Source organism: Typopeltis vanoorti, chromosome 5, assembly GCF_054136105.1.
Source record: "Typopeltis vanoorti isolate ZY-2024b chromosome 5, IOZ_Tvanoo_1.0, whole genome shotgun sequence".
Classification (NCBI taxonomy): Eukaryota; Metazoa; Arthropoda; class Arachnida; order Uropygi; family Thelyphonidae; genus Typopeltis; species Typopeltis vanoorti.
The window spans coordinates 111,709,282-111,781,370 of record NC_143553.1 but is presented as its reverse complement, the minus strand read 5'-3'; the positions used below and the strand labels follow the sequence as shown (position 1 = coordinate 111,781,370).

Below are 72,089 nucleotides of genomic sequence, written 5' to 3'. Positions count from 1 at the left end.
ATCTACGAATGCTTGAGACAGACTACATTTAAAGTTCAGAAATCAAAACGAAAACATCATGTGAATATCTGAAAACAGTTACATACGTTCTAAAGTACAAGATGAATGGAGGGAAGATTTTAAGAGCAATCAATGCATGGGCCATCCCTATAATCATATACACAGCAGAGTTAATGAACTTAACATAAGCCGATTTAGATACACTCGATCGTAAAACCCGAAAATTAATTGCACTGAATCATGCCTTGCACCTACTCAGGGATGTGGATCGGTTATATATAGCCAGGAGAAGTGAAGAGGGGGTGGTCTTTTACTAGTTACACATATTGTAGAAGAAGAAAAGCGAGCGTTGAATTATGGCATCAACGAAACCAAAGAAAATATGTTAATTGAAGCTTACACAGAAAACAAGCGAATGTAGTCAATTAAAAAATGCAGCATAAAGAGAACGGAATGTATAACAGATGAGAAAATTGAAAGACGAAAGCATTCATTGGTCATTATTTGAAGGATATCGAAAGGAAAGTTTAAAGTCGCCAAATTAGCAATGGCTTCAACATGCCAACGTAAAGAAAGAGACAGATGGTATGATACTTGCTGCTCAAGAATAAGCACTGCAAACAAATGCAATAAAGGCGAAAATTGAAAAGATCTATAACGATAGCAAATGCCGACGCTGCAGGGATAAAGGAGAGACAGTGGAAAATCTCAACCTTGCAGTACTTTTTCCCATACAGACTCAACAAAGGCATGTTCGGGTAGCAATACGGTTTCTGAAAAATCATTTTGAAATAAACAGTTGAAAAGTTATTGAAAGTGAAAATGCCAAGATATTATAAGACTTTAAAATAAAGAGACAGACATCACGAACATCATATGCACACATGACTGTAATTGAACAACATGTGCGATTTATTGATGTGGCAATTATAGGAGATATTAACGTAGTTGATAATGGGCATGAACAACTGAAAACATACAGGGATCTGGAGATTGAAATTCATCCACTTAGGAGGAAGTAATCAACAACAGTTTCAGCTTTCATGGGAGCACTAAGAGCAATACCAAGAAAACATTCATGAAATGTCTGAAAATGTTTATCCTTCCATATGTCAAATCGCACAGCAGTTGAATTCAAATGGCGAGCCATTATAAGAATGGAGGCCGGCTATAGTTTGGCGAAGATAGCTATATTTTTTCACGCGAGTCGTTCGTGGTTCACAAGCTGTAGAACCAATTCCAACATTCACAAGCATCATCCCGGACATACAGTAAAGGGGCTACTTGCTACAACCTCAGTACATGACTGATATCTCCAATTTATCTGCTCATCGACACAGGATTGTTACCCCTAATCATCGACCAGTTGACATTGCTTCTGCTACAGGACCATTGATATCAGCTCCAACTGTTCACAAAAGGTTTCATGTAGTCTATATTATAAGCAATTAGGGTCTGTTTACCACTCTCACTCTGGTCGAGTAAACGTTTGCCAGGTTCCACTAGACAAATATCGGTCTACTGCGCAAAGCGATACTAGGACTGCTCTGATCTGAAGGCAACTTATTCCTATTATTATTCCTATAATAAACATGAAAGAGAGACTTATCCTGGAGGTAGTATAATCATTTAGAGAGCCATCTCAACGGGTGAATACACTGACCCCACATGTGCTTCCTGGTGAACCAGGAATGATAAACCTTAGGGAGACGATGTCCCGCACTCCTATATTTGTCTCTGTGCGGGTGCAATAGGGGAGACATTTAACCTACAATACTATAATGTTTTTCCTGACCCAGGAAATTTCCCGCAAGAAAATCTTCAAAGAAGTGAATATAGCACATATGTATTAGTTAATAGCGCTAATATCAGTCAATTCTACTGATATTAGCGCTATTAAGCATCTCTGGGATGCGCTAGGTATTTTATTGCTACTGGAATCCCTCATCTCAAATCCTTGAGGGACTTTATTGAGTTTGAAGTATCAATTGTTGTTATTACCGAATGAGTTTATCACCAAATCTTTCGCAATTTGATTTTGACCTCTTGTTGTTTTATCATTGTCATCATGTACCCATTTGTTTCTGAATTAAACTATTCATTTACAGTTTGCGTGATTGTTTCTTTCACATATCATGCTGCAGTTTATCAAATTTTACGATAATTTGACAAATTCGCAATTTGAGCTATCCTGAATTTATTGTATTCCTTAACTTATTTAAATTAGTGTAGATTATACTCAATTTGAAAACTGAAACACGAAAGGTTTCCGGACGACAAAATAGTTTTCGTCTGGTCTTTCCAAATATTTAACAAATTCTGTCTGTTTCATTTCCTCTCGTATGTCATTTATGAGCCTCATTATAGACACCTGTTCTCTGGCTAAACGAAGCGGATATTCCCACTGTGTTTTAGAGAAAACATCATATAATTCCACTGAAAGAGTAAATAGAGTAAATCTCCTGCAGGGAATTAATGGCGAATAACCTTATAAATATTCCCTTATTGTCGCTCAGTGCACATCATATTTCATTGCTAACAGAGACGTCTATTTCATCTTGCACCATACGCTATTTTGGTCCAATATTTCTGTTCACATTATAGACAATAAGGAGATTACTTTTAGAAATCACTGAGACCTCATTTTAGAAGGACAATACGATATAATAAAGTAGCATGGAAATGTGTTATTGACATAGAATGGTATGCTTTCTGAACATTATCGTTAACAAAACACCAACATCTACTAATGGTCTGTAGGTCGTTTGCACAGCCTGCCTACTAACTTTTCCATGCTAAGTGAGAAAGAATGCAACATAGATTTGGGAACAATACATTTACTGCAGAGGTTTATTATGTCTATGAATACAATAAGTATGCTTTTAAATCTTGCGACAAATTTATTTTATTTGCATAATATTTCATAATAAATATTTATGAAATCATTCATAATTATTTATTTATATATTTTTGTGGCTTTAATTTTTATTGCAGTGAATTAATGTGACTGTAAGGAATTACTATAAAGAGAAATAATTACTTTGTCTGGATATTATACTATATTAACAGCTGACTTCAATTCAGGAATATCAAATGAATATCAAATAACAGTTTATCAATTCAGGAATGTCAAATGAAAATTATTTTAACCTTTAAAAATTATATTTATCACATTTTAAATTATGTTTCGTAAATTCACAATTTTCCAAATCATTCATTGAGCGATTACGAAAATGAGATGTCTTTTTATGACGTGAATATTACGATACCTCCTAACAAAACAGAACCCTCCGTAACCTTACTCTGTTATGAAAATGCCTTTCTATTCGAACTTTAACGGTTCTTGAAATGCTAAATGAGATGAGAACATTTGTATAGACATTTCAATTGTAGATGATTTAAATGATCAACACATCACATGGTGATGGCAGTGATTTTCTTCACGTCGTAAAACTAGCAAACTGCGCGACCAAAATATTCAAGCAGTTAATAAACCGACATCACAGTCTTCTCTGCCTCCGTATTTACGAACATTCCAACTGAACGCGATCTCAAAAATATAAATTTAGCTAATTCGTCCCACCCTACGCCATCGTTTATGGTTAATTCATTAGAACGTATTATTCAGGATGTTTGATTAACACATTCTTCCAATCAGCTCTTACTACGCATGCTCTTTTCTCTACTCATGCGCATGCAGTAAAAGGCGTTCAGGATTTCACGATGGATATCTCTCGTTATATTCTCTGTTCAGTAATTCACTTCGTAAAAATATCTTCTTCCGATTAAAATCTGAAATGTGTCTTGTAAATTATGAAAAAAAGTTATACATTTACGAACTTGCATTGTCCCACCAGTAAACTGTCATGAGAAAAAGTATCCTTTTTTTAAAACTTAAAATGTTCATTTAATATGTAACACTAAAGGGGATATAATTTTCATCGATTTCATGGAGCCTGTTGAAAGTGCTTCATCGTGTCAAATCATCAGTCAGTCAATAAAACCATTCATGTTTATTCTCTTATTTCATATTTGATCAGTCGTATTGCAAATCTAAGAACCAAACGCTTCAGGTGGGGTAGTAAGATATTTACATGGAGGATAATGTAGATTCATTCCTATTTTATAGCCAAATGTTGGAACACATTTAAAAGTTTCGACATTTCTTGTCTTTTAAGTAAGCAGTTCATACAAAGTAATTCCAATGCCGAAGACTATATTCTAATAAAATGGCTCTAAGTATGAAACTTTTTAGTTTCTATATACATTTGTCTATAAATGTTGTTTTCAAATCCTGAAGTGGGGCCTTCAGGATTTGAAAACCTACTTTAAACGATTAGATCGCTAACATTGATCTTCCTTTCTCACGTTCATAATTATTGTACTAAATTTAAAATTCAAAATTATTTTTCCTTTTAAGTGATAAGTTCTGGTTTAATGGTAAGTAAAAGTGAAACAGCTAAGGCAATTCGTAACTCATTTATCTTACTCGTAAATGTATAGTTTATATGTTACCGGAATAAAACAGCAGTGAAGAATGTATGATAATCCCATTGCAAGAAAATATTGCAAAGACTGATGCGGCTAACTATCGACCTATCGGATTTTGGAAAACTTGTTAACATGTTCATATATATATTGATATAGATTGACGCAGAATCTATTCTTTGTAAAAAAAAAAAATAATAATAATAATTTACTAAGAGAATGACATGTTTAAGCAACTTGCTTACATTCAACAATAATATTAATCTTCAGTTAGAAAAGAGAATTGAATACTCCATGATACTTACAGATTTTCATAGGACTTTTGATAGAATACAGAATGGAAGGCTGTAGCATAAATTGGCGAATATCGGTTTGGATTATAAAGTATGAGAGTGGATATAAGTCTGCTTGAATGACTCATATCAAAAACTGCACATGAAGGATCAATATGATTTAATGTATTAACGATTATAATCCTGAAACAAGTCAAATTATAATCCTGAATTCTGTCTGTTATTCCACCCACGCACACATGTATATGTAATCATCTAATATATATATTTTTTATTTCCTAAAGAGAGATTAAATGCCACTCATTTAGCATTAATTCTTCACCTAATTAACTACAAAATCGTCGAAAGTAATCAATGAAATTTTCACTTTCAATTTTGCGTAATTCGGTTTTTTTGTTACGAATAAATAGTGCTGTAAGAAATGAATCCAAATATTTATACGCGATGACAAAATATGGATGAATTTTCTAAAGTGGGATTGGAATGTTTTATGTGATCTCTTGTGCAGTGAACAGATATGTAGAAGAGAATGAGGACAGCAGCAACTGGTATACCATTTGAGTTGTATATATTTAACTGTATCACACATTGTCAGCTGACATTTAACTGTAAACATAGAATATTGTAGTAATTTATCGCTCCACAATTCACCTTTTGTCTTGTTCTAGAATAAATCACATCAAATTTTTATCACGGTCATAATATTTAAGTATATATATTTCAGTTGCACTCTTCGCATTTTATCATTGTGTGCTACGGAAATGCTCGATAATAATTCTTCGCACTGAACTGGTTTTTCCATTCCTTTCACATTTGGTAATGAACAAATTGCCTATAAGGCTTGTTAGTTTTAACGATGCTTTCCGTATCTTTGAAAAATATCATTATAAAGACCCTCCACTGTGTTCAAATTACTTTCATATTTTCATTTATTCTGTTATGTGACTCACTCTATTCTGCTCTGCGACATGTTTCTGGATGTATCCCGTTGCGGCATTGATTCCAACTAATCTCCGACAGGTTTTCGAAATTTGTTATACCAAAACTATTTATAACTAGAATTGCACAACTAATACCAATCGAGATTAGATATTTGAATACAAAACATGATGCTTTCCATTCGCTTTCACATCAATCTATGAAAGTCTGTAGCGAAAACGTTTCATTGGATGCAAGACAGTTTCTGGTGCTATAAAAACCCATGTCGTGACGTCGTACATCACAGTGCACTAGGTGATTGAAAGCCACTATTTTCTTGAATCAGCAAACTTCTCTGTGCATCTCCATAACAGCAGCCATGAAGGAAATCATCATTGCCTTAACCATTTTGACTCTGTCATTTGCAGTGATATCTGAATCAGCGGGCAAGTATACATCGTTTATTTCGTTTTGGTTTCACAGCCAAATAGTAAGTAGGTTTATATTTATGTCATCATCACCTTCATTATCAGCCATTGTCGATAAAAGGATGAAGGCCTTTCTAATATTATTCCAAAACTGTTTATCCATGGCTCTCCTTTTAACTATGTTATTCCTGCAAATCTGATGATATTATAAATCCACCGTGATTTAGGTGGATTGATAATATCATCAGATTTATAATATTATATTTATAATATAATAATATTGTCGCTGGTTCCAACAATGATGTTCTGTACGACGTATCTTATATTGAGAAATTTTTAGTAACGTATTCATATTTAGATCGTGAAAACGAAAATAAATATTGTGTATATAATAGTAAATCAGTCGCGAACTAACCAAATGGGAACTAGAAGACATAACTAGGACTTTTGTGAAGGCGGGTCCTCTTCGTTAGCGAATTTTATTCGTACTGCAGCTTAGGGATAATGCGAAGTATTAGCAGCCTTCTATGGAAAATTAGCACAAATACTTGAATGATATAGACATTGGTTTTTTAACACCAGGGGTAAGAAAATTTGTCAATAAATCGAAGTATTATTTATATTAGCATCTATCGCATTACTTTTATGATTACAGTGATTAATTGTTGATTTATCCTGGTGGAAATTTGTTTTCACACGCGCAGTCTTACTGGTATGTTTGAGTGTGTTTATATATTTATCGCAGAGTTGATATTATATACTTTTATTATTATTTTGTTAAATTAGAAAATGCGATCAATGTGAAATCAGCTAATCAAGGTAACTGCAGCTTGGATCCAACTACCACATGTTCAACAACACCAGGAATACAGTGTGTCAAAATTCGTGGAGGTAGGGAATTTATAACAATATTTATAAACAAGTAATAAATATTTTTCGATAGCCGTTTTTTGTCTTGTTATCAAAAATCTATTATCTAAGTAAACTTTTACCTATTTAAAAATGATTTTAGAATTAAGACTAGAAGTTATCTTTCAAAATAGCATAATTTACCCCACTGATTTTATTATATTTTAGTTGTCGCTATAGCGGTTGAAGTAGTAAGCCTGTTTGGGAGCGTTCTATCCTGTTCTTCTTCCGGAACTTGTCAATCCTGCAATGTCACAAGTGTCACATGTACTTCAGGTGGAGAGGAATGTTCTCTGCTGGACTTAGTTTTGAACCTGGATATAGAAATTTCTCTCTGCTACATTCTACCTAATAGTGAAGTAAGAACCCTATAATTAGTACCAATACTAGTTTGATTTACAAAATATTACAGTTTGTAAAACTTTAATAAATGATTAATCGCGAATTAAAATATGATTCGAAATTTCGACGCGAAAGTTTGAAAGGAGAGAGAGAGAGAGAGAGAGAGAGAGAGAGAGAGAGAGAGAGAGAGAATTCATTTACTGGAAAATAAGCGATGAAATCATATAGCTGAACTGAATAATATAGTTTTTCCATAATTTATTGTGACTGCTTGTTTAATAACACGAGTTGTTTTCCTTACGATATTCAAAATCAAAATATTGATTCGCTTTTTATATGTTATAAAGAAAGTGTGCTTTTATTTTTCATTTAAATAAACGCTAATATTTCTATTAGAAAATCTTACTTTTGAAATTATTTTATATTCAGATCGCGAAACGTAAAATGAAATTCATCTATATTTAAGTTGAGCAGTTACAACTATAAAATATATTCTTTCTGAAAACTTTCAACCATAAAATAATAAAATAAATTACTTTAATAGAAATATTACCTTTATCTGAAAATGTTTCAAACACCTCAAGGATAGTTTCTTATTTCATTAGAATTATTTACCAAGTTCTTGAAAATAAAGTGTCATATTATTTATATAAAACCAATACTTAGCAATTAACACTTTTTTTCCTCTAGGGTCTGTTCACGTTGGTTATTGAAATCGTAGGTTACATTTTGAATATTATTACGGTTACTCTCTGCAGTTTAACCTTCAATATATCTGTTGAGGGCGTGGTAAGTAAATTTTAAATTATTTCATCAAATTTGATATAATGAACACTTTGTTAGATAAGAACTTCATTTATGGAGATATTCGTGAAAGTGCTTGCTAATTTTAAACATATGCAACATGTTTAAATATCTGTTAAAACACAGATCTCCATGTTTATCTTGTTCTGACCTTATCTGAGTCTTTTGGTATGATTTAGTCGAAAGCAGGTATATCTTTACAAACATATTTAAGTTAAAACATTTTGAAAACGATATAACTCAGTTATTTGTTTACTCATATCTTGTTTGGCTATGAAGTGACAAATATTATTGTACATTATGCTGTTAAGCATGGTATATGTTCGAGTTTTATCAAAATCACAATACAAAACAGATCCTCTAAATATTCTGATGGAATTTTCATTTCAAATCCGACTTTATGACCTATAACTTCTTTATGAGATGAATTGTTTACTTGCAGATTTCTTAAGCTCTTATTCTCATGGACACTGATGTCGTGATATTGACCAAGAACATACATGAACGAGAATGATCACTTAAATAGCGAAAAAGAATTTATATTATTTTTATATAAAAATATAAAAGCTATTTATATAAAAACTTCATGATTATATAATTTTGTAAATGGTTGTTTTCTAAATGTATTCTTAAAAAGTGAGATTATGTATATCATTATGTATATCAATAAATATTTTATGTTTCGTTTTGTTATAATTATTGTTATATACATTGAATTATAATTAAAACTCAATAGGTATTATCATATACCGAAATTCATGTGTGTCTCCAAAAATCAGGAAAGGTGTGTTATACCTCACTAAGTCTGAAAAAGAAAGAAGAAACTCTGAAAAAAAAAAGAAACGGCATCTTAAAATATACTGTGATATAAGAAAAATATTTCAAGAGTCATTAAAAATAGAAAGAGATCGAATATATAGTCTTCACATCCTTTAATCAAAAACACTCATCATAAGGAAATAAAATGCGAACCTAGGTATTCTGAATTACATTCAATGGACAAAACAGAAAATAGCATGATGGAAAGTTGACATTGACATCTCCCTTCTGCTGAACGAAACAAATCCAAACTGAACGCAGACTATAAGTAGGCAGACATCGGGGTTCCCAACAGTGTATCGCAATCGGCGAAAATGGGTAAATGTGGCGACCTTAGCGATTTTGATCATAGACGTATTATCGGCGCAAGAGGGTCATTCTACCGCCAAACTGATAAGAACCCTACGGTTCTCACAGAAAACTATATCAAGCGTCTAACGCGAATATACCATCAACGGACGTACCAGCTCCCAGCGAGCGAGTCAGAGGTCCAAGTAGCGTCATCGAATCATCAAGGTACGTCGAATCATCGAGCGAATGATTCGACGTACCTTGCACACCATGGGCTACGTGATTAATCGTGTACCACTGATGACAGCGCATCATCGGGCATTGCACCTTCTGGTGTCGGGACCATTAAAACTGGACCTCTGCAGAATGGACCAGAGTTGTGTGGTCTGAGAATTCCGTTATCAATTGTACCAAGGTCAGAAGAGGGTGTTGGAGTGGCGCCTACAAAATGATCCCCTGGCCCACTCGTGCCTGCTAAGCTCTGTTCAAGGAGGAGGAGGTACCTCTGCGATGGTTTGGGCAGCCTTCTCATCTAACTCATTAGGTTCATTAGTGTGTCTGGTCAGGTTCTTAAACGTTGCGCGCTAACAGAATGTGCTGGCTGATCACTTACACACACTTTCATAGCCTTCTAGCATTCTACAGCCGATGGTCTATTTCAGATGGACAATGCGCCACCCCCCTCGGGCCATAATAACCCAGGCATGGCTCGAGGAACAATCATCTCAGTTTGCGACGACCATCCAGTGACCCCTCAAGTAACCGAATTTTAATCCGATCGAATCTCTCTGGGATGCCGTAGAGTATATATTTGAATATATCTATATATGATATATATTAATATGCCAATACATCACTATAAATATCCCAAAATGACAAACGTTTATTAGAATATATTACAAGTATAACATATCGCCTCTGCACAATATATTACTGCAGCAGCTAGACAATTGTTTCACAATATTTTCCAGCGCCGAAATAGTGTCTCGGAGTTTATTCCCAGAATATAAGACGATGAATTGTTTCAGAATTTTTTGTTTACTTTAAATTATATTCTTGTACTCCGACATACACGGTAACGGTTTTAGTCAATACAATATATTTTTAACTGTTTCATTAACACTGCTATAAAATTCTTCAGTATTTGTATTTCATTTGCTAGAAATAAACACTATAGTGTACAATATTAAACCACTCTATTATTTACCTGTTCAACAGTCATTAATTGGTTTCAAGTGTTTGATCAACATATCAATCCAGAGCTCGCTTCACATGTTAAGAATTCTTTCAGCCATTCTTAGTAACATTTATCAAGTTCCATTTTCGAGATTTATGAACTGCCTTGTTCAATTTTAATATAATTAACATAATCATGGTCAACTGTTTTTTAAAAATGTTTTGTCCTCTGGAACAACGACAAAGTTTTAATTAATACAAGGTGTATATTTTATGGGGGGAAATGACGTCATACTTTTTAAATAAAAAAAACGTATTTTACACATACCTGTCTTCTTCTTCTTCTTTTTCTTTCGCTCTGCCTTATCCCATGTTAAACGGGGTCGGCGCACCAATCTTTAACCTTCCTCTTCCAAGTTCTCCGGTCCAGGGCATCCTTCGGACTCCATCCTTTCTCCCTAAGATTCTCTGTCATCTTATCCCTCCACCTGAGCTTGGGCCTGCCTCTTTTCCTCCTTCCCTCCAACTCCATATACTCCACTCATTTACCAACTTACTCCTCACCCTTCCTCTCAAGATGTCCAAACCACCTCAGCCTACTTTCTTGTATCTTCTTGCCAATTGGTCCCACCTTAACCGTCCCTCTGATGTAGTCATTCCTTATCCTGTCCTTTGTCACACCACTCATCCATCTCTCAACATCCGCATCTCTGCTACCTCCATCTTCCTCTCCTGTGTCTTGGTTATAGGCCACGTCTCCGCACCGTGGAGCATCGCCGGCCTCACCACCATCTTACAGAGCTTTCCTTTCCTCTTACAACTCACTCTCTTGTCGCACAGGACCCCGCTCATCTTCCTCCAATTCATCCAACCGCATGTTATTCTGTGCTGTATTTCCTCATCCAGGTCACCATTCCTCTCGACAACCGACCCAAGGTACTTGAATTTCTTCCCTGAAATTAGCGTTTCACCCTGGAGTCGTATGACGATATCCTCGTCACTCCCCGTTGATATATATTCAGTCTTCACCCGGTTAATTCTCATGCCGCTCTTCTCCAATACCTTTCTCCACTCTTCCAGGGTATTTTCAAGCTTCTCTCAGGATGATTCGCATAGAACAATGTCATCGGCATACAGCATGCTCCATGGTGCCTCTTTCTTGACATCCTCCACTAGTACATCCATGACCAGGTCAAAGTGGTAGGGGCTCAGAGCTGACCCTCGGTGTAACCCTACGACAATAGGGAACCCTTCTGTCATGCCGACACTAGACCTGACCTGAGTTTCTGTTCCCTCATACATCTCCTTCACCAACCTCTCGTACTTCTCCGACACCCCCTTCTTCCTCATACACCTCCATACCTCCTGCCTGGCCACTCTGTCGTATGCCTTTTCCAGATCTATAAACACCAAGTGCAGATCCACTTGCATCTCTCTATATTTCTCCATCAATCGCCTTAGCGCAAATATTGCATCCGTTGTCCCTGTTCCTGGCATACATCCAAACTGATCCTCACCAATTTTCGTTTCCTGCCGTAACCTTGCTTCAATTACTCTTTCCCATATTTTTAATGTGTGTGACATCAGCTTGATTCCTCTATAGTTGCCACAGTCTTGAACATCTCCTCTTCCTTTGTATATTGGGACGAGAATACTTTTCCTCCATTCCTCTGGTATCTTTTCCTGTTGGGCTATTTTACACATCACATCCCATAACATATCCACGCCCTCACTGCCCAAACTTTTCCATACTTCCCCAGGTATCTGGTCTGCTCCTACAGCCTTTCCATCCTTCATTTTTCTCAGTACCCAAACCACTTCCTCTCTACTTATGTCTTGCACCGGTCTCTCATTTACCTCTCCATCCTCGCACCTCTCTCTTGGATTCTCCTCATTTAGTAGTTTTCGGAAATATTCTTTCCATTTTCCTCTGATTTTGTCCTCGTCTTGTAATACTACTCCTGAGGCATCCTTTATCTGCTTGACTGATGTTATGTCTTACGAGGCCTTATCTCTGGCTTTCGCTATTCTCAACAACTGAGCTTCGCCACCGTTTCTCTCCAGTTCTTCATAAACCTCATCAACTGCCCTCGCTTTCGCCCTTGCCACAGCTCTCTTTGCATCTTTCTTTGCTAATCTATATGCCTCCTTGTCGGCTCTAGTTCCATTCATGTCCCATTTTTTCTTTGCCTCTTTCTTTTCCTTGATCTCCAACTGTACCTCCTCATTCCACCACCATGCCTCTTTATCGTCAGGTGGTCCCTTTCCTGATGTTATACCAAGCACCTCTTCTCCAATTTTTCTAATATTCTGACTATTAATGTCCCACCATTCTTCCACATCCTCTGGTAACTTCATTTCTTTCAATACCTCTTCTTTAAACTTATTCCTTGGTCCTTTCTCTTCCAATTTCCACCACTTTATTCTCCTCTGTACCTACCACTTACGTCTATTCTTCTTTTCCCCTTTTATATCACAGTCTACCACAACCAACCTGTGCTGTGCTGCTACACTTTCTCCATTAATCACTTTACAGTTTTTCACCTCCTTCAGCTGTTTCCTACGGCACATAATATAGTCAATCTGACTCATTCTATCCCCGCTCTTATAGGTTATCAGATGCCCAACTCTCTTCTTGAACCACGTGTTAGCTATAGCCAGATCGAAGGCCACAGCATATTCTATGATTTTCTTACCTTCTTCATTTCTTTCACCACTACTCCAACCTCCATGTACCCTTTCTTCACCACTTCGTCGCCTTCCTACATGCCCGTTCAGATCTGTTCCGATGTTCACTCTCTCACCATCAGGGATTCCCATTACTACTTGGTCAAGTTCTCTCCAGAATGTGTCTTTCTCCTCATCATCACAACCTACTTGCTGGGCGTAGCCACACACTATAGTAGCCACACTTCCTCCCATCTCAAGCTTAACGCTCATAATCCGATCATTCTTCGGCACACCTCGTAGACTCCACTCTTTAGCTCCTTATCGATGATAATTCCAACTCCGTTTCTTCACTTCTCATCCACACCGCTATAAAACAGTTTATATCCCTCCGCCAGCTCCTTTGTTTTATTGCCTTTCCACCTTGTCTCCTGCACGCATAAGATCTTCAGCTTCCTTATTCTCATCATGTCCACTATCTCCCTACTCTTCCCATTCATCGTACCCACATTCAGCGACCCGATTCTTATTTTACACACACTCTCTTTCTGTTGGACTCGCTTCATTAGCTGAACCCGTCCTTGGTTCAGTAGCCCTGGCCCACTTCTCACAGTCCTCGGGCGATAGAACTGCGCGTCACTTACGTGGGACGCCCTAACAGTGATACTTTCTCTGTTATCTAACATTTCATCCTGGGTTTTGGCATGGTTTATTTACGGCCGGATGCCCTTCCTGACGCCAACCATCCCCATTTACACATACCTGTAATATAAGTGAAATTCATATAATAAAAAAGTTTCTTTATTTTTTCTGAGAAGTTCAAAATAAGTTTATTACCACATATTTCTCAGTAACCTTAACCTGGATTTGAGGGTATTTGAGGTTACCTGGATTTAGTGAAAAATACGAAATAAATTCTCCTCTTCATTCGACAAAACTTGTAGCTCAAAACCACACTAAATTTCAAAATAGAGGCGATCATTATCGACTCCATTTCCGTTGGAATAAGAACAAAATTGTGCACTTCAATGATTACAAAACCCATGTTCATCTTATTTCTTGTAAAAAAAGATCTCCATGCATCACTGGCTTTAACAGGCACCTAAGCGCCCATAGCCTTCCTAGTATACCTGGATTTCCTACAGGGATAAGGCGGTTACCCATATACCTCCAAGTATTCTTGTCTGTAAATTTCGTGTGTTCTACTGGCTGGTTTGTCTGTTTTGAGGGACGAAAAACTCGAGTTTCCTGGAGAAAAACCCTCCACCTCCATACGAGAATGTTTATGTTATCTTTAGTCGAAGGAGAGACCAGACAAAGGTCTTGGAAGAGAATCGAACCCATCTCTCCGACCAAAGGACCTTGTCTATGCCCACTGGGACTGAGGCTCAGGAAGGATCTCACATCATCAACATATAGTAAGAGGAATGACTATTGAAGTTAACCATAATGACTGATGACGGCCATGAGGAGACAGAAGCAGATAAAATACCTGAGTTAATTGAATGACCACATTGCAAAGGTATATCATTCTAGTAAGGTTACTGTTTTAACATATGTGACAGATATTGATGTGGGGGTTCTTATGATATGCAGAATATCAATGTAAATACACCAGTGGGATTTAGTCGGGATATCAGCTCGTGTTCTGCGGGAATGAGCAAGGGAAGTTGCATTGCCTCTGAGGATTGCCATAAGGGAGGTTCTAAAACTCTAAAACAGTAGTAAATTATAGACTAATCAGTATCTCAGGTGCGGTTGTAAAAGTACTAGAAATATTGGCAAAAAAAAATCAATAATGGGTAGATAAATATATGATACTTTCTGAAAGTCAACTTGGCTTTGTGAAGGGTCGGGCATGCCTTAGTAATTTACTAACTTTTTATAATAGAGCAACAGCTGAGTTGGATAAAGGAAATGGTTGCAATTTGATTTTGCAAATGCATTTGACAGAATACCACATGGAACTCTGTTACGCAAATTAGAACAAATGGGGATGGATATGACGCTAGTTAATTGGATAAGAGGGTGGAGTAATAGTTAATGAAGGCGATGTGGAGAGATTTCAGGCCGATTTAAATATGCTGTCAGTATGGGCAAGAGGTAATGGGATTCAGTTTAAGGTGGAGAAATATAACGTTATGCATTTTAGGAAAAATAAATTGCAAACCTGTTTCACACTGATGGCACTGGATAAAGATAAAGCTAGGATTTATGGATAGTGGTTGAGAGAGAGGAAGAGTTAAAGTTTAGAGGACATATTGCCACAGTTGCTAAGATAGCTCATAAGATGACTTGGCTATTGATGAACACATTAACATGTAGAGATAAGGAAGTTGTTATTCCTCTTCGTAACGTTCCTGATATGCCTGCATCTGGATTATTGTGCTCAAGTCCGGTCCACTGGGTTTCTTGGAGATGGGGAAGCAGTGGAGAGGATTCAGAGACAAGTGGCTAAGATAGGAATGTTCTATCTTATATAGCCTGTGGATTGTTCCCTATGAGGATGAATGGATTGCAGAAGTTGGGTGACAGGAGAAAAAGAGGGAATATGATAGAAACATATAAAATGCTTAAAGGATTTTATAGTGTTGATGCAGGGGAAATGTTTCAACACTTACTTAGAGAGAGAGGGGACCAGAATAGTTGCATAGCATCCTTATAACACCGCTTCGCAACTACTCAGCTGTAACATATTTAAATCCCATATTTTCGAACATTCAAATATTATCCTTATTAATGTTCGGGATTTTGGTTTAAAAGATATCGGTTGTTGGAACGTGTGTGTGTGTGTGTGTGTGTTGGGGGGGCTATACTCATTCTAGTCACTAATTCCTATCATTGAATTCTGCTTATTTCTGTCTTAGATATTTTGATGATGTAGTTATTCCACTCAGGACACCACACGATTGAACACATGCTTAAATTCGAGTTGATATCTTGTTCGTAACTTCAGTAAAAATTACATCTTATTAACGTAGAAATTTTATGTTCTGTTATTTCAATGTAGTTATAGGTGCTTATTATCAAAGTCGCATAATTGTACCCAGTCATTTTCTTCAGCTTTCTTCATTTCTTTAAGACAACAGTCGTCTAGATTTATTTTTAAAAGTTTAAATTCGGGTTTGGCGCTATTATTTTATGCTATTTTTGAACAAGGTTCATTCTCCAAACTTTTAAACTAGATTAGATGTTTACATGGATTTTCCATATACCGTTACGCATTTTTGTAATCTCCAGTATATAATACGATAATACGCTAAGCATCATTGATTTCTAAAATACCCAGCCACAAATCAAAAACACATCACGAAACTACTTCGTTTCATAATGATAATATTTAAAAAACTTGTGTAGTACTGATGATAATTATTCGTAATATTTAATTATGTATATTGGATAAGAAGCTGAAATATACGTAAACAATAAAATGCTATATTACAGAATTAGTATCTCATTCCAGATTTAATTTTTTATAGAAGTTATGAATCAAAATTTCCGACGTCTAAGTTTAATCATGCTGGAAGAACTCTAGAATACAGAACCAAAATACTCGAAAGTGTTAGCATATTACGTCCATAAAATTATAATGCGGGATGTTCCTTCGTTTTTCTAACCCCTTATTTCATGTTTCCTAAAATGCATTCTCTTTTTTCCCTTAAAAGCAGAAATTTGATCTCTCTTTTTTTATTATTCAAAGGAAGATTCGGTTAAATATTTTACAACATTGATATCACTTCCATTTCTAGAAACTCCAATTTACTTTAGAAATCCTTCTAATGCATAAAAGGATGCTAACTGCAGATAATAAGCATTAAAATATTTAAATAAATTTTAGCGGAAACTAAAGTCACTTTAATAATAGTAATAAATACCATCGTACATTTCATGAAACTACATTTGCAGTAGCATTTTAAAAACATGGAAACGTACAGTATTACAACAAAATAAATGAATTATTCATCCTCACTTGATGATGATGGTGACTTTTTTTTTTAAATAACTATTTCGATCAAAAAGTTATTGCATAGATAGCATTAGTGGTTGCTTAAAAACTTGGTAACGTACCAAACAGGATATGAATACTTAGATCAGGGCTGTCCAAAATATAGCTCGCATGCAGCCCCAGTGCAATATTGTGCGGCCAGCGTGTGTGTTTTGTTTCACAAGCGAAAAAATAAAATAACAATTTGAATCGAATGTGTATTAGATATCTTAATTCTATCACTAATCGATAATTTCAATGTTGGTAATTTTATTTGGTGTTTTTACATCACTATATACCCATGTGTTTTTCGAATATTAGATGTGTCAAAAAAATGTTCCTACACTTTTTTTGTTCCAATGCGCATGGTCCGAGCGCTCACGGGAAACGTGAGCGCGCGATTAGTGCGCAATTATTATTGTTCATTTGTTCAGCTTTCGAGATTGTGCAGCTGCTGCTCATCAAATTACTAGATACGCGTTGTGAGGCGGCTCTTGGATAATTTTTTTTTTTTAATGCGGCCCTCGGATTACCTAAGGTTGCACACCCCTGACTTAGACGATGCAGGTCACCTACAAAAATGTTGATAAACTGGTAGCAATTTAGAAAATAAATAATTGATAAATAATTGTTTTTGATACAATATTTTCTCGAGATCGCCACTTTTTGATATATCATCAGATATTTATATCAGATATATCACCACTTTTTGATATATTTCTGATATATACCACTTTCCTTTCTTATATATAATTGCTAAAAGTACAGATCAATTTTCCATGCTGTGATATAATTTTTGTGATACTGGTTCGAGGATACATTGTGGTTTATTGGTGAATTTAGCACTCGCGTACAATTGGTGATTTTGTTTATGTCTTATTGTATTTTGTGTTAGAAAATTGGAGTTTTAGTGTATTAAGATATTTCAACAATAAGTTTAAAATGGCTTCAAAAAGGCACAAGAAAAGTAATGCTAAAAAGAGCACCACAAGCGAGAACAAGAAATCTAGCCCAAGTAACGAGGTTACTTGTTACTTGGGCAAAGTAACGAGGTTATTGAGTTGTGGAGTAGGTTTGATGGAAATGAATTAACCTCCAAACTAGCAAAATTAAAGCAGATCATCAGAGAAACGATGTGGGAATTACAAAACTCCGAGAGGCATTTAAATGAGCATAGGAAGAAAATTAAAATTAAGCAACAAAATAAGGAACAACAAAGCACGGAAATCAGGTAAGTGACGTTTATAGTAAAAAGAAAGAAGTTACTTGTTATTGCGACTCTATGGTAATACATACTACTCATGAGAAAAGAAAAGTAAACGAAATCGTAACCGTAGTAGGAACTAACGAAATCACTAGCAATAAGTTCAGTATGAGAGAGGACATGAAGTGGATAATGGAAGATGCGAGAATGAAGATTGAGAAAGTGCAAATGGTCGGTATTTTACCACGATATCATAAAAATGAATTAAGAAGGTCTATGATGGTAGATGTTTAGGCTATGTAGAAGGAATAAAGGCGAGGTGTTTGGTATATAAAGTGAGTTTGAGGGAGGATTGGATTCGTATAAGAGGGACGGCTGTACCTGAATGGGTTTTGTATCAGTCAGAAGTCTGGAGAAACTAATAACTGGGCAACAATGTTATATAACTATGTTAATGATGGGAATATGCTTTATCATGGAACTGTTGAGGAGGAGAGAACGATTTCGACTTTGTGTTCGTCTGGTTCGGACCTATCAAACATGTGCAAAGATGTCTACACATATAAGGCACTAGAAGAAAATAGAGATCTGCAAGTTGTCCAACTTGGTCACGCAGACCGCAGACAAAAGTATACAAAATGACATGCGGGTAGATTATTAGGTCTGTACAAGAAAGCCAAGAGTATCAGAAACAAAGAGGTAGAGATTGCTGCCTTAGTCAATATGCTGGGATCTCAAATTGCAGGCATTAATATGACCTGGATATCAGAATCAAATATATTGACTGATATTGAGTGTAAAGGATACACTAGTTTTATGAAGGATAGTAGAGGGAGGGAGCTTTGCGCTAATGATATCGAATGACTTGAATCCAGATAGTGTTGAGACCTATGATTGTATTACTACTCCTAACAATATTTCATGTGGCAGTGAATTTGAAGCCATCTGGTATGAGATGGAACTTAACAAGATAAACTACGTAGTGGGGTGTTGTTACGGACCTGGTGGATCAGTTGGTAGTCATGAAGAAATGCATCACCAAATACAAAAGATGAGCGCGAAAACAGTAATCATAATGGAGACTTTAATTATCTAAATATTGATGCAGTAGCATCTGATGAGAAGAATGAAAATGAATTTATTGAGCTGCTGCGGGAGGACAACTTCCTCAAGCAGCATGTGAAAGCAGGAACTCGAGGTTAAAAAAGTGTTTGATTTGATTAAAGTGTCAGTGGGCGTTTCAGTTAAAGATGTATCTATTCTGCCTCCGGTTGATGACAGGTAATCATACGGTACTCACTTGGGAAGTGACTAAGTTTATGAATGTTCTGTTCAAAAAATGTTGCATGCTGAACTATAAAGCAGGAAATTATGGTCTAACTGAGGAGAATACTGAGTTCAGTGGAATGGAATCGGTTGCTGGATGGAAAGAATATCGAAAGTGCATGAGAAGCGTTTAAACAATACTTAAATGATGCGATATCAGAATGTGTACGGAGAGTTCGAAGAATAAATAGAGTAGCAGCCAAATGGATGTGTAATCTTATTAAGCAAGATATTTGTAAGAAAAGGTCGATGTGGAAGGAATATCGTTTGCATAAGGATGACGTCCGTTATGAACAACAGGCTAGAATAGTCACAACTGTTATACGTAAAGCAAAGCGTGAGTGAAAAGAAACTGGCTCTGCGTGCTAAAGACAACCTACAAGAAATCTATCGATATGCTGCAAATAAAGGAAAGAATGAATATCAACGAAAAACTCTTCTAAATGCAGATGGCGTAAAGGTAAAAGATTCAGAAGAGGTTGTTCAACTAATGAGTACCCAGTTTGTTAAAAGCTATCGATCTAGTGTAGGCAATAGGGTGTGATCGGATATCAGCAGTTGTGCTAAAAGTGAGTTCGGCTGAACTGGCTATTCCTTTGACCAGTATGTTTAATATTATGAGTCTCAGAACAAGGAAGATTCGCAGTAAATGAAAGAATATACAGTAAATCAATTGCACAAAGATGGCGCAAAGACCAGTGTATCCAACTATCGACCAATTATTATCTCTGGAGTGGTGCTGAGTATTTTGGAAAAATTGGTTAGGGCACGCATTCAGAAATAGGTCGACAGTGAATCTCTGCTTTGCAATGAGCAACATGGGTTTACTAAGGAAGGTGACGGTTTAGCAACTTGCTCATATTCTGTAACAATGTTGCCATTGCGCTAGACACGGGGAACTGGATATATCATGATACGTTTGGATTTTGCTAAGGCTTTTGAGAGAACACAGCAGTAAACCGTTATATAATTTGGAGAGTATGGGTTTGGATTATAGAACATTAGCGTAGATAAAAGGATAACTGACTGACAGATATTAGAAAGTGGTATATGGGGAAAGTGAGTCTGGAAGATTTAAAGTAACCAGTGGTGTGCCACAAGGATCAATGCTTGGTCCACTGTTATTCAATCTGTACATCAATGATATTGGGAAGGATTTGGCATGCTACATACAGCTATTTATTGATGAACCAAAGATAGGTAGATTAATCAGGAACGCTGCTGATATGGTACTTGCAGTATGATTTGAATAGGCTGTAATTGTTGACATGGGAAAATGGATGTAAAGTCATTCACTTCGGCGTGATTAGATATCCAATGGCGTATTATATTTTGGGGATTATGCTAGAAGAAACTGATAAGGTTAGGGATATTGGAGTGTTAATAGATAGGAAGTTGAAGGTCTGAGACCATGTAGCAAAGATTGTAAATGCAACTCAAAAGGTACCTGCAGTGCTGAAGCGAACGTTCACGTGTAAAAATAGTGATGCTATTGTGTTTCTTTATAAGGCGTTGATAAGCCCTCACTTGGACTATTCTGCGCAGGTCTGATCTACTGATTTCCGTTGTGACACTGATATAGTGAAGAGACTGCAAAGGAGAGTGTCAGAATGATATCAGGATTATAGAATACTGATTATGAAGGGAGATTGAGAATTTGGAGAATGAGGGGGTGATGCGATTGTGACTTACAAACTTCTCAAAGGTCATACAAGATTGTAGTTGATGTAATTTTTCAATTTATGCGGCCTCCTTCGATGAGTCCCTGACTCCCTGGAGGTGTCTCTTAATAATAATTTTTTTAATAATAATAATAATTCTGAGTGAATTCTGTTAATATTGTGCAGTACTAAACAACAAAATAGTTTGGATTAGATTCATATCCAAACATATTATTATTTTCTAATGTAGTGAAGAGTATTTTCATACTAAATGTTTTTCTGAATTATTGAAATTCTCGTAGAACGAAAGTGCAATTTCGCAGTAAGTAATATGTCAATACAGGGGAAATCAATTGAATTTAAAAAATGAATTTAATTAAAAAAATTATTTTGGTCATATCGTGTTAGCTTTTGAATATTGATTGAAGTGATCTAAATGTTTCATATCCCGTCTTTTTTTTAAGTTGCTTCGAGTATTTGGATTCACTGATAATCCGTCATCCAGGATATATATAATGACTCATTCGTTCATTTTTAACATTAAATTTTATTATTATTGGTTGTACATACATGTTGATGGCCTTTGTGCTCTTGCGGATTTTTCAGAAATTATATTAGGATTAAAACACAGAAGGATGAAGAAATATATTTCCTTTTATATAAAGTAATGTGGTTGCTTACTTTTCTGAAACTATGATGTCTGTTTTGCACTAATTTGTATTCCGTCATAGAAATTCCAAACATATATATATATATATATATAAACAAATTCCAAATATATATATATATATATATATATATATACAGGGTGTTCGGGATAAATTTGACAGTTTCGTAAGGAAAAAGAAAATCTTCTTTGTATCTATTAAATTTAATGAATTGACAAAAAACATTACAGGCAGAGTTAATTACAATACTATCAACAAGATTTACTCAAAATAACCACCATTAGCATCGATCACAGCTTCAATTCTGCTTCGGAACCTCGAACAAGCTGATGCTACAGTCTCCCTGGGAAGGGCCGCAAAAACTGTTTTAATTTTATCCATTAACTGGGCTTTTGTATTACTGGAAGTGCGATTGGTGTCTTTTTCAACTGCGCCCCATACAAAATAATCCATGGGGTTAAGGTCTGGGGAGTTTGGAGGCCAAACATTTGGACTGGTGAAGTCGTAGAAATTTTCAGACAACCATTTTTGACTTTTCCCAGAGGTGTGGCAAGGGGCCAAATCCTGCTGCCATACATACGGCCTACCATTGGCTACCCTTGTTATCCAGGGCGTGACTACAGTTAGCAACTCCACGAACAAAGCCCGAATTCCAATGCCAGGGTTCTTCAACACCTGTTCCTGCAGATTTGCGAGGAATTCTGCTGTACGAACGCAATCAGATCGTCTGCTAGGGATCTTTCTTCTTGCTACATCCTCGTAGTCACCATTGCAAGTCTCTAGTTCATGCCTGATTGTTTTTACTGTATTCAGGGAGCATTGGGCAGCAGTCGTAATATCCTTATTTTGATGGCGGGCACGAATCATCATGATACAAGTTATTCTCTTCCATGATTCAGGTGGGTTCCAGCTATCCATCCTTTCTGACATCTTGTATATGAATGAAGAAGGGTCCAAACTTTTAAATGAAGAGAAGTGTGTGTTAATACATGTAACTTACGGAAAAATATAATTAATTATAAATATGTCAAATTTATCCCGAACACCCTGTATTATTGTTCATAATTTTACTCGGGTAGAAAGTGTATGTAAAAAAGAATTTAAATGACTAAAATGGCCGAGAAAGAAACGTTTAATGTTAAGATATGACTGGTTTCGTTGAAATTCAACTTCTGCAGGTGTCACACAGGCAAAGAATTAAATTAAAAATAACAGAGACATGATAAAATACATTAACAAATCTAGTATAAAACACACAAGCACATTTAAAAACAGGAATGCGTGCTTGGGTTCCAAATGAAGTCGACTACGTGCGTGAGCCGACATGAGTGCGCCAGTATTGGACAGTGGCAATATGTGCATCAGAAATATTGTAGCTAAGGCTGTTATTAATATGAGATGAATCAAGCGATATTTCTCTAGATTCAACTATTCGTCTTTCAAGTTCATCATAGCACACATGGATATTAGAAGTGTGGCCATTCTACGAGGTGTTGGCAGCCTTCATCCGAGTTGATGGAGAAGAGAACGTGGCTAGAGTGAGAGAGCGCTGGCCCTGCTTCTGTTGTAGGAAATGTCTCTTTGGTGTTCTTCCATGCGAAAAAGGATGGATTTAGCTGTCTGGCCGTAGTATGGTTTGTCACAATCACACAGAATCTTGTAGACTCCTGGATACTGAGTAGGAAGATGTTTCATTTTAGGTCTACTTAATATGGGTGGAAGTTTAGGAAATGTAGTGAAGCAAGTTCTAATGTTGAATTTCTGAAGCATTTTGGTCAGTTTTGGGGGGAGAGAGAGAGAGAGCTGATGTATGGTAACGAAATAAAAGCTCTTGGTGGAGAAGAATCTTCAAAAGCAGTTGAGCGGTGGACAGAGAGAAATTTATTAATCTTTTTAAGAGCGAATCCATTGTTAACAAAAGACCTTTGAAGAAAATTAAGTTCAAATTCAATTTCTGTTTCATCTGTTAACAAAGATCTGGCTCAATGTGCCAGGGTTGAAATAATACTCTTATTTCAACAGATCTTTATTTAATTCTTTGCCTGTGATACCTGAAGAAGTTGAATTTTCAACGAAACTAGTCGTATCTTAATTAAACTTTTCTTTCTGTATAGTGTCATTTAAATTCGTTTTACTTTATATATATATATATATATATATATATATATATATATATATAAATTAATTACATAGAAACCCATCTCATAACAGACTACTTAGTTAAGTTAATTTGCAATAAGAAACTGACGTTTGTGAGAGTTTAGATGAGAGAATAAATAACTCTCTTAAAGTTAGTAACGTTATAAATTTTATAACTGATTTTAACACAGACATGTATTGATATAAAATATTAAAAAAAAATCTTGGAAATCGAAGTGCACACTGAGAGTGCTGCCATCCATCGAGAGACATGGTATGTACATGAAAACTAATGTTGCTTTTCACTTTACAAAAGAGTATGTATAATAAATCAACTCACCCAGAATTACATTCAGCAAAATGTTTTACTTTAGGTATTACTTACATAGGATTTGAACCCTTAGACAAAATCAAAATAAATCACTATTAACAACTGAAAGATCTTGACGCTCAAGAAAAAAATATCAGTTATGCAGCTCCTTCCGTATGATTTTCAACAAGTGTGCTTCTATTACGAAGTATCGTATATGTATCATACCTTTCAGCTCTTGGTAATATAACAAGCCTGTCGATCAAGATCGTCCGTTGAACTTGATACTTATTAAAGTCGCAAGTGTAAACTCTAACAGGCATGAATCACTGTCAGCAAAGTTCTGCCGATAGTCAGTCACATGCTGAGAATTATTGATCATTGGCATGTGGACTAATAATATTTGAAACGCATGCAAAAAGTGTGCCAGCATTTACACTATTTCTATACTCGCTTAACTACTTTTTTTTATTTGATCTATTCTATAAATTATAAGCGAGTGATTTTGCTGAACACATGATGAATATCAAGTTACATTGGGTGTTATATTCATGAACGTAGCCTTTCTAAAAAACAGTGCTAATAAAATAAAATTTACTAGCACTGTTTTTTAAAATAAAATTAATTCCTTCAACACCTATTTTCAATACATACCTGATAGAAACAGGCAAACAAACAAACAAACAAAGCATTATACATTCTTCTTATTCTCCTCTAGAATTAGGCATTTTCTAGTTTTACTGGTTTTCTGTCTTGCAGTTGTTTTTTTCTCTTATTCTGTTTCTAAGTGGTCTATATGAATCCAGTCTTTTTCGGAGGCCCTTGATCCTTTCGTTTAAAAAATAATACTAGCCTAACTCCTAACGTTTGCATTTTATATGATCAAATTCTGCTCATCCTTTAAATATTCTTGAATATCTCGTTTCTGCTGGCTGCATTCTACTTTGATCTTTCTTTTTCAATCCATATTTTTATTGTCCCCGCGGTTAGCCTAGTGGCTATGAGCTCCTCACACTGCTTCCCCAGCCATATGCCTGGAGAAGCAGTGTCCTAGGTTCGATTCCTCGGAGACATGAAGAGCTTAAGGATCTTCCTCAGCCATAGCAAGTTATCCGGTCTTAGATGTGGACAGTAGGGTTTTTTCCGCAGCTTATCCTGGGGTTTTTCATCCCGCAAACAGGCAAACCCATGAACACACAGGAAACCAACTTGCTCATAGTCACTTCCCTAGTATGGTAGCATAGCTTCCCTTACCATTCGTATGGATGAAAGGAAACTAATCATCATCATCATCATATTTCTGTTAAACCATAATAGGTGAGAGCGGCCATTACTTTATAAAATTTAAGTTGTGTTTCTCGCCTTTTTTATTTATTTTTTTACTCACTATCTTTTCAGTTCTACATATTTTTTGACATTTATATATTTTTTAATTATGTTTTTTTCTTTTATATATGTTATTGTGCAACTGAAATAAGTAAAGTATGCCAACTTTTCTATTGTTTTATCTTCTTTGAATATTTTGATTCTAATATGAACAGCATCCGTTTTTCTCTGTGTATTTTTAAACACTTTCTCATACTCTATTAAGGCTAAGTTAAATTCTAGTTTTTTTTTACTGTAATTGTTTTAAGGCATAAATGTTATCTATTATGATCTTACATGTCTAGACCCATTTTGTTCTTCTGATAGTAGATTGTTTGCAATATTTCTACGTTTTGTTTTATATAGAAAGCAATATATAGAAATATTCTACATAAATAAAATATATAGAAAGCAAGAAAGAAGGTACACTTTTCGATCCTAGGATAAACTTTAATCTCGCGAAAATTTAAAAATATATATATATTTATTTATTTATTTTTGTGATAGCTAAAAACAAATAAGAAATTAAAAACCTATAAACAGAGATAGAGAGCTCTGTTCTGTGACTTTTGTCACCAGGATATTGTTCATGAACACGTAAACACTATTGACCAGTTATCGTCTTTCATTTGTTATTGTACTCACACATTGCAGTAGTAACGAAACACCGTTTCTGAAAAGCGCATAGAACATCGCTTTAATGTTGAACTTCGACCTTCATACCATCATTGTATCCCTCAATGTCACAATGGGACACCGTTTGGAAAAGCAAATTCATTGGTTGATTAACCTAGTTAGTTATAAAACATCATCCAGGAAGGTTATCAGGCAGAATCAGCTTTAGTATTTATTCTAAACTTTGTAGTTTGTACTGAAAATTATGAAAGTAATCGTTTTTACAGCTATTTTTCTGATGTTTATTGCTGTGGGATGTAGGTCTCAGGGTCAGTAACATAATTTGGTGAAATACTTATTCAAAGTTTAATATAACGGTTTGCAATTTTTCCCTTTATGATATATATATATACGGTAACTATGATGCAAAGGATAACTAATAGAATGTTGTAGCAGTAGTTACACATTAAAAAATATTAACTCTACGTTAACATTTTTAATAAGTGTAACTTCTATAATTTAACTGAAAATTAAATTGTGATCAAAATTAAATGGACTTTGGTTTTTCTTTTATAATTGCTAGGAGGAGGCCACATCAATGCAAAGCAAATTAATCATGACAAATGTGCCGTTATTGCTGGAGCTACTCCTTGCACTGCCATACCAGGAAGACAATACTGTGTAACTATAGTGGGAGGTAAGTCAGTTAAGAATATTAAAGTAATTAATAAACTAACGCTTTGAATATCTCGTCTAATCTTAATGGAATATTTTATCATTAACCATTACCATTAATGGAATATTTGTCCATTTTTTGAAGAAGGGACTTCCTCTACCCTCTTCAAAGGATTCCTCCTTAGCCCATGTTAAGACGAATATGCATAATTCGTTTTTTTTCCCTAACTCCAGTTTCTTCCCCTAAACGAAGTAACACTTGAAAATGCAGATTGATCCATAAGTAATTTATTTCTGCACGAATGTTCTCCTTTAGCTGTTGGATTGTCTGGGTCTTGTTCACATACATCTCTTCCCTCAGGTAATCCCATAGAATGACGGCGGGAGACATCAGATCTGGTAAACTTGATTGCCAATAAATTGCAGATTGTCAAATTATTGCTTCGCCAAAAATTTGCCTTGGGAGTTCCATTGTGCCTCTAGCGGTGTGAGCAATGAAAAATCTGCAAACTAAAATTAAAAAAATCCTACAATTTCTACATTTCTTTATAAACAAATAATAAATATAATTATTAAATAAAAAGTTATTAAATGTTTAAACCCCTTCGTGACTTATTTGCCGTCCTGCACACACACACACACACACACACACACCTAGCTGAGAATACGTTGCTCTAATATCGAAACACTAAACCGCTCACGACTTAATTTCAGAATAATCTCAAGCAACGATTCCTTCAAATTGGATTGTCTGTAACTCCTTTCTCGGCAAAGATCTTTCTGTTAACACATGATTGGAATCAGACATATGATATGATAAAACGCATCTATCAAGGAGGTAGATAAGAGGAAGGAAAAAAACAATTATGATAAATTGCAAATCAATCACCTATAATATGCCAAATCATAGCATCACTTTTGTGATTTCAATGGAATTGAGCAAAATAGGCCATATAAAGACTTCTCATTCAGTAATAAACCCGGAATCCCTTTTATAACTGAATGAATGCCTATAACGTACATTATTTGCCTAAAATTAAAACGAAGGAAGGAAAATACTTAAAGAAAAATTCAATTTCTTTAGATAAGAATAGGAAATGTTACCTATACAGTAATATAAATCACGATATAAATAGAATAGTTTGCATTTGGATTTGAAAAACCCACACTTTGTAAAACAGATTCTTTTGAAATTTACATCGTGATGAGTAGTTTAAAACTACTCATCAAGAGTTTAAAATCTTCATCAAGAGTTTCCAAGCTTCAGGTTTGCTGTGGGTAAGAAAAAATAAATACACTTCTCATAGCTATTTTTAATCTTTACACTTCCACATTAATTTTTAAGTAATGCAAGCATTACTTAAAAATTATTTCAAATAAAGAAAATTTTAATTATAATTAAATTATTAAATAGTTTAATATTTGCAAGTAAATATTATTCCTTCTGAAAGAAATAAAATATATATTTTTTATTTCTTTATATATATATATATTTTTTTAATTTAATTTAATTTTTTTTAATTTTTTACTTTAGTGGTATCCCGATTACTTCTCGGTGTTCTCAGTCTATTGGGAAGGGTGGATGTTATACTTGAAAGCGGAACGGTCATTCCATGCGAAGTAACAAGACTGTCGTGTTCTGTAGATGGCGCTCCTTGCGGTCTGCTTAATTTACTGTTAAATCAAGAATGTGTTTTTACTATTTGCTACATTCTGCCTATTACAGCCTCGGTAAGTGCAGAAATATCAAATTTTCTTATTGCATTCCTGATAAACGTTAGCCAAAGAATTAAAAGAATGTTCCTATGATTTATGGCGAACGTTAGTTAATATCTTAATATCTTATTTTAAACGAAAATAAAAATATAATTACTACTAAAAATAATCAAATATAAATGAGGAGAATCAGAAGAATACTGTGTCGAGATTAATTTCAAATATTAAATGAGTAGATTATTATTTTTTTTATAATTATGTGGCTCCCACAAATGAAACGTTTTTGCATATTCGCACCGTGGGTAAGCGTACGATTGTCGTTTTCTATTTCTATCAATTTTATAGTTTTTATTATTTTTATCTATCCAGAGGCCCTGCTCTAGAGGCCAAACATGCAACTTTTTCAACCCATTTCAGGTGTCTAATAATCCCGGTAGCCTCACACCGGGAGTTGAAATTCATCTCCTACCTAAAGACTAACACAAGTATCCATGGCTACGGATGTTTATGTTAGGCCTGCAAGTTAGTCCAATATTGCGTTCATTGCTTGCATTATTTGAATACCTCCTGGTTATGATTTAATATTTTTTATAAACTTCAAAAAACATTCAAATGTAGACACTTTAGACTCAGGAATGCTTCTGGTGTATAACTCATTAATTTTGTCTTTTTTTTATTCTTTGTAGGGAACAGTCACTATAGTTGTCACTATTTTGTCTGGACTTACCAATTTGCTTGCTATTTCATTTCCATTGGTATGCGTATGGTAAGTAGAATACAATTTTTTTTTCGTAACCTCTCTGATATCTTAACGAATTAAGGCGATTATGCAAATATCTTTGATCAACTATAAATTTTCGCCTAAATGAATTTAAATGAATTTTCTTTATATATTTACAGAATTAATCGAAGGTTGCACAGTAATTACTGTAACGAAATGGAGGATTCCATCTTTACAGTTAAAGTCCTTTCGTTGTTCATGAAGATAAGGCAAAAAGAGATATTTTTATATAAATTGTTTTATGTATTTTTTTAATATTCATTTCTTCACTCGCTCTTCGTTACCTTCGTTAGTTTCACGAATTCTTATTAATGACTAAAATTACGTTATCTAAATCCATTTAACTTTAGACTATATTTACTTTATCGGTAATTTTTGTTTAAAATTCAGGCATAAATCTTGTTGATGCCATTTGAAAATTAACTACTTATATAATCAAATTTAAGAAATTCATAACAATTATATAATTTGTTATTGTCTGTGTTCAGCCTGAGCTGTACAAATCAAACAAATATACACAGAAGAAATTTTACTCCAGATTTTACTCCATATGTGTGCGAAATTAATTATTTTAATAAAAATTTTACACGATTATATTTTAAATAATTTAACAGAAATTTTACTCCATATGTGTGCGAAATTAATTATATTAATAAAATGCTGAAAAATAAGTGATTTGGTCTGTACTTTTTTGTTGCATGTTTCGATTGCTACATGCAATTCTGCGGATTTAGGTTTTTGTAAATGTAATAAACAGTTCACTCTGAAACTTCCAACAAGATTATATAGACAATTGCATCGATTTGCATTTCGAAACTAAATGTTATAAATTTAACTATTTATTTAGTTTTAATACATCGAAACGTATCAAGTATGTTTTATGGACTGAAATGATTAAGAAAATAAGGATGCATCTCATGATATAGTAGGCAGAAAATATCTCTACTACCATTTAATAAGAACTGTTTTTATAACAAGGCTTGTGTGGCCTTGTGGAAATCTTGATTTTTTTCATAATGCAATATCTCGAGATAAGAACCGTAAGTTAAATTCTAGTTGCCAAGTGAAGAAACTTTCTCTAGATATTTTAAACCGACTGCCAAGTCACTCGATATTTAGCACAGGCATGAATGTCTTTTTCCGGCAGAAACCGCAGATTTTAATTCTGCAACTGAAGAAAATCGACCAATGAACTCTATTTAATTCAGATAATAATATATAGTGTAAGGAGACCATGAGATTGCAGAGCCTTCCATAATAGTGCCTCACAGTCTTGTAAATCAATAGTCGTGGACTCAGCTATCAATTATGAAAAACAGCGAATCCTCGCTGTCAACCCAATCTATTTTCAAGACATTCTTCGGATAAAAGAGTTCTGTGTACTCTCTTTGGCGACTAAAAGGCGTTAGGGGTGGAAGATGTTTATTATAAAGCATAATCCTCCTAATGAAATCCCCAGAAACTTAGGTTTTTTGGAATCATAAACTTAAGAAAATCGAACTGTAGAACTATTTTCAGACATTAAAAACATAGTCTTAGGATTTGCTACCACCAGATGATAGCACTTGTTAGCTATCTCTTAATTAGTGATAAAATGTTAAAATGCCTATCCCCTATAAAGGAATAAAAGGCGTTATTTGATTTTTTTTTTTGCTTCAATACTTTCTCGTTTTTTTTACAATTTTCAAATCTAAAATAGCATTTAAAATCATATCATCTATGAATAAATTTATGAAATCATCTAATAAAATATTTAATTTATTACTGTTTATTTTAAATGAAATGCCTGTGAAAAAAAAGCATTTAAAAATATATTTACATATCATTAGAGGCATAATTCTTAGATTTCAGAAAATAAGAGAAAAGTGCTAGAAGAATACGTCAATAAACGTATTTATTCTTAGGAATCGATTAGTATGGTCGATATAGCAGCTAAACTTTATTCGGCTGAGGGTGCATCGAATGTTCATTCAGTATATTGATGAATATGTAATATATTATTATTATTATTATCGTTATTCAAATCGAAATCACACCTATTAAATACAGGTTTGATTTCGTAACTTCCCAATACAGCAAACAAACCAATAAATAATAACTAACTGGTGTCATCCTCAGATAAGCTTACAAATAAGCTTCGACGATGAAAGCTGGGAAATTACATCTCATCTAAGATTTAAGAAAATAAAAATAATAAATAAATAAATCCAAATCCATATATAACATATCAGTGCTGTAGTTACCGCACTTAAATAATTGTATATATATGTATATATATATATGTGTGTGTGTGTGTGTGTGTGTGTGTGTGTGTGTCTGTATATGTGTGTGTGTGTATATGTGTATATATGTGTGCGTATATATGTGTGTGTATATATGTGGATATATATGTGTGTATATATAGGTGTATATATATGTGTATATATATATCTGTGTATGTATATATGTATATGTATGTATGTATATGTATGTATGTATATGTATGTATGTATATATATATATATATATATATAACTTATTGTTAAATGAACAAATGCTGTATTATTATTATTATTATTATTATTATTATTATTATTATTATTATTATTATATTATTACACAGGAAAAAAACCCAGAATTAAACCTGTTGTAAATAGGTAATCTTATGCTGTAAATGTTGTAAATATGCAATCAAAATATTACTCATAATTTTAATTTTAAAAAAATATTGAATTTTTTTAAAGAAAAATATATAATTAAGTGTGTATCATATGTAATCAAATGCATGTAATGTATGTGTCATATGTAATAAAAAATTATTATTATTTTTATTGATTTAAAGACATTCTTCTTGCATATATCCAATTCTATAGTAACCCCATTATTACAGTAATTGTCTTCCTGGTTAACAGAACTGAAGTGTTTCTGGTTTCAAACAACTTAAAGACTATGGGTTCGAATTCAAATGCAGCATGAAAAATGCACCAGCCAAACGAAGTAATTTCAGAATTACTTCGTTTGGCTGGTGATTTCATCTACACTGATCAAACTAGCCTTTAGAATTTGATTATCTAAAACTCCGCAGAAGACAGCTGCTAAGGTGCAATATATTATGTAGGAAGTACATTATCATTATGTTATTAATAGTGGTGTTTCTATTTCGAAAAAACAGCAAGAAAATGTACCACAAAATAAATGTACCACAAAACATCAATATAACTTTGATATTTATGTTTACAGACATAGAATAAGGAATCATGGTAAATCCCTTATTCTCACTGTTTGTATAAATGCAATGCGAAAGGATGCAAACATTATAGTAATTGATCAATAAAGCATTGCAAGTCCATGTTAGGACTTGTCATGACGAATCACGACACTCTCATTTCTCATAGGATAGTGATGACTGATGCCAGGTGAACGCTTATGCTGGGATGATCATCATCACAATTGAAAAGAAGTTTGGCGACAGAAAAATATGAAGTTGATTCTTTTGATACGTAATCGGTCTTATGCCTACATTGGCTGTAAAGATCAATTGTATTCGATATACAACATTTATAAAACCTACATTTCTGGCAGTTTTAAGGAACAGTCTAACGTATCTTTCAACATAGCAGTGCACTCTATCATAATAAAAGTACATTTAAGAAAGTTTGAGGTAATAATGATAATGAGTTTGACTAACCTGCAAACAACGGTTTCAACCTAATGGAACAGTTGTGGAACAGACTTGAACGTTGGGCGAGTTCAACAAGCGAGTAGTGGCTGGGGTCGACGTACACAGCTCGTAAAGACCAGCCGCAGCACCAAAGCGGCAGAAATCATATCTAGTTTTAATGTCAGAGGTCCAAGTAGCGCCATCGAGTGAACGATTCGACGTACCTTGAACACCACGGGCTACGTGATTAATCGTGTACCACTGATGACAGCGCATCATCTGGCATTACACCTCGCCTGGTGTCGGAACCATTAAAACTGGACCTCTGCAGAATGGACCAGAGTTGTGTGGTCTGAGAATTCCGTTATCAGTTGTACCAAGGTCAGGAGAGGGGTGCTGGAGTGGCGTCTACAAAATGAGCCCCTGGCCCACTCGTGCCTGCTCGGTTCTGTTCAAGGAGGAGGAGGTATCCCTGCGATGGTTTGGGTAGCCTTCTCATCTAACTCATTAGGTTCATTAGTGTGTCTGGTCAGGTTCTTAAAAGCTGCGAGCTACCAGAATGTGCTGGTTGATCACTTATACACACTTTCATGGCCTTCTAGCATTTTACAGCCGATGGTCTATTTCAGCAGGACAATGAGCCGCCCCCCCTCGGGCCTTAATAACCCAGGCATGGCTCGAAGAACAATCATCTCAGTTTGCGACGACCGTCCAATGAACCCCCTCAGGCAACGGAATTTTAATCCGATCGAATATCTCTGAAATGCCGTAGAGTATATATTTGTATATATTTATATATAATATATATTAATATGCTAATACATCACTATAAATATGCCAAAATGACAAACGTTTATTAGAATACAGTACAAGTCTAACATATCGCCTCTGCACAATATATTACTGCAGCAGCTAGACAATTGTTTCACAATATTTTCCATCGCCGAAATAGTGTCTCGGAGTTTTTTCCCAGAATATAAGACGATGAATTGTTTCAGAATTTTTTGTTTACTTTAAATTATATTCTTGTACTCCGACATACACGGTAACGGTTCCAGTCAATACAATATATTTTTAATTGTTTCATTAACACTGCTATAAAATTCTTCAGTATTTGTATTTCATTTGCTAGAAATAAACACAATAATGTACAATATTAAACCACTATATTACTTACTTGTTCAACAGTCATTAATTGGTTTCAAGTGCTTGATCAACATATCAATCCAGAGCTCCCTTTGCATGTTAAGAATTCTTTCAGCCATTCTTAGTAACATTTATCAAGTTCCGTTTTCGAGATTTATGAACTGCCTTCTTCAATTTTAATATAATTAACATCATCATGATCAACTGATGTTTAAAAATGTTTTGTCCTCTGGATCAACGACAAAGTTTTAACTAATATAATGTGTATATTTTATGGGGGGGGATGACGTCATATTTTTTAAATAAAAAGACCGTATTTTACACATACCTGTTCATATAATAAAAAAGTTTCTTTTTTTTCTCAGAAGTTCAAAATAAGTTTATTACCACTTATTTCTCAGTAACCTCGACCTGGATTTGAGGGTATTTGGGGTTTCATGGATTTAGTGAAAAATACGAAATAAATTCTCCTCTTCATTCGACAAAACTTGTAGGCTCAAAAACGCACCAAATTTCAAAATAGAGGCGATCATTATCGACTCCATTCCCGTTAGAAAACGGGAATGGAGTCGATAATGATCGATAATGGAGTCGAGAATAAGAACAAAATTGAGCACTTGAATGATTACAAAACCCATGTTCATCTTATTTCTTGTGAAAAAAAGATCTCCATGCATCACTGGCTTTAACAGGCACCTAAGCACCCATAGCCTTCCTAGTATACCTGGATTTCCTACAAGGATAAGGCGGTTACCCATATACCTCCAAGTATTCTTGTCTGTAAATTGTGTGTGTTCTACTGGCTGGTTTGTCTGTTTTGAGGGACGAAAAACCCGAGTTTCCTGGAGAAAAATCCCTTCACCTCCGTAAGAGACCGGCTATCTCACCTTTTGTCGAAAGAGAGACCAGACAAAGGTTCCTGCGTCATGGACGGGAATCGAACCCAGCTCTCTCCGACCAAAGGACCTCGTCAATGTCCACTGACAGTGAGGCTCAGGAAGGATCTCACTTCATTAATATATAGTAAGAGGAAGAATGACTATCGAAGATTAACCTTAATGACTGATGACGGTCTCGAGGAGACAGAAGCAGATAAAATACCTGAGTTAATTGAATGACCACATTGCAAAGGTATATCATTCTAGTGAGGTTACTGTTTTAACATATGTGACAGATATTGATGTGGGGGTTCTTATGATATGCAGAATCTCAATGTAAACACACCAGTGGGATTAGACGGGATATAAGGTGTTCTGCGGGAATGAGCAAGGGAAGTGGCATTGCCATAAGGGAGGTTCTAAAACTGCAGTAGCAAATTATAGACTAATCAGTATCTCAGGCGCGGTTGTAAAAGTACTAGAAATATTGGCAAAAATAATCAATAATGGGTAGATAAATATATGATACTTTCTGAAAGTCAACATTGCTTTGTGAAGGGTTGGGCATGCCTTTGTAATTTACTAACTTTTTATAATAGAGCAACAGCTGAATTGAATAAAGGAAATGGTTACAAGTTGTTTTTGCAAATGCATTTGACAGAATACCACATGGAACTCTCTTACGCAAATTAGAATAAATAGTTATGGATATGACGCTGATTAATTGGATAAGAGGGTGGAGTAATAGTTAATGAAGGCGATGTGGAAAGATTTCAGGCCGATTTAAATATGCTGTCAGTATGGGCAAGAGGTAATTGTATTCAGTTCAAGGTGAGGAAATATAACGTTATGCATTTTAGGAAAAATAAATTGCAAACCTGTTTCACACTGATTGCACTGGACTCCAGGATAAAGATGAAGCGAGAGATTTAAGGATAGTGGTTGAGAGAGAGGAAGAGTTAAAGTTTAGAGGACATATTGCCACAGTTGCTAAGATAGCTCAAAAGATTACTTGGCTATTGAAGAACACATTAACTTGTAGAGATAAGGAAGTTGTTATTCCTCTTCATAAGGTTCCTGATATGCCTGCATCTGGATTATTGTGCTCAAGTCGGGTCCACTGGGTTTCTTGGAGATGGGTTAGCAGTGGAGAGGATTCAGAGGCAGGTAGATAAGATAGGAAGATGCCTGTGGAATGTTCCCTATGAGGATGAATGGATTTCAGAAGTTGGTTGATAGGAGAAAAAGAGGGAATATGATAGAAACATTTAAGTTGGTTAAAGGATTTTATAGTGTTGATGCAGGGAAAATGTTTCAACACTTGGAGAGAGGGGACCAGAATAGTTGCATAGCATCCTTATGACACTGCGTCGCAACTACTCAGCTGTAACACTATTTAAATCCCATTTCTTCGAACATTCAAATATTGTCCTTATTAAGGGTTGGATTTTGGTTTTAAAGATGATATCGGTTGTTGGAACGTGTGTGTGTGTGTGTGTGTGTGTGTGTGTGTGTGTGTGTGTGTGTGTGTGTGTGTGTGTGTGTGTGTGTGTGTGTGTGTGTGTGTGTGTGTGTGTGTGTGTGTGTGTGTGTGTGTGTGTGTGTGTGTGTGTGTGTGTGTTGGGGGGTGGGGTATACTCATTCTAGTCACTAATTCCTATCATTGAATTCTGCTTATTTCTGTCTTAGATATTTTGATGATGTAGTTATTCCACTCAGGACACCATACGACTGAACACTTGTTTAAATTCGAGTTGAGATCTTGTTCAAAACATCAGTAAAAATTACATCTTATTAACCTAGAAATTTTATGTTCTGTTATTTCTATGTAGTTATAGGTGCTTATTATCAAAGTCGCATAATTGTACCGTCATTTTCTTCAGCTTTCTTCATTTCTTTAAGACAACGGGCGTCCAGATTTATTTTAAATTTTTAAATTCGGGTTTGGTGCTATTATTTTATGCTATTTTTGAACAAGGTTCATTCTCTAAACTTTAAAACTAGATTAGATATTTACATGGTTTTCGATATACCGTTACACATTTTTGTAATCTCCAGTATTCAATACGCTAATAAGCTAAGCATCATTGATTCCTCGAAATACCCAGTCACAAATCAAAAACACATCATGAAACTACTTCGTTTCATAGTGATAATATTTAAAAAACTTGTGTAGTATTTATGATAATTATTCGTAACATTTAATTACGTATATCGGATAAGAAGCTGAAATATACGTAAACAATAAAATTCTATATTACATAATTAGTATCTCATTCCAGATTTCACTTTTTATAGAAGTTATGAATCAAAATTTCCGAGGACTAAGCTTAATCATGCTAGAAGAACTCTAGAATACAGAACCAAAATACTCGAAAGTGTTAGCATATTACGTCTATAAAATGATAATGCGGTATATTCCTTCGTTTTTCTTACCCCTTATTTCATGTTTCCTAAAATGCATTCCCTTTTTTCCCTTAAAAGCAGAAATTTTGAACTTTTTTTTTATTATTCAAAGGAAGATTCGGTTAAATATTTTACAACATTGATATCACTTTCATTTCTAGAAACTCCATTTACTTTAAAAATTCTTCTAATGTATAAAAGGATGCTAACTGCAGATAATAATCATTGAAATATCTAAATAAATTTTAGCGGAAACTAAAGTCACTTTAATAATAGTAATAAATACCATCGTACATTTCATGAAACTACATTTGCAGTAGCATTTTAAAAACATGGAAACGTACAGTATTACAACAAAATAAATGAATTATTCGTCCTCACTTGATGATGGTGGTGACTTTTTTTTTTAGAAATAACTATTTTGATCAAAAAGTTATTGCATAGATAGCATTAGTGTGTTAAGTTCTGAATTAAACAAAATTTAAATTAATTTACGTTTCCTTCAGACTTAACATGGGCTTGCAAATTTGAATCAAGTATTGATGTACCAGAATATACTAGACTCTTGTAAATTTCACTAAAATGTTACTAAGCTGAAAATCCTTCATATAATATGTGATATTATAAAGTATTTTGAATTGCTAAACTGCTTAAGTGTAAGTACTTATAAATTGCTTGGTGAAAGAGATAATCCGATTAAATAGAAATGGCCGGAGTCGAAACACATGCGCAAAAGAGTAAGTCCCCCCACCCACACACACACACTCATACGCGCAAAAGAGTAGGCTGAAAATTCCGTGTGTGGCGCAGTAGTGGGTGACGTGAATGACGTGATGAAAAATGGGAGGAGTAATCGATGCCGTGAAGTGAAGGTATGGCGCGCAATTTAAAAAGGCGTGCAGCGCCAAAGAAAAGGCTTGTTCTGGAGTTCTTTATGCTGAGTTTTTACTCTGACTCTTGTGTGGAGTTACGCTCCGGAGTTTTCGGGCGGTTTTGCTAATGTGTATGGATTCTCCTCGTGGCGTCTCCTCGCTCCCCACGGATTCGAGAAAATGACGGAGGAACTTTACCGTAGATTTCTGAACACAATTTATCGGACGGCGATCATCCCAGCAGAAGGTATTCACCGATACTTACGGAGATATCGTCACAATGTTGAACAAGTTCACCAAAGAACAACGGCTACCTATTTTGTGCAGCAGAGGAAAGTATAGACTGAAACCTTGAAGAATACCTCAGAGAAGGCATGAAGGAACGTGGTGTCGAAAGAAATTGTCCAGACGAGATATGTAAAGTGCCCAGATAAGTCCCCAGCAATTGGTAACGTACAATCCATGTTTTATTATATGTATATGCGTATTAGAGGAAAATGTATGTAAACTTTAGGAAGGACATTCAAAGTTTTCTTTGAATGATAAAGTAATGATGAGAATTTTGAGCATTTTGTTAAGTGAATTAATTGAGAGCGTGTGGTGCCTTAGAATTGTCTTTTAATGATAGAAAAGGTTATGAGAATGATGCGAAAAGAAATTGTATAAGGGCGCATGAAGCTAGTCTAATTGTTCAGCTAATAATTGTCCTTAGTATTATGGAATAAGTGTGAATTTTCAAGAGTAAATTGTAAGCATTAACTGAAGTTCTTTGTCATGCATGCTAAGATAGATATTGAGAATCTGAGTAAATTAGTGCTCATTCATTAGCAATTGCAGATTAAATATTAAGAGTGAATTCATAGTATGAACAATGTTTCAATTGAATTAAATGTTTTTTTCTTTTTGTTTAACTGATGACTTGCCTGATTTTCTTCTCTGTTGCACTTGCTCATAAAATACGAACCATAGCGGGATATTAAATTATAGACAGGCTATGACTGCAAACGTAACTCTTAGATAAATAAGACTGTATGCTAAACTGTGTTCTGGTTCCTCGATTCTACACTATCTGATAATCTAGGATTCGGGTGGCGCAGTGAAAAATAAATTTTCCCCGAATCCCAAAAAGGAATTAGAACCAGTGCGAGACAAAGGAATAGGTATCCGCCATTAGTCATTCCTTTGTCCGCCAAACCACAAGCATCGTTCTTGTAAGTATAGAACGGCCAAGAGATATATAGAAGTTAAGAGAAATATTTTTTTTAAGGAGATAAAGTTCAAGTATAGAATAGTATAAAGTAAGCAGATATAAGAAAGGAACAAATATAATAAATTAAGATTAAAGATAAAATTTTAATATAGTAAAAAGAGATTAATAAAAATAAATAAGAGAAAAACTTTACAATGGCACAAAGTTTAGGCAAGAGCTGATAGGACTTATAGAGATTAAATAAGAGAATATTACAAAGGCGCAGCCGGCAGGATTTATTTAGATAAGTGAGATATAAAAAAGATTTTACAAGTGGTTTCTTAAAAACTTGGTAACGTAACAAACAGGATATGAATACTTAGATCAGGGCTGTCCAAAACACAGCTCGCATGCAGCCCCAGGTGCAATATTGTGCGGCCAGCATGTGGGTTTTGATTTTCACAAGCAAAAAAATAAAATAACAATTTGAATCGAAGGTGTATTAGATATCTTAATTCTATCACTAATCGATAATCTCAATGTTGGTAATTTTATTTGGTGTTTTTACATCACTATATACCCATGTGTTTTTCGAATATTAGATGTGTCAAAGAAATGTTCTTACACATTTTTTGTTCCAACGCGCATGCTCCGGACGCTCACCGGGAACGTGAGCACGCGATTAGTGTGCACTTAGTGTTGTTCATTTATTCAGCTTTCGAGATTGTATCGCTGCTGCTCACCAAATTACTAGATACGCATTGTGACGTGGCCCTCGGATAAATCGTTTTTTTTTTTAATGCGGCCTTCGGATTATCTAAGGTTGCACAGCCCCAACTTAGACGATGCAGTTCGCCTACAGGCATATTGATAAACTGGTAGCAATTTAGAAAATAAATAATTGATAAATGATTGGTAAATAACTGTTTTTAATACAATATTTTCTCGTGATCGCCACTTTTTGATATATCATCAGATATTTATATCAGATATATCACCACTTTTTGATATATTTCTGATATATACCACTTTCCTTTCTTATATATAATTGCTAAAAGTACAGATCAATTTTCCATGCTGTGATATAATTTTTGTGATACTGGTTCGAGGATACATTGTGGTTTATTGGTGAATTTAGCACTCGCGTACAATTGGTGATTTTGTTTATGTCTTATTGTATTTTGTGTTAGAAAATTGGAGTTTTAGTGTATTAAGATATTTCAACAATAAGTTTAAAATGGCGTCAAAAACGCACAAGAAAAGTAATGCTAAAAAGAGCACCACAGGCGAGAACAAGAAAGCTAGCCCCACTAACGAGGTTATTGAGTTGTGGAGTAGGTTTGATGGAAATGAATTAACCTCCAAAATAGCAAAATTAAAGCAGATCATCATAAAAACGATGCGGGAATTACAAAAATCCGAGAGGCATTTAAATGAGCATAGGAAGAAAATTAAAATTAAGCAACAAAATAAGGAATATCAAAACACGGAAAGGCTTTGTTGTTAGTAACACAAAGTGACTAACAACGTCACTTTGTTAGTAAAAAGACAGAAGTTACTTGGTATTGCGACTCTATGGTAAAAGATACTACTCATGAGAAAAGAAAAGTAAACGAAATCGTATCTGTAGTAGGAACTAATGAAATAATTAGCAATAAGTATAGTATGAGAGAGGACATCAAGCGGATAATGGAAATTCATAGTTATATAACAACAATGTTATATAACTATGTTAATGATGGGAATGGGCTTTGTCATGGAACTGTTGAGGAGGAAAAAACGATTTCGACTTTGTGGTCGTCCGGATCGGACCCATCAAACATGCGCAAAGATGTCAACACGTATAAGGCACTAGACGAAAATAGAGATCTGCAAGTTGTCCAACTTGGTCACGCAGGCCGCAGACAAAAGTATACAAAAGGAAATGCGGTAGATTATTAGGTCTGCACACGAAAGCTAAGAGTATCAGAAACAAAGAGGTTGAGATTGCTTAGTCAATATGTTGGGATCTCAAATTGTAGGCATTAGTAAGACCTGGATATCAGAATCAAATACGGTATACTGATTGGTATCGAGTGTAATGGGTACAATAGGTTTATGAAGGATAGGAGAGGAAGAGAGCGTGGTGCTAATGATATCGAATGACTTGAATCCAGATAGTGTTGAGACCTATGATTGTATTACTACTAATAATAATATTTCATGTGGCAGTGAATTTGAAGCCACCTGGTATGAGGTGGAATTTAACATGATCAACTACATAGTGGGGTGTTGTTACAGACCTGGTGGAACAGTTGATAGTCATGAAGAAATGCATCACCAAATACAAAAGAGAGCGCGAAAGCAGTAATCATAATGGAGACTTTAATTATCCAAATATTGATGCAGTAGCATCTGATGAGAAGAATGAACATGCATTTATTGAGCTGTTGCGGGAGGACAACTTCCTCAAGCAACATGTGAAAGAAGGAACTCGCGGTTAAAAAGGTGTTAGATTTGATTAAAGTATCAGTGGGCGTTTCAGTTAAAGATGTATCTATTCTGCCTCCGGTTGATGACAGGTAATCATGCGGTACTCACTTGGGAAGTGACTAAGTTTATGAATGTTCATTCAAAAAATGTTATATGCCGAACTGCAAAGCAGAAAATTATGGACTAACTGAGGAGAATACTAGGTTTAGTGGAGTGGGATCGGTTGCTGGATGGAAAGAATATAGACAGTGCATGGGAAACATTTAAACAATACTTAAATGATGCGATATAATAATGTGTCCCGGGAGTTCGAAGAATAAATAGAGAAGGAGTCAAATGGATGTGAAATTTTATTAAGAAAGAGATTCGTAAGAAAAGGACAATGTAGAAGGAATACAGTTTGCATAAGGATAACGTTCGTTATGAACAACAGGCTAGAATAGCCACAACTGTTGTACGTAAAGCAAAGTCTGAGTATGAAAAGAAACTGTCTCTGCGTGCTAAAGACAACCTACAAGAATTCTATCGATATGCTGCAAATAAAGGAAAGAATGAATATGAACGAATAACTCTTCTAAATGCAGATGGCGTAAAGGTAACAGATGTAGAAGACGTTGTTCAAGTAATGAGTACCCATTTTGTTAAAAGCTATCAATCTGGTGTACGCAGTAGGGTGTGATGGGATATCAGCACGTGTGCTAAAAATGAGTTCGGCTGAACTGGCTATTCCTTTGACCAGACTGTTTGATATTATGAGTCTCAGAACAGGGAAGAATCCACAGTAAAATAAAGAATGTACGGTAATTCTATTGCACAAAGATGGCGCAAAGACCGGTGTATCCAACTATCGACCAATTAGTATCTCAGGAGTGATGCTGAGTATTTTGGAAAAATTGGTTAGGGCACGCATTCAGAAATAAGTTGACAGTGAATCTCTACTTTGTAATGAGCCACATGGGTTTACTAAGGGAAGTCATGTTTTAGCAACTTGCTCACATTCTGTAACGATGTTGCCATTGCGCTAGACAAAGGGAACTGGATACATCATGTTACTTTTGGATTTTTCTAAGGCTTTTAAGAGAGAGAACACATCATTGTAAACAGTTATATAATTTGGAGAGTATGGGTTTGTATTATAGAACATTAGTGTAGATAAAAAGATAGTTGACTGACAAATATTAAAACGTGATAAATGAGGAATGTGAATCTGCAAGATTTAAGGTAACAAGTGGTGTACCACAAGGATCAGTGCTTGGGCCACTCTTATTCAATCTATGCATTAATGGTATTGGGAAGGATTTGGCATGCTACATGCAGCTATTTACTGATGATGAAAAGATAGGTAAGTTAATCATGAACGCTGCTGATATGCAGTACTTGCAGAATAGGCTGGAATTGAGGGCATGGGAAAATGGATGTCAATTCAATGTCAGTAAATGTAAAGTCATTCACTTCGGCGTGATTAGATATCAATGTTGTATTATATTTTTGGGATTATGCTAGAAGAAACTGATAAGACTAGGGATCTTGGAGTGTTAATAGATAGGAAGTTGAAGTGCTGAGGCCATGTAGCAAAGATTGTAAATACAACTCAAAAGGTAACTGCAGTGCTGAAGCGAACGTTCACATGTAAAAATAATGATGCTATTGTGCCTCTTTATAAGGCGTTGGTAAGACCTCACTTGGACTATTCTGCGCACGTCTGGTCTCATGGTTCCTGTTGTGATTCTGATATAGTGAAGAGATGTTAAAAATGATGTCAGGATTATGAAATACTGATTATGAAGGGAGATTGAGAATTTGGAGAAAGAGGGAGTGATACGATTGTGACTTACAAACTTCTCAAAGGTCATACAAGATTGTAGTTGATGTGCGTTTTCAATTTATGGAGGGTGTGGAAAGGACAAGAGGCATCCTTGCAAGCGGAGGATGAATGCTGCTAAGAAGGTGGTGAGGATTAGATTTTTCTCTCATAGGATGGTGCGTGATTGGAATTTATTTCCATTGGATGATTTGAGTGCAAGCAATGTTAATAAATTCAAGAATAAGTATAATAGCTGGTGAGTTTAGTATACCTCCTCCCTCGATGAGTCCCTGACTCTCTGGAGGTGTCTCTTAATAATAATTTTTTTAATAATAATAATACTGAGTGAATTATGTGAATATCACGCAGCACTAAATACCAAAATAGTTTGGATTGGATTCATATCCAAACGTATTATTTTCTAATGTAGTGAAGAGTATTTTCATACTAAGTTTTTTTTTTCTGAATTTTTGATATTCCCATAGAACGAAAGTGTTCTTTGACAGTAAGTAATATGTCAATAGAGGGGAAATACATTGAATTAAAAAAAATTAATTTAATTTAAAAAATTATTTTGGTAATATAATATCGTGTTAGATTTTCAATATTGATTGGAGTGAATCAAATATTTTATATTCAGAAGCCAATCTTTTTTTTTTATTGCTTCAAGGTATTGCACTGATAATCCGTCATCCTGGATAAATATAATCACTCACTAGTTTATTTTTATCATTAAATTGTATTATTATTGGTTGTACATACTTGTTGAATATGACGTCTGTGATCTCACTGTTTCTTTCAGAAATTATGTCAGGATTAAAAGATAGAAGAATGAAGAAATAGATTTCCTTTTATATAAAGTAATGTGATTGATTACTTTTCTGAAATTATGATGTCTCTTTTACACTCATTTGCATTCCTTCATAGAAATTCCAAACGATACTGCATTCGTTAGGCAATAAAAATCATAATACTGTTTAAACTAAACATATTTGGTCGTTTATAATTAAAATACAATTTTATTAATGCTGATCATAAAAACAAACTTATATTATAGTCTACCAGTTTCGCCAGCGGACTGTCTGGCTTTATCAAGGCGTTTAGGGAAAGACGTAAAAACTAGTAAATGCAAATGGAAAGGAACATAAAAAACGTTGTAAACCAACTAGTAGCTAAGGTTACACGTTCGCGTGACAGAGAAGACTTATTGTTCTTATTCATTATCACGCATGCGTGTTTGTTGTAAACGTGTAATGTGATTACTGGCTAGCTGTAGTTCAGCTTGATTAAGAGAGAGGATAAGGTTTTTCCACGCCTGTTTAGAATTACACCCTGAGTTCTGTTGAGGTTTCCGTCGGTTATTGACACTATTGTGGCTTCCTTGAATAAACGATGTCTGTAGTCGTCATCGAGATATGGCATGGAGCTGTTTTGCCACTCTATCGTGTGGTTAGATGTACAGTTCTTTTTGTCTGATTCTAAACAGCGTGAAGTTTGTCCGATGTAGGCAAGACCACAGGAGCAGGGAATGTAATATACTCCTGGTTATTTGTAGAAAGGGACCTTATCTTTTGGGAATCCTAAAACTTGTCTGATGCTGGTGGTTGGTTTGAAGAACATTCTGATGTTGTAGGCTCTTAGTATTCTTGCTATTTGATAAGAAATTGACTTGATGAAAGGGATCACTACAGTAGAAATGTGCTGGGAGTGTGATTCTTCTTGTCTCGGGTTGTCACTGTATAGATATTTTTATGATGTTTTGAGGATATCCATTTTGTGATAATGTGTTGGCTATTAGTGAGAGTTCAGTCTGAGTATCCTCCTCTTCTGATATAAACTTTCTGGTCCTATATTTCCTATCTGGTCCAACATGTGAATAATGCTCAGTTTGTGTGTCTTGTGATGGTTTGAAGTATAATGAAGAGATCTTCCAGTATCTGTGGGCTTTCTGTAAATAGATAATTTGACACTGTTTGATTGTTTCTTTATCAAGATGTCTAAAAATGCAGTTGGTTCTGGTTTTCCACTTCCAGAGTGAATTTTGTCTTGTAATGTATTGAGTTGATTTTATCCACAAACGATTTTAGATATTCTAACCTGTCTTGCCATATAATGAAGATATCGTCAACATATCTCCACCGTGTAGATGGTCTGGGGGAGATTGTGGAGAGAATTTCTTTTTCAAGTTTTTCCATGAAAAGGTCTGCACAAGATGGTGATAGCGGGCTTCCCATTGCTGGTATATGATGTGGTTAACCTTGAAGAAATTAGATTGAAGGCAGTGTCTAAACATCTGTGTGATGTCTAGAGAAAAAAGATCTTGGATGATGTTTTTTACCTCTTCTACTGGTACATTGGTGAAAATGGATACAACATCTAGACTGGCTAGCATGTCTGTTGGTGCAATCTTAATGGCTTGGAGTTTATTTACAAAATGTTGACTATACTTGATATAGGATTCTGTTCTTATTTTATTATTTAATAAGTTTGCAAGATGCTTAGCCAAAAGGTAAGTTGGTGGTGATCTTCCATCAACGACTGGACGGAGAGGTATATCCTGTTTATGTATTTTAGGTGTCCCATATAGTCTTGGAGTGATAGGATGTGAGGATTTTAGTGTCCTCTTCAATTCTCCTGGCCAAATGTTACAATTTCTGTTTAGTTGGTGTGTTTCATTATGATTTTTTATTGTAGGGTCTCTGTCTAGGATCTTATAAGTGGAGTTGTCTGATAGTAATACGTTTAACTTATCATAATAATCTTTAGAGTTAAGGATAACTGTAGAATTTCCCTTTGTTTTTCTTCAATTTGAGAATTGCCTTTCTATCATAAGGAGATATGTTGAGAACAGGTTGTTTGGCTTTGGCTAGGATTATCGTTCTTTTGAATCTAATAGTGTTGGCTGCGTTTTGCGCTAGTGGATATAGGCCTTTTTCCTTGAAGAAATTAGATTGAAGGCAGTGTCTAAACATCTGTGTGATGTCTAGAGGAAAAAGATCTTGGATGATGTTTATTACCTCTTCTACTGGTACATTGGTGAAAATGGATACAACATCTAGACTGGCTAGCATATCTGTTGGTGCAAACTTAATGGCTTGGAGTTTATTTACAAAATGTTGACAATTCTTAATATAGGATTCTGTTGATTTTATTTTATTATTTAATAAGTTTGCAAGATGCTTAGCCAAAAGGTAGGTTGGTGGTGATCTTCCATCAGCGATTGGACAGAGGTATATCCTGTTTATGTATTTTAGGTGTCCCATATAGTCTTGGAGTGATAGGATGTGGGGATACAGTCGATGACGACTACAGACATCGTTTATTCAAGGAAGCCACAATAGTGTCAATAACCGACGGAAACCTCAACAGAAATCGGGGTGTAATTCTAAACAGTTCGTGGAAAAACCTTATCCTCTCTCTTAATCAAGCTGAACTACAGCTAGCCAGTAATCACATTACACGTTTACAACAAACACGCATGCGTGATAATGAATAAGAACAATAAGTCCTCTCTGGCAGGCGAACGTGTAACATTAGCTACTAGTTGGTTTACAACGTTTATTATGTTCCTTTCAATTTGCATTTACTAGTTTTTACGTCTTTCCATAAACGCCTTGATAAAGCCAGACAGTCTGCTGGGAAACTGGTAAGCTATAATATAAGTTTGTTTTTATGATCAGCATTAATAAAATTGTATTTTAAAAATTATAATATAAACAATACTGCATATGTTAGCAAAACCCAAAACAAAAAGCCTATTTTTCGTGCTATCACCAATATCCCTTGAACTGTAACTCCGTTAAGATTTTGGAAGAAAATAAATACCAACGATTAATTGGCGTGTGATATACCTAAAATTTGTAAACATAACATTTTGTAGTTTGGATTGGGTCTGCACTCCCATGAAGAAAGGCAAGGCAATAGTGGTGCATTGACACCTGAACATAATGTTTTAATATTATTCATTATATTTTATATTATAGTTATTCATAACTGTTGGTTATGAATAAATATATTAATATTAGTATTGCGGGAAAAATAAAGCAAACTGATTTCATTATTTCACTATTTCATTATTGAAATTTAAAAAGGAAAGTTAATTGAAATTGCAAATGTCATTTTCTACGTATTATATTACTGAATTATAGTGGACAAAAAACGATATTTTTGATTTTATCCTTTACCCATGCGTGAGATAAAAGTTTGCACATGAAGTGAATTCTGGACTAAACTATTTACATATGGAAGCAGACGAATGTGCCCTGTATGATTCTAGAGCAACTTGAAGTCACCGGCCTCCACATGTTGCTTACTCGTAAATTTACTTCAAGTGCAAACTTTTGATTGTTCACTATTGTGTAAACAATGGAAACAATTGTATAATTTCTTGCCAAGTGTTCTTCTAACCAATAGGCAAATTATGCTACAATGTTATGTATCAGGTGATTCTCTACTTTAAAATGAAACAATGAAACAAATATATATAAATATATATAATTTCAAACTCCCCAATTCCGTTTTTTCTGCAGGATTTTTAATTTAATAAACAGTCAAATCTTGTTGTACCATTACATAGAGAGTGCTGACATCCATCAAGAGCCATGGTATGTACAAGAAAACTAATGTTGCTTTTCACTTTACAAAAGAGTATGTATAATAAATCAACTCACCCAGAATTACATTCATCAAAATGTTTTACTTTAGGTATTGCTTTGCATAGGATTTGAACCCTCAGACAAATTCAAAATAAATCACTATTAACAAATGAAAGATTTTGATGCTCAAGAAAAAAATTTCGATTATTCAGCTCCATCCGTATGATTTCCAACAAACGTGCTTCTATTACGAAGTATCGTATATGTATCATACCTTTCAGCTCTTGGTAATATAACAAGCCTGTCGATCAAGATCGCCCGTTGAACCTGATACCTATTAAAGTCGCAAGTGTAAACTCTAACAGGCATGAATCACTGTCAGCAACGTTTTGCCGATAGTCAGTCACATGCTGCGAATTATTGATCATTGGCATGTGGATTAATAATGTTTGAAACGCATGCAAAATGTGTGCCAGCATTTACACCATTTCTATACTCGCTTAATTACTTTTTTATTTAATCTATTCTATAAATTATACGCGAGTGATTTTGCTGAACACATGATGAATATCAAGTTACACTGGGTGTAATATTCATGAACGTAGCCTTTCTAAAAAACAGTGCTATCATTTGAGACCCAGAAGCTAATTTCAGTATCATTTTGATATTTAGTTCCTAAGTTTAATTGCTTTCAAATCCAACACAACTGAGGAATTCATAAAAAAAATTAATTCCTTCAACAACTATTTTCAATACATACCTGATAGAAACAAACAAACAAAGCATTATACATTCTTCTTATTGTCCTCAAGAATTTGGCATTTTCTAGTTTTACTGGCTTTACTGGCTTTCTGTCTTGCAGTTGTTTTTTCTCTTATTCTATTTCTATGTGGTCTATATGAATCCAGTCTTTTTCGTAGGCCCTTGATCCTTTCGTTTAAAAAATAATACCAGCCTGTCTCCTAACGTTTGCATTTTATATGATCAAATTCTGCTCATCCTTTAAATATTCTTGAATATCTCGTTTCTGCTGTCTGCATTCTACCTTGATCTTTCTTTTTTACATCCATATTTTTATTGTCCCCGCGGTTAGCCTAGTGGCTATGAGCTTCCCCACACTGCTTCTCCAGCCATATGCCTGGGGAAGCAGTGTCCTAGGTTCGATTCCTCGGAGACATGAAGAGCTTACGGATCTTCTTCAGCCATAGCAAGTTATCTGGTCTTAGACGTGGACAGTAGGGTTTTTCCGCAGCTTATCCTGGGGTTTTTCATCCCGCAAACAGGCAAACCCATGCACACACAGAAACCAACTTGCTCATAGTCACTTCCCTAGTATGGTAGCATAGCTTCCCTTCCCGTTCGTATGGATGAAAGGAAACTAATCATCATTATCATCAGATTTCTGTTAAACCATAATAGGTGAGCGTGGCAATTAATTTATAAAATTTATTTATAAATTAATTGCCACGAGACACACAACTTATTTATAAAATAAGTTGTGTGTCTCGCCTTTTTTATTTATTTTTTTATTCGGTATCCTTTCAGTTCTACATGTTTTCGGAAATTTATATTTTTTAAATTATGTTTTTTTTTCTTTTATATATGTTATTGTATAACTGAAATAAGTAAAGTATTCCACCTTTTCTATTGTTTTGTCTTCTTTGAATATTTTGGTTCTAATATGAACAGCATTCGTTTTTCTCTCTGTGTATTTTTAAACACTTTCTCATACACTATTAAGGCTAAGTTAAATTCTAGTTTTTTTTTCTGTAATTGTTTTAAGGCATAAATGTTATCTATTATGATCGTACATGTCTAGAGCCATTTTGTTCTTCTGATAGTAGATTGTTTGCAATATTTCTAAGTTTTGTTTTATATAGAAGGCAATATATAAAAATATTCTACATAAATAAAATATATAGAAAGCAAGAAAGAAGGTACACTTTTCGATCCTAGGATAAACTTTAATCTTGCGAAAACTGAAAAAAAAAAAATATTTATTTATTTTTGTGATAACTAAAAACAAATAAGAAATTAAAATCCTATAAACAGATATATATATATAGAGAGAGAACTCTGTTCTGTGACTTTTGTCACCAGGATATTGTTTATGAACACGTAAACACTTGACCAGTTATCGTCTTTCATTTGTTATTATACTCACAAATTGCAGTGGTAACGAAATACCGTTTCTGAAAAGCGCATAGAATATCGCTTTAATGTTGAAATTCGACCTTCATAACATCATTTTATCTCTCAATGTCACAATGGGACACCGTTTGGAAAAGCAAATTCATTGGTTGATTAACCTGGTTAGTTATAAAACATCAGCCAGGAAGGTTATCAGGCAGAATCAGCTTTAGTATTTGATCTGAACTTTCTGGGATTTACTGAAAATTATGAAAGTAATCGTTTTTACAGCTATTTTTCTGATGTTTCTTGCTGTGGGATGTAGGTCTCAGGGTCAGTAACATAATTTAATGAAATACTAATTCAAAGTTTAATATAACGGTTTGCAATTTTTCCCTTTATGATATATATATATATATACGGTAACCAAGATGCAAAGAAAGGATAACTAATAGAATGTTGTAGCAGTAGTTACACATTAAAAAATATTAACTCTACGTTAACATTTTTAATAAGTGTAACTTCTATAACTTAACTGAAAATTAAATTGCGATCAAAATTAAATGGACTTTGTGTTTTCTTTTATAATTACTAGGAGGAGGCTACATCAATGCAAAGCAAATTTATCATGACAAATGTCCCGTTATTGTTGGAGCTCCTCCTTGCACTGCCACACCAGGAAGACAACACTGTGTAACTATAGAGGGAGGTAAGTTAGTTAAGAATATTTAAGTAATTATTAAAACTAACGCTTTGAATATCTCTTCTAATCTTAATGGAATATTTTACCATTAACCATTACAATTTTACCATTACCATTAATGGAATATTTGTCCATTTTCTGGAGAAGGGACTTCCTCTACCCTCTTCAAATGATTCCTCCTTAGCCCATGTTAAGACGAATATGCATAATTCAATTTTTTTTCCTAACTCCAGTTTCTTCCCCTAAACGACGTAGCACTTGAAAATGCAGAGTGATCCATAAGTGACTTATTTCTGCACGATTGTTCTCCTTTAGCTGTTGGATTGTCTGGGGCTTGTTCACATACATCTCTTCCTTCAGGTAATCCCATAGAATGACGGCGGGAGATGTCAGATCTGGTGATTGCCAATAAATTGCAGATTGTCAAATTATTCCTTCGCCCAAAATCTGCCTTGGGAGTTCCATTGTACCTCTATCAGCGTGAGCAATGAAAAATCTCCAAACTAAAATAAAAAAACCCTACAAGTTCTACATTCCTTTATAAAAAAATAATTAATATAATTATTAAATAAAAAGTTATTAAATGTTTAAATCCCTTCGTGATTTATTGGCCGTCCTGCACACCACACACACAAACACACGCGCACACACACACCTGGCTGAGAATACGTTGCTCTAATATCGAAACACTGAACTGCTCACGACTTAATTTCAGAATAATCTCAAGCAACCATTCCTTCAAATTGAATTGTCTGTAACTCCTTTCTCGGCAAAGATCTTTCTGTTAACACATGATTGGAATCAGACACACGATATGATAAAACGCATCTATCAAGCAGGTAGATAAGAGGAAGGAAAAAAAAAACAATTATGGTAAATTGCAACTCAAACACCTATAATATGCAAATCACTTTTGTGATTTCAATGGAAATGAGCAAAATAGGCCATATAAAGACCTTTCATTCAGTCACAAACCCGTAAAGAAAATACTCTTAAAGAAAAATTCACTTTCTTTAGTTAGGAATAGGAAATGCTACCTATACAGTAATATAAATCACGATATAAATAGTATAGTTTGCATTTGGATTTGAAAAACCCATACTTTGTAAAACAGATTCTTTTGAAATTTACATCGTGATGAGTCGAGTTTAAAACTACTCATCAAGAGTTTCCAAGCTTCAGGTTTGCTGTGGAAGAGAAAAAATAAATACACTGCTCATAGCTATATTTAATCTTTACTCTTCCATATTAATTTTTAAGTAATGCAAGCATTACTTAAAAATTGTTTCAAATATAGAAAATTTTAATTATAATTCAATTATTAAATAGTTTAATATTTGCAAGTAAATATTATTCCTTCTGACAGAAATAAAATATATATTTTTTATTTCTTTATAAATATGTATATATTTTTTTACTTTAGTGGTATTCCGATTACTTGTTGGTGTTCTCCGTCTATTGGGAAGGGTGGATGTTATACTTGATAACGGAACGGTCATTCCATGCGATGTAACAAGACTGTCGTGTACTGTAGGTGGCGCTCCTTGCAGTCTGCTTAATTTACTGCTAAACCAAGAGTGTGTTCTTACTATTTGCTACTTTCTGCCTAATACAGCCTCGGTAAGTGCAGAAATATCAAATTTTCTTATTGCATTCCTGATAACCTTTAGGTAACCGATAGTCAAAGAATTAGAAGAGAGTTCCTATAACGTTAGTTAATATCTTAATATCTTATTTTAAACGAAAATAAAAATAATTACTACTAAAAAAATAATCAAATATAAATTAGGAAAATTCGAAGAATACTGTGTCGAGATTAATTTCAAATATTAAATGAGTAGATTATTATTTTTTTTTTTATAATTATGTGGCTCCCACAAATGAAACGTTTTTGCCTATTCGTACCGTGATTAGGCGTACGATTGTCGTTTTCTATTTCTATTAATTTTAGAGTTTTTATTATTTTTATCTATCCAGAGACCCTGCTCTAGAGGCCAAACATGCACTCTTTTTCAACCCATTTCAGTTGTCTAATAATACCGGTAGCCTCACACCGGGAGATGAAATTCATCCACTACATAAAGACTAACACAAGCAGCCATGTCTACCGATGTTTGTGTTAAGTCTGCACGTTAGACCAATATTACTTTCTTTGCTTGCATTATTTCAATACCTTACCTCCTGATTATTATTTTAATATTTTTTTATAAACTCCATAAAACATTCAAATGTAGACACTTTACACTCAGGAATGCTTCTGGTGTATACCCCATTAATTATCTGTCTTTTTTTTTATTCTTTGTAGGGAACAATCACTTTAGCTGTCACTATTTTGTCTGGACTTACCAATTTGCTTGCTATTTCATTTCCATTGGTATGCGTATGGTAAGTAGAATACAATTTTTTTCTAACCTCTCTCATATCTTAACGAATTAAGGCTATTATGCAAATATCTTTGATCAACTATAAATTTTCACCTAAATGAATTTAAATTATTTTTTTTTTTTACAGAATTAATCGAAGCTTCCACAGTAATTACTGTAACGAAATAGAATCCATCTGTACAGTTAAAGTCCTTTCGTTGTTCATGAATATAAGGCAAAAAGATATATTTTTATATAAATAGTTTTATGTTTTATGTATTTTTTTTAAAAATATTCATTTCTTCACTCGCTCTTCGTTACCTTCGTTAGTTTCACGAATTCTTATTAATGACTAAAATTACGCTATCTAAATCCATTTAACTTTGCACTATATTTACTTTTTCGGTAATTTTTGTTTAAAATTCAGGCATAAATCTTGTTGATGCCATTTGAAAATTAACTACTTATATAATCAAATTTAAGAAATTTAACAATTATATAATTTGTCAGTGTCTGTGTTCAGCATGAGCTTTACTAATCAAACCGATATACAAAGAAGAAATTTTACTCAAGTTTGATATTAAGTTTTATTTATGTTTAGCTTTTTTCTTCTTTTTTTTCTTTTTTTTTAATTTCTTTCTGTTGTAAGTTTAATAAAACATATGTGTGCGGAATTAATTGTTTTAATAAAATGCTGAAAAATAAGTGATTTTGTCTGTGCTTTTTCTTGTATGTTTTGATTGCTACATGAAATTCTGCGGATTTAGGTTTTTTTAAATGTAACAAACAGTTCACTCTGAAACTTCCAACAAGATTATATAGACAATTGCATCGATTTGCATTTTTAAACTAAATGGTTAAAATTTAACTATCTGTTTAGTTTTAATACATCGAAACGTATTAAGTATGTTATATGGGCTGAAATGATTAAGAAAATAATGATGCATCTCATGATATAGTAGGCAGAAAATATCTCTACTACCATTTAATAAGATCTGTTTTTATAACAAGGCTTGTGTGGCCTTGTGGAAATTTTGATTTTTTCATAATGCAATATCTCCAGATAAAATCCGTGAGTTCAATTATAGTTGCCAAGTGAAGAAACTTTCTCTAGGTATTTCTTAAACCTACTTCGAAGTCACTCGATAAGACCAAGTCATACGAAAAGACGTTCATGCCTGTGCATGAACGAAACGTTAATTCAGATAATAATATATAGTGTAAGGAGACCATGAGATTGCAGAGCGTTCCATAATAGTGCCTCACAGTCTTGAAAATCATCAATAGTCATGAACTCAGCTATCAATTATGAAAAAATGCGAAGCCTCGCAGTCAACCCAATCTATTTTTAAGACATTCTTCGGATAAAAGAATTCTGTGTACTCGCTTTGGTGACTAAAAGGCGTTAATGGTGGAATATGCTTATTATAAAGCATAATCCTCCTAATGAAATCATTTGAAATTCAGGTTTTTCAGACATTAAACTCAAGAAAATCGAACTGTAGAACTCAAACTATTTTCAGACATTAAAAATATAGTCTTAAGATTTGCTACCAGTAGATGATACACTTGTTAGCTGTCTCTTAATTAGTGATAAAATGGTAAAACGGCCTTGCGTATCACCTATAAGGGAATAAAAGGTGTTATCTGATTTTTTTTTACTTCAAAACTTTCTTGTTTTTTTTTTACAATTATCAAATCTAAAATTTAAAATCATACCATCTATGAATAAATTTATGAAATGATCTAACAAAATATTTCATTAATTAATAATTAATTTAAGGGAAATGGCTGTGAAAAAAATGCATTTAAAAACTATATTTACATATCATTAGAGGCATAATTCTTAGATTTCAGAAAATAAGAGAAAAGCGTTAGAAGAATACGTCAATAAACGTATTTATTCTTAGAAATGGATTAGTATGGTCGATATAGCAGCTAAACTTTATTCGGCTGAGGGTGCATCGAATATTCATTCAGTATATTGATGAATATGTAGAATATTATTATTATCATTATTCAAATCGAAACCACACCTATTAAATAATGGTTTGATTTCGTAACTTCCCAACACAGCAAACAAACCAATAAATAAATAATAACTAACTGGTGTCATCCTCAGATAAGCTTACAAATAAGCTTCGAGGATGACAGGCTGAGAAATTACATCTCATCTAAGATTTAAGAGAATAAAAATAATAAATAAATAAATCCAAACCCATATATCACTTTTCAGTGCTGTAGTTACAGCACTTAAATAATTGTAAATATATATATAACTTATTGTTAAATGAACAAATGCTGTATTATTATTATTATTATTATTATTATTATTATTATTATTATTATTATTATTATTATTATTATTATTATTTATTGTTTGTATAATCACTCTTTCTCAAACTTTGAAAAAAAATATACAAAACATTCTGTATACTCTTCATTGTTAAGATTAGAAGAACATGTGTTGTAAATACATAATATAAAGGCAAAAAAGTGTTCTTCTTCTTCTTCTGCAGCTTCTCCCACTTACGTGGGGTCACTGTTGATAATGAGTCTCCTCCACACCTTCCTGTCTTGGACTGTCACCACATCCAAGTTCTTCATCCTCAAGTACTCTTCTACCAGCTCCCTCCATCTCGTCTTTGGCCACCCACACTTCTGCCTTCCTTACACATCCATCTGTATGACCCTTCTTCCCACATATTCATCCTCCCTCCTCATCACATGAACAAACCATCTCAACCTTACCTCCTGTATTTTCGCTCCTAAGTTCGTGATTTTCACTGTTCCCCTGACATAATCATTTTTCAGACGATCCTTTCTGGTCACACCGCACATCCACCTAAGCATTCTCATCTCTGCTACTTCCATCATGCTGATGTTATTTTTCTTCAGGGCCACAGTTTCTAAAGCATATGTCATAACTGGCCTCACTGCTGTCCTATAGATTTTGCCTTTCAGATTGATTGGCACCCTCTTATCGCATAACACTCCAGCCATCTCCCTCCCGTTCCTCCAACCCACTTGTATCCTGCATCCCACTTCCTTCTGAGCTCCTCCATCTTCTTCCACTGTTGAATCTAAGTATCTAAAGTCTCTTACCTTCCTGATGACATTTCCTTCCAGCTCCAGATCTGTCTCCTGTCTGCCGCCCACTGTGCAACACATATACTCTGTCTTACTTCTGCTCAGTCTCATACCTCTCTCTTCCAGTACTTTTTTCCATCTTTCCAGCTTAGTTCCAAGATGTCATCTGCATACAATATTGTCCAAGGTGCATCTTCTCTCACCTCCTCTGTTACCACCTCCATCACAATATTAAACAGAAACGGACTTAATGCTGACCCTTGATGCAAGCCAACTGTTACTTGAAAACTTTCTGTCTATCCCAGACAGGTCCGAACACTTGTCTTCACATTTCTGTACATTTCCCGCACCAACCTGACATATTTCTCCAGAACCTTCTTCTTTAAAAATTATTATTAAAAATTTTAATTGAAATCCAACGTAGAAATTGGAGCACTTAGTGCTGAACTATATTTATTGGTTACTAAACATTTTAGCAATCAATAAATTATCATTATTATTACATTATTACTATTATATATTATATTACTATTATTACCATTATTAGGTTATTACTATTATATATTATATTACTATTATTACCATTATTACATTATACAGGAAAAAGAAAAAAAAAACCTGTACGAATTTCATTGTTACAAAAAAAACAGAATTAAATCTGTTGTAAATAGATAATATTATGTTGTAAATATGTAGTCACGATATTAATCATAATTTTAATTAAAAAAAGATTTAATTTTTTAAAGAAAAATATGTAATTAAATATGTATCATTATAACTTCCCAACACAGCAAACAAACCAATAAATAATAACTAACTGGTGTCATCCTCAGATAAGTTTACAAATAAGCTTCGAGGATGAAAGCTGAGAAATTAGATCTCATCTAAGATTTAAAAAAATAAAAAGAATTAATAAATAAAACCAAACCAATATATCACATTTCAGTGCTGTAGTTACAGCACTTAAATAATGGTAAATATATATAACTTATTGTTAAATGAACAAATGCTGTATTATTATTATTATTATTATTATTATTATTATTATTATTATTATTATTATTATTATTATTATTATTATTATTAATTATCTCAGAATTAATAATAATAATTATTATTATTATAAGTAGTAGTAGTATTAGTATTAATTGTCATATTTTCTGTTTACTACAAGTATTCATTACAGTGGAAAAAAAAAGTCTCCTAATTATCTCAAAAAGAATCCCACAATAAAAAAAACAATGTGAACCATCAAGACATGCAATAACACTGGATATATCTGCAATTTCGCTTTGATCATACCTTTCATATCATTCATTTGACCTCCCAATCGCCTACCCACTTCCAACACAGCAACCAAATCAATTATATATATATATATAAAACCAGTGTCATCCTCAGATAAGCTAATTACAAACTCTTCGAGGATGCAGTTGAGACATTACATCCCAGTAGTAGTATTTATATAACATTATTTACTTAACACTCTGTAATGAATACTTGTAGTAAACAGAAAATGTGATAGTAATACTTCAGTTATATTTGTAAATAATTTGTGATGAGAATAATAAACTTTGCCATTGTAAATAAAAAAAATAAAAAAATAAAAAAATATTATTTTTATATTTTGTCATATTCGAATTGCACATGTTAAATACTGTAGTATAATCACTCTTTCTCAAACTTTGAAAAGAAAAAAGAAGTAAACTACATGTAATAGTATAACTTGTGTATTATTATGTTATATAATATTATAATATTATATTATAAAACATTATATAACTTGTGTAACTCTGAACTATATAATTCTAAATTATTACTGTGATTGTTATTTTAAAAGATAGCAAAAAAACTTTGTGATTATCACTATTATTGAAATTTCATTATATGTACCACTTGGTGCTGTTGTAAAATAATATAGTGAATGTTACTAAAGATGATAATTGTATATATGTAAATATTTCAGAGATTATATGTCAAACTATATGTATAAACAGTTTAGAAATTAGTATTAAAAAATAAAAATAATATATATATATATATATATATATATATTACATTATACAGGGAAAAGAAAAAAAAAATGTACGAATTTCATTGTTACAAAAAAAAACCCAGAATTAAAGCTGTTGCAATTAGGTAATCTTATGTTGTAAATATACAATCACAATATTAATCATACTTTTAATTTAAAAAAATATTGATTTTTTTCTAAAGAAAAATATATAATTAAGTATGTATCATATGTTATCAAATGCATGTAATGTATGTATCATATGTAATAAGAAAATTATTATTATTATTGATTTAAAGACATTCTTCTTGCATATATCATATGCATATATAAGCCCATTATTAAAGTAATTGGCTGCCTGGTTAACAGAACTGAAGTGTTTCTGATTTCAAACAACTTAAAGACTATGGGTTCGAATCCCAATGCAGCATGAATATTTCAGAATTACTTCGTTTGGCTGGTGGTTTCATCTACACTGGTCAAACTAACCTTCAGAATTTCATAATTTTTTTAAGTTGGAACTAAGCAAAGTAAGGTTTCTGTGTACGCAAATCCTTACTCCCCCCCCCCCCCCAGAGTATTGATGTACGATAAGATTGCAACCTTTTGTGGTTGAATAATATAAGTTTTGTAAACATAATTATTATGTATAATCATACAAAAATCTAAATATTACTAATGTTTTATGTGACTCATAAGATTTCATTATTAAGTTCATAAGTCTGCCCGAGTGGACAATTTATTGCAATGCCGACTGTGTTTAACCACCTTGAGCCTCCAGAAAAAAAAACTCGGTACAAACAGTGGGACCTCAATCATCCAACACCACGAAGGCATGTGACTTCTGATTCTTTCAAATTTGGATCTGTGTCACACACATCCAGAAAGATATATAATGATATCGAGGAATGATATACAATAAGATGAAATCGCTTTCTACATTCCCATAACATGTTTCGTTGTTTTGTTTGAAATGTCCATCATATGCAAAATAAATGGTCAACGTGAATAGAGTTAAATCTTTTACGAGTGTGTTCATTCAGGTCGTATACTATTAAGCATGGTTTACTATCCATTTCCTCAGATTATTCCTTGCATGTTTTTTGAATGTTATCGTCCCTTAATAGTACAAGAGAATTAGGACACTCTGGTAGAATTTATGGAGGTAAGAAAATATTTTTGGTAACTATTTCTGGTAAACGAATTAGTATTATGGTATAAATTTAGATTTAATCATGATGAGGATCATCACACAAGAAAATGCTTATCAAAGACTTCTGTGTACTAATATTATGGTAAGTTTCGCAAATGTGGAAATAGTGTAGCATTAGAGTCAGAGTAATGACCACTCACAAGTTTCGTTACTGATTAAAATCCTAAATTCCTCATCCGTAGCGAAGAAGAGCTGTTTGCTAATGGTGTTTGAAAAGGCGCGATTTTCTGGTGCAGTAAGGACTGCATAGACAAGATGTAAAAATTTCAGCTTACTTGAAAACTTCAGCATTGCAATTGGGTGGAGACTCCATTTCTTGCTCTTTTCTTGTGATAAAATTGGGTATCCATTTCATTCTTATTTGTATTTATGAAGGATGCAGCTTTGTTTGTATGATATAATGAGTGCCCATTTTACTAAAAGCTATCAATCTGGTGTATGCGATGCGACATCGAGCTCACTGCTACCTCTTTACTGGATGAAGAAACTCAGGTGTATGAATAAGAGGTATTGGAATTGTTGGACAAATTGAATAAGAATTCTGCAATAGGGATATCAGCACGGATGCTAAACGAGTGTTCAGCTGAACTGGTTATTCCTTTAATCAGGTTATATATAATTTTAGTCTAAGAACAGGGGAGATTCTGCATGAGTGGAAAGAATGTATGGTAATCCCAATGCACAAGGTTGGTGCAAAGACCGATGTATCCCACTATCGACCAATCAGTTCAGGAATGGTGGTGTAGATTTTGGAAAAGTTGGTTAGGGCTCGCATTTAGAAGTAGGTTGACAGTGAATCTCTACTTTATAATGAAAAGCATGGGTTTACTGAGGCAAGGTCAAGTTTTTGAAACTTGTTCACATTCTATAACAATGTTACATTGAACGAGACAAGGCAATGGACACACCATGATACTTTTGGATTGTGCAAAAGCTTTTGGCAGAATACAGCATGAAAAGGATATCATTTTGTCTATTTTACAGGACTGTTGCATAAATTGGTGAATATGGGTTTGGATTATAAAATGTTAGCGTGGATTAAAAAGTGGTATACAGGGTGGTGTGTGTGTGAGAGAGAGAGAGACAGAGAGAGATTTGCCTCCAATTTACAGTTTCGCTATAATATGTACATAGCGCCTTTATAAACGCTCTCTGTAGGTCCCTAGGTTTCTCTCTCTCGTCGAATGGCAGTTGTTTTATCACGTCAGGTATGTAGAAACTTCAGGAAGCTTTTCAGTCGTGATTATTACATATTTGCTATGTAGTTGCAATGTTGTACTGGTTATTTTGTAGGTTGGACTGAAGTAATGTTTTACTTCGGTGATGGAGTAGTACCATTACACAGCTATGTTATGTAGTGGTATAAGTGTTTCACCTTAGATAATTTGTGTTCTGTTCTTGCTGCCCATGTCAGTCTGGACTCTTTCCTTTGTTCCCAGAATATCACGTTTACCATTTTGTATTTCAACGATTATAATTTGTCAAGTTTGTAGTCTGCGCAGAATATGTAGATTAATATTAAAATGTTTTCGCATAATTGTTTATAGATTAGTATTTTTATGTGGGTTGGGGTAATATCTTTTAATCGATATTGTTTGCTTGCTGTTATCCTGAGTTTGCTGTGTAGGTGGTTCATATGACTATTCCAACTTTCATCAGCATCAGAGTGAAGTCCAAGATGTGTGTTGTTTTCACCTGTGTGATGGTTTTGCTTTTAGGATCAGCGCTTTGTGTACATGAGGATGGATGTTGGATAGTGAGATATTTAGTTTTAGGGTATGGGAGTTTTTGAATATCATTAGCTTAGTTTTTTGAATGTTTATATATATATATATATATATATATCGCGTACACAAATGTTATGATGATATTTGTGTACGCGATCTTTGTGTCGTTGTGAATGGATACTATGGCCGTCTCGTCAGCGTATTGGAAGATTTTACTCTTTAGGGGAAGTTGACTAATATCCTGTGAGTATATGTTAAACAGAATGCAAGAAAGAGCAGCTTCTTGTGTTCCACAGGTTAATGGCAGCTCTTTGCTATGCACTGATCCTATATGTGTGTGATGTACTTTGTGTTTTCCACGTATGCTGTGAACCGCTGGAGTAGGCATCCTCTGATTTCCGACGTGTGTTAGTTTGTTCAAGAAGATTTAGTGTGTTAGTATGTAAAACGCTTTTCGTAGGTCAATACAAGTAACTAATACTGTTCTGCGTTAACTAACGCAGCATTATTAGCTCTGTGAGTTCTTACATGACTGTTGCTGATCATGTTTTTTTTTTGAAAATTTATTGTGTTTTTAGGAGATGATTTGGAATTTTTCAATGCCTTTTACTGTGGTGGAAAGCTGTTTGTTAATTCATCAAGAAATTTTGTGGTAGTACTTAATTAGGTGGTCTGTAGACTGCGTATAATATCAAGCAATTCTCTTCTTTGATATTTTTAACTTCGAAGCATATATTTTCCCATATCCTATTTTATAGTTTATTTTTTTACTTCTAATTTATGTTCGTTATATATTATTATATCACCAACTCGTTTAGTTTTCTTCACTGTCTGTGTTGTGGAAAGTTTGGCATTTGGTAACCGGTTGCTTTTTCGTTTGTAATGGATACTTATACATACATACACACATACCTCTTCAAGGCCCCATTTACTAATTGGGTTGTGGGGAAAACAGCTGCAAGAGGAACTTCCAATGATTACGATCCTCTGCCACCGAGCTCAGGTGTTCTAGTGGGATTCCCAAACATGTCCACAGAAGGTTTTGCATATAGTCTATCCAGCGACTCCTTGGCCTTCCACGTGGCCTCCCACCCTCTGGTTTGGCAAAAAAGGCCTGCTGAGGGAGCCTCTCTTGTGGCATTCCTACCAGGTGCCCGTACCAACGTAACTGTGATCTCTCCACATGGAGAAGCAGCGGTTGAGTATTGAGGGTTTCCCGAATTGCAGAACTTCTGACTCTGTCGAGTCTTGTCAGCCCCGCAATCCCTTGAAAGAACCTCATTTCAGCCGCTTGGATTCGTGTCCGCATTCTTTCGGTCATTACCCAGCTCTCATGACCATAGGTGAGGATGCGGACATAGACTGCATTGAAGACAGCCAGCTTTGCCTTCTGGTTTAAGTACCGCTTCAATACTACCTAACTGCCAAGCTCCCACAATATTGAGCTTGCTAAGCCAATTCGAGTATCTAGCTCTACGTCCCATTTTCCATCATTCGGGAATATGGACTCAAGGTATTTAAACTTCTATAGCTGTCTCATTGGGACTCCACTTACATTTAGAGTGCACTGGGATGGTTGTCCTGAGACCACAAATGTTTTAATTTTGGCCACATTGATCTTCATTCCGGCGTCTGCACAAACAGCTCAAACCTATCCAAGGCCCGCTGGAGGTCATCTTTGGAAGAGCTAAGCAGAACTAAGTCATCTGCAAAAAGCAGATGTCCAATGCTGCATCTTCTAATTCTGATACGCTCACTGCATCGGCTGTGTCTATCAATCCAGTCCATAAATATTATGAAAAGGAGGGGTGACAAAACACACCCTTGGCCGAGGCCAACGGAGACTCTGAAAGGTTCAGACTTTGTGCTGTTTATCCTGACACAAAACTCTCTAGGCATTCATACAAGGACTTGATGGCAACTAATAGTTGGCCATCCACTCCATACTCCTGTACTACTTGCCAAAGTTTATCTCGAGGAACCCAGTCATATGCCTTCTCCAAGTCCACAAAATATGTGTAGACATTCCTGGCATATTCCCAAGATTTCTTAAAGACTTGCCTTAAAGGTGAATACTAGGTCAATTGTACTTCTACCAGGACGAAAGCCACATTGTTCTTCCTGGAACTTTGACTCAACTATGCTCCTGCACCGTCTTTCCAAACACCTAGCATAAACTTTCCTATCCAAGCAGCCTGACACACTCGAGTCAGACAGAGAACACTGTCTCGATTTAAGGCTTTTAGCATTTCGGGCCGAATTTTCTCATCGCCAGCAGTCTTGCCCGATTTTAGCAATTTTATTGTTAAATGGACCTCTTCTGCTGTGAGACTAGTCAATGCCCCGATCTGCACCTCTTGGATGTCATGTCAACAACTGCTGGGCCACCCGGTTAAGAAGGCTTTCAAAGTATGCCCTAAATCTGTTGAGGATATCCTTCTCGGTTGTTAAAAGTGCACTATCAGAGGCCTTAATTGCCCTTGCTGTGCACAATTTCCTCCCTCGAAGGCGGCGGATGGTCTGTTAGAATAATTTGTTTGCATTTGCATAGGATTAGTCTAATCTTTCTCCAAAGGATTCCCAAGCATTCTGCTTTGCTGTCTTCACTGCCTCAGCAGCAGCTTTTTGTGCCTCGTGGATACTTATGTTAATATTAAAATATCTATGTCGTCTATATCTTTCTTCAGATAAATTTACAGGGTCAGACAATATTTCTGCTTGCTTGCCATGTTGATATTATAATAATATGTTACTAGACATTAGATTAGAACTGCAAAAGAAACTATTATAGAAACAAATTTACAACAGCTCAAAACGCCATAAATTAAACTTGGCATATCAATGAAATGCTGGACAATATACACAAAATCACTGCCTCATAAACAATAAAACACAGCTTTGCTTGCGATTCCAAATCCCTCAAGAAATTGGGAAACAACTTTAATCAGCAATTCGCGAACTATGCCACAAAATTGCAGGACACTTTCTTTCCTCACACAAAGAAATATTTTCCACTGGGACCATGAACAATCCAATCCATGTGATTCCCCACAGTAACCAAACAACTGTCACTTGCAATCCATCATATTAACCCTAATAAAGGAACAGAAATAGACGCAATCAGACCAAAATACATCAAAAAACACTCACCCAACCTATGTCCAATTATACTAAAAATGTTAAATAAAATCTTCGAAACGGGACACATACCTGAAATACTAAACTCTGCATTAATCACCCCCATATATACGCATGGAAAAAGAAACGTTATAACTATTACACGACTCATCGCCACATTATCTCTAATCATCCAAATCATGGAGCGCATTGTGCATTGCAAACTCTCCACATATATTAAAAAATTCCGAAATCATCCCAAAAATACAATATGACTTTCAAAAAATGAAGGAACAAAAACACTCCCTGAATATTTCACCTAATAACTAATAAACGCTGCATTAGATAAAAACAGAATAGCATTAGTCGTTTATATTGATATAACAAAAGCGTTTGACACACTAACACAAAAAACTTTTGAACAAACTGAAACATATCGGAATCGGAGATCGTCTGCTCCAGGGATTCAAAGCATACGTGAAAAACAGAAAGCAGACCACACTTATAGGATCAGCGCACAGCAAAGCGGTACGGGTAATCTGTGGTGTACCACAAGGAGCTGTTCTATCTCCCATTCTGTTTAACACACATACACACACACACACACGATATTAGCCATCTTCCCCTGAAAGTAATATATTTCAATACACAGATGCATGGTCATATTCAGTAGCGCAACCAGGATTTAATCTTGGGGTGGGGTGGGGACAGAGTTGAGTAGACGATTTGAGAATACACACTACGCATCGCATACTAACTATGACTGAGAATCTGCAATGATCGCTAATTCATAAGTACTATAGAAATAGAAGACACGACACAGCATAAATGAAAAAAATGAATATTGATTAGGAAAAGATTTTTGGAAAATTTTCTAGTGTTTTTTTTCCTTTTTCTTTGGGGGGGGGGGGGCAGGGCCACTTGGTACCCCCCTCTGGATACGCCACTGGAACTCATATTGTCCATTCACAACAACGCAAATTCACAATAACACAACGCAAATACAGCTTACACAAATATGTAACACCTCATCAATCTGACCATTAAGTGTCTAACTGAAAACGGCATATATAATATATATATATATATATCAAACACCGCCATACCCTACCCACAGAAACTAAATATTTCGCTATCCAACATCCATCCTCCTATCCTCCTATACACAAAGCGCTGATCCTGAAACGACAACCATCACACAGGTGAAAACAGCACATTATCTCGAGAACTTCACTTCGATGCAACAGTGATGTAACAGTGATACAAATTATCTACACAACAAACTCAGGATAATAGCAAGCAAACTATATCGATTAAAAGACATTTCCCCGAGACACATGAAAATGCTAATCTATAAAGCGCTATGTGAAAATATTTTAAGATACGCAATTACATCATACCATTCTGCGCAGACAACAAGATTACAATCTTTGCAAAATAAAATGGTAAAACTGATATTCTGGGAACAAAGAGAACAGCCAACATTATATGAGCAGCAAGGACAGAACCTAAGGTATTTAAGGTGAAACAGTCATGTCACTACACAGTCATGATAAAACATTACTTTAGTTCAACTTACAGAGAAACCAGAACAACATATTATTATTATTATTCTTTTATTATTATTATTTGACACCTCCAGGGAGTCCAAAGACTCATCGAGGGAGGACACCTGCTCTACAACTCTGTCTCTACCAACTGATTTTAAGATACGCAATCACATGACATGCATTCCACGCAGACTACAGACTTAACAGGTTACAATGGTTGCAAGATAAAATCTTAAAACTGTTATTCTGGGAATAACCCACTCTTATGCAGGAAGCACGGATAAAACACAAAATATTCAAGGTGAAACACTTATGCCACTACACAGTCATGTTAAAATATTACTACAGCCCAACCTATGGAGTAACCAGAACAACATATCAAATAACAAGACCACAGTCAACAAACTACATAACGGGCAAGTATAATAATCACTACGGAAAAGCCACCCGAAGCTTCTACGTACCTGAGATGATCATCAAACAACCTTTCGACAACAGAAACCTATGAATCTACAAAGAACTGAATATATATATATATTCAGTTCTTTCTAGATTCATAGAAGATTCGTAGATTCAATATAATGTAGATCAATATATGTATGTATGTATATATATATATATATATATTGACTCGGTTTATAAACATATTTAGAAATTTTAATGACTTAAACACAGAGATAATTAAGAATAAAAGTTTAATACGGACAAAACTAGTTTCGTTGGTAAGCCAATTTCGTCAGATGTCAAAGTACAAAAATATGTACACGAAAAACACTGGCAGAAACATTATACGCTTACAACAACAGAGCTGTCAAAAAAAACTACAGTTTCGTTCAAATTGGAGTCCGCGTTTCAGTTTTAGCTACATTTACACGTGTGCGTGTGATCTCGCGATAACGCCAGCACTGAACAGCAGAGATATGCCAATCTGGCAAATTGTAGCTAAGGTTGTTATTCATGTGGGTAGAATCGTGAGTGATTTCTTTTGACTCCAGAATACGTCTTTCAAGTTCATCATAACATTTGTGAATATTAGAAGTTTAAACCCAGTCTATTTGGTGCTGGCGGCCTTCATCAGAGTTAACAGGGGACAAGATGTGACTGGCGAGGGCGCTGATTCGGATTCTGTTATAAGAGATGTCTCTTTTGTGCTCTGCAACACGGAGAAGGATAGATTTATCAGCCTGTCCGTAGTAAGGCTTAACACAACTACAAATAATGCTGTATACTCCTGGGAACTGAAGATGGCGATGTTTTTCCTTTGGTTGACTAAGGATAGATAGGAGTTTAGGAAGAATAGAGAAGCACGTTTTGATGTCGAACGTTTTCAAAATTCTAGCCATTTTGAGGGAGAGGGAACTAATGTAAGACAAGGAAATGTAAGCTCTGGGGGCCGTAGAATCTTCATTATTGATGTTGAAAGTTTATTATAGAATCATCATTAGTTTGTTGATGACGGTGAAAAAGACGTTTCTCAATACGTTTTGGCGTGAAACCATTATTGACAAAGGTCTTTTTGAGGAAATTAAGTTCATTTCGAAACTCTTCGTCGTCTGATAATAAGGATCTGGCTGTGTGTGCAAGAATGGATATAATGCCATATTTCTGAGGAGGGTAGTGGGGAGAGGATGCGTGAAGATATCTGTTGTATGTGTTGGTTTTATGAAGATTGAAATTTTAATATTATCAATATTCCTGGTTATCTTTATGTCTAAAAAGAAATACAAGTGTTAACTTCTAGTTCAGAGGTAAATTTGATGTTGTGATGAAAGTTATTTAAATGATCTAAGAAAACTTTGAGATTGTCTGAGCCGTGTTCCCATATAAGAAAAATCTCCAGTCTTCAGAAAACCAACACATATAGATACATATCTTCACGAATCTTCTCACCGCTACCTTCCTCAGAAATATGGCATTATATTCACTCTTGCACACCGGGCAAGGTCCTTATTAACAGACAACGAAGAGTTACAAAATAAACTTAATTTCCTCAAAAAGACCTTCGTCAATAATGGTTTCACGCCAAAACGTATTGAGAAACTTTTTCACCGTCGTCAACAAACTAATGAAGATTCTACTACTCCCAGAGCTTACATTTCCATGTCTTACATTAGTTCTTTCTTCCCCAAACTGGTTAGAATTTTTAAAAAGTTCGACATCAAAAGTGCTTCTCTACTCTTCCTAAACTCCGATCTATCCTTAGTTAGCCAAAAGAAAAACATCACCATCTTCAGTTCCCAGGAGGTATACAGCATCATTTGTAGTTGTGGTAAACCTTACTACGGTCAAACTGAAAATCAATCTTTCTCCGTCTTGAAGAACACAGAAGAGACATCTCTTATAACAGAATCCGAATCAGCTCCCTTGACAGACGCGTCATGTTCTCTGTAAACTCTGATGAATGCCGCCAAAACCAAATAGACTGGGTTCAAACTTCTAATATTCACAAATGTTATGATGAAATTGAAAGACGTATTCTGGACTCAAAAGAAATCACCTACGATTCTACCCACATGAATAACAACTTTAGCTACAATTTGCCAGATTGGCATAGCTCTGCTGTTCAGTGCTGGCGTTCTCGCGAGAACGCCAGCACGTATAAATCTAGCTAGAACTGAAGCGCGGACTCCAATTTGAACGAAACTGTAGTTTTTTTGACAGCTCTGTTGTTATAAGTGTGTAATGGTCATGTCGGTATTTTTCATGTATATATCTTTGTACTTTGACACCTTACGAAGTTGGCTTACCAACGAAACTAGTTTTGTCCTTATTCAACTTTTATTCTTAATTATCTCAGTGTTCAAGTCATTAAAATTTCGAAATTGTGTGTGTGTGTGTGTGTGTGTGTGTGTGTGTGTGTGTGTGTGTGTGTGTGTGTGTGTGTGTGTGTGTGTGTGTGTGTGTGTGTGTGTGTGTGTGTGTGTGTGTGTGTGTGTGTGTGTGTGTGTGTGTGTGTGTGTGTGTGTGTGTGTGTGTGTTTCCAAGAGCATACGTATAAACAGTTAAATCGACACCTGGCTCGCGACGAGAACTGAAAGAAAACCACAAAATCATTGCCATCTATTATCTTCCTCAGATAAACTCTGCAGAAGTTTTGAAGAAGAAAGCAGAAATGTCACCCAAACAAACAAGCAAACAATTATATCAAAAAGAATGTACTCAGCAGAAAATCATAACTCTCTAATACAATCGATTGGCACAGCGTTGGTAGTACCTGTCACAACTACTGACATCGCTTCTAAATCGAGGACCACAACGAAATAGAAAGAGACCACCACCACCTGTAACCGCACGCTTCACCAGTAAAAGCTTGAGAGATCGCATCCTAGCTGCTAGTCAACAACGTCAGTTCTCAGTAACAAGCAACCCTCAACTACAATCTACATAACAGAACACTGGTCCCATATTAAAAAAACATACTACACCAAGCAGGGAGAACCAAAAAAAAGAGTGCTTTATCCACCTTTCTTTCATACTATAAAGAGCAAGTTTTACGGTATTTCGCACACTAATATGGCTACAATAAATCCTACCTTACGTATTCAACAGTAAAATTAACTGTGTTATATTTGAATATTTATACAATTAATTGACAATTTTTAAACAAATTCGGAACTCATCACTCTATTCACTAACATAAGAAGCATAAAGAAATACTGATTTACCTTATCAACAGTGCTTGACAACTTTCTGATATACATCGATGATGCAGATGCGTCTGTGTTTAACATTAACAATTACCAATGCTACACAAGTTACATGTGTCTACTCTCTCTATGCTTGATCTCTGGTACATAAATTGGTCATCTACCTTCAAGATACCACCCTCTCTATCATTTATATCATTTATACTTTCACTACCTATTGCTTCAGTTTACCTAGTATTCATCTTTAGACCGACATCCTGCAAGGTATTTTACCACTTTTCCACTCTTCTGGGCTTCTACTGTTTCACCTGTAATAGCCAAGTCATCTGCAATGGCTATCACAATATTCCATGGTGTAGTTTTGGCTATTCCTTCACTGAGTGCGTCTAAAATAATTACAAAATGAAACAGGCTCAGTGCTGAACCCTTGATGCAATCTTGAAGCTCACTTCGATGTTAAAAAATTCTGTTGCTGCAATGCTCGTTTTTACTGTCGTCTCGGTGTTTTTATAGATTGCTTTAATAATCCTCACCAATTTTTCTGTTACACCTTTCGTTCTGAGAGACCAGTGGATTAGGTCCCTTGGTATTCCGTCATATGCCAAGGTCTACAAATATATAGATTAGCCTTTTATTTTTTTCATGATACTTTTCTTGTAGATGTCTCATCATATAGATTGCATCTGTTGTTCCTTTTCCCCCATCATGAAATCACATTGTATCTGGTTAAGATCATTATTTCTCTCGATCTCTTATCCACTATTCTTTCAAATGCCTTTAAATGTTCTGTAAGCTTTTTGCCTGTGTAAACTTATTGTTCCAGTACTTTGTGGTTTTTCAGTTTTCTTATTGCTTCTATTGCCTCTTCCTTTGTGACTTCCATCTGGGGCTCCTATATGCTTTCCTGATCTCCAAGCATCTTTCTCTCATTTTCTGTGTTTAACGAATCTGCAAAATATTCCTTCCATCTGTCCTTCACGTTCTTTTCATCTACTAATCTGACTCCATTTCCACTTTTATTATGGTGATTTTTTCAAAATTCTTTGTGCCATTTCTTTACTGCTTTACTTTACTATTCTATATATTACTTTCTATCCGTTTTCCTTTTCTATTTTCTATCTCTGCATATATTTTCTTCCATTTTTTCTCTTTTGGTTCCCCCCCCTCTCTCTCTCTCTCCTCTTTATATTTCTCCCAGGTTTTATTATTTGCCTCCAAGTTTCAAATATTTCCTTTTTCTTTTTAATTGTCTTTTGGACTTCATTACACCACCAAGTTTCTCTATCCTTCCTCGGTCTGAATCCTCTCGTTCTTTCATACACTTCCTCCGCAACTTTACAGAAGATGTTCTTCATTTGATTCCAAGTGTTTTCTACATTGTCATTTCATAGAAATGCTACCATCTCTTCCGTAACCCTGTCCTTGAATTTATTCTTATTTTCACAAATTAGCTTCCATTACAACATATGTGAACATAACAAAACAACTTTATGACGTATTGTTATGTGCTCATTAGCCTAGCTCTTACACTTATTTGCCTTTGTCCGAGATTCATGTTTATTTTGACTGGTTTTTATAGACGGATGTCTTTCCTGGCGCCAACAAGAGAGGGATTCTGTGGACCCTTATTCTTGGCCGCTCCTCTGGAGATCAGACGCCCTTACATTCCTCACATTGCTATAAAATACCCCCCCACACACATAAAACCGCACAATACTCTCATAGTAAATAGCATTGCTGATAACCTCATAAAAGACACAATACTTTTTCTCATTCTGTGAATGGTGCAGGCTGAGAGATACACCGTAAGTGAGGAAGTTACTTGGTTATTGAGAAATTTTATTGGTGCGTAATATTATTTTCTTGCCGGAACTTGATACCTGTTGTCGGTACACTTTGATAGCTGGTATCCCATGAGATTTTCTGTACATCTATTTCCTCAATTTTACTAAA

The 72,089-nt window shown here is 34.7% G+C and overlaps 2 protein-coding genes across 2 annotated transcripts; both read left to right on the top strand.

Annotated features, from left to right (window-relative positions):
• Positions 1–26,598: 26,598 nt before the first annotated feature.
• On the top strand, positions 26,599–30,129 carry LOC150106726 (uncharacterized). Its single transcript, XM_090392670.1, has 5 exons — positions 26,599–26,737; positions 26,992–27,105; positions 28,618–28,814; positions 29,486–29,565; positions 29,700–30,129. Coding segments are annotated over exons 1-5 (456 nt in total). The 5' UTR covers positions 26,599–26,673; the 3' UTR covers positions 29,701–30,129.
• A 20,839-nt stretch (positions 30,130–50,968) lies between these two features.
• On the top strand, positions 50,969–54,331 carry LOC150106725 (uncharacterized). Its single transcript, XM_090392669.1, has 5 exons — positions 50,969–51,045; positions 51,308–51,421; positions 52,839–53,035; positions 53,721–53,800; positions 53,927–54,331. Coding segments are annotated over exons 1-5 (456 nt in total). The 5' UTR covers positions 50,969–50,981; the 3' UTR covers positions 53,928–54,331.
• Positions 54,332–72,089: the final 17,758 nt, after the last annotated feature.

Bases quoted from the DNA above. Each gene is read 5' to 3' on its own strand.
- LOC150106726 (XM_090392670.1), top strand. From the start codon at position 26,674: ATGAAAGTAATCGTTTTTACAGCTATTTTTCTGATGTTTATTGCTGTG. The intron at 26,738-26,991 runs GTCAGTAACATA...TATAATTGCTAG, and splicing joins TGTGGGATGTAGGTCTCAGG to GAGGAGGCCACATCAATGCA. The intron at 27,106-28,617 runs GTAAGTCAGTTA...TTTTTACTTTAG, and splicing joins CTGTGTAACTATAGTGGGAG to TGGTATCCCGATTACTTCTC.
- LOC150106725 (XM_090392669.1), top strand. From the start codon at position 50,982: ATGAAAGTAATCGTTTTTACAGCTATTTTTCTGATGTTTCTTGCTGTG. The intron at 51,046-51,307 runs GTCAGTAACATA...TATAATTACTAG, and splicing joins TGTGGGATGTAGGTCTCAGG to GAGGAGGCTACATCAATGCA. The intron at 53,036-53,720 runs GTAAGTGCAGAA...TATTCTTTGTAG, and splicing joins TTCTGCCTAATACAGCCTCG to GGAACAATCACTTTAGCTGT.